This window comes from Triticum urartu, chromosome 1A (assembly GCF_056163025.1).
Source record: "Triticum urartu cultivar PI428250 chromosome 1A, HENAU_Tu73, whole genome shotgun sequence".
NCBI lineage: Eukaryota > Viridiplantae > Streptophyta > Magnoliopsida > Poales > Poaceae > Triticum > Triticum urartu.
Window position 1 is genome coordinate 287,885,412 of NC_141873.1, and position 72,089 is coordinate 287,957,500.

Here is a 72,089-nt window from a genome sequence, read left to right on the forward strand (position 1 = left end):
TAGGTCTATGCGTAGTTTCTATGCACGAGTAGAACACAAGTTGTTGTGGGCGTTGATTTGGTCAATTTACTTGCCGTTACTAGTCTTATCTTGATTCGGCGGCATCGTGGGATGAAGCGGCCCGGACCGACCTTACACGTACGCTTACGTGAGATTGGTTCCATCGACTGACATGCACTAGTTGCATAAGGTGGCTAGCGGGTGTCTGTCTCTCCCACTTTTGTCGGATCGGATTCGATGAAAAGGGTCCTTATGAAGGGTAAATAGAAATTGGCATATCACGTTGTGGTTTTGGCATAGGTAAGAAACGTTCTTGCTAGAAACCTATAGCAGCCACGTAAAAACTTGCAACAACAATTAGAGGACGTCTAACTTGTTTTTGCAGCATATGCCGTGTGATGTGATATGGCCAAAAGGATGTGATGAATGATATATGTGATGTATGAGATTGATCATGTTCTTGTAATAGGAATCACGACTTGCATGTCAATCAGTATGACAACCGGCAGGAGCCATAGGAGTTGTCTTAATTTATTTATGACCTGCGTGTCAACTTATACGTCATTTAATTACTTTACTTTATCACTAACCATTAGCCATAGTAGTAGAAGTAATAGTTGACGAGACAACTTCATGAAGACACGATGATGGAGATCATGGTCTCATGCCGGTGACGACGATGATCATGCGCCCCAAAGATGGAGATCAAAAGGAGCAAAATGATATTGGCCATATCATGTCACTATTTGTTTGCATGTGATGTTTATCATGTTTTACATCTTATTTGCTTAGAACGACGCTAGCATAAATAAGTTGATCCCTCGCAATAATTTCAAGAAAGTGTTCCCCCTAACTGTGCACCGTTGCTAAGTTCCGTTGTTCCGAAGCACTACGTGATGATCAGGAGTGATAGGTTCTAACGTTCGCATACAGCGGGTGTTAGCTAGATTTACACACGCAATACACTTAGGTTGACTTGACGAGCCTAGCATGTACAAACATGGCCTCGGAACGCGGAAGACCGAAAGGTCGAACATGAGTCGTATAGAAGATACGATCAACATGAAAATGTTCACCGATGATGACTAGTCCGTCTCACGTGATAATCAGACACAGACTAGTTGACTCGGATCATGTATCACTTAGATGGCTAGAGGGATGTCTGTCTGAGTGGGAGTTCATTAAATAATTTGATTAGATGAACTTAATTATCATGAACTTAGTCTAAAAACCTTTGCAAAATGTCTTGTAGATCAAATGGCCAACGCTCATGTCAACCTCAACTTCAATGCGTTCCTAGAGAAAACCAAGCTGAAAGATGATGGAAGCAACTATACGGACTGGGTCCGGAACCTGAGGATCATCCTCATAGCTGCCAGGAAAGCATATGTCCTAGAAGCACCGCTAGGTGAAGCACCCATCCCAGAGAACCAAGACATTATGAACGCTTGGCAGTCACATGCTGATGATTACTCCCTCGTTTAGTGCGGCATGCTTTACAGCTTAGAACCGGGGCTCCAAAAGCGTTTTGAGCAACACGGAGCACATGAGATGTTTGAAGAGCTGAAAATGGTTTTCCAAGCTCATGCCCGGGTCGAGAGATATGAAGTCTCCGATAAATTCTACAGTTGGAAGATGGGGGAAAATAGTTCTATCAGTGAGCACATACTCAAAATGTCTGGGTTGCACAACCGCTTGTCCCAGCTGGACATTAACCTCCCGGACGAGGCGGTCATTGACAGAATCCTTCAGTCGCTCCCACCTAGCTACAAGAGCTTTGTGATGAACTACAATATGCAGGGATGATGAAAACTATTCCTGAAGTATTTTCAATGCTGAAATCAGCGGAGGTGGAAATCAAAAAGGAACATCAAGTGTTGACAATAAAACCACTAGTTTCAAGAAAGGCAAGGATAAGAAGAACTTCAAGAAGGATGGCAAGGGAGTTGCCGCGACCGGTAAACCAGTTGCCAGGAAGAAGTCAAAGAATGGACCCAAACCTGTGACTGAGTGCTTTTATTGCAAGGGAAAGGGACACTAGAAGCGGAACTGCCCCAAATACTTAGCAGACAAAAGGCCGGCAACACTGAAGGTATATGTGATATACATGTAATTGATGGGTACCTTACCAGTGCTCGTAGTAGCTCCTGGGTATTTGATACCGGTGCGGTTGCTCATATTTGTAACTCAAAATAGGAGCTGCGGAAGAAGCGGAGACTGGCGAAGGACGAGGTGACGATGCGCATCGGAAATGGTTCCAAGGTCAATGTGATCGCCGTTGGCACGCTACCTCTACATTTACTTACGGGATTAGTTTTAAACCTCAATAATTGTTATTTAGTGCCAGCTTTGAGCATGAACATTGTATCTGGATCTCGTTTAATACGAGATGGCTACTCATTTAAATCTGAGAATAATGGTTGTTCTATTTATATGAGAGATATGTTTTATGGTCACGCCCCGCTGGTCAATGGTTTATTCTTATTGAATCTCGAACGTGATGTTACACATATTCATAGTGTGAATACCAAAAGATGTAAGAATTATAATGATAGTCCCACATATCTGTGGCACTGCCGCCTTGGTCACATCGGTGTCAAACGCATGAAGAAGCTCCATACAGATGAACTTTTGGAGTCTCTTGATTTCGAATCATTTGACACGTGCGAACCATGCCTCATGGGTAAAATGACCAAGACTCCGTTCTCTGGAACAATGAATCGAGCAACCAACTTATTGGAAATTATACATACTGATGTGTGCGGTCCAATGAGCGTTGAGGCTCGCGGTGGCTATCATTATGTTCTCACTCTCACTGATGACTTAAGTAGATATGGGTATGTCTATTTGATGAAAAAAAAGTTTGAGACCTTTGAAAAGTTCAAGGAATTTCAGAATGAGGTAGAGAATCAATGTGACCGAAAGATAAAATTCTTATGATCAGATCGTGGGGGAGAATATTTAAGTCACGAATTTGGTACGCACTTAAGGAAATGAGGAATCATTTCACAACTCACGCCGCCTGGAACACCTCAGCGTAACGGTGTGTCCGAACATCGTAATCACACTCTATTGGATATGGTGCGATCTATGATGTCACTCACTGATTTACCGCTATCATTTTGGGGATAAGCTCTAGAGACAGCTACATTCACTTTAAATAGGGCACCGTCTAAATCCGTTGAGACGACACCGTATGAATTACGGGTTGGGAAGAAACCTAAGCTGTCATTTCTAAAAGTTTGGGGATGCGATGCTTATGTCAAGAAACTTCAACCTAAAAAGCTCGAACCCAAGTCGGAAAAATGCGTCTTCATAGGATACCCTAAGGAAACCATTGGGTATACCTTCTACCTTAGATCCGAAGGCAAGATCTTTGTTGCCAAGAATGGGTCCTTTCTGGAGAAAGAGTTTCTCTCGAGAGAAGTAAGTGGGAGGAAAGTAGAACTCGATGAAGTACTGCCTCTTGAACCGGAAAGTAGCGCAGCTCAGGAAGATGTTCATGTGGTTCCTGCATTGACTAGAGAGGAAGTTAATGATGATGATCAAGGTACTTCGGATCAAGTTGCTACTGAACTTCGAAGGTCCACAAGGACACGTTCCACACCAGAATGGTATGGCAACCCTGTCCTGGAAATCATGTTGTTAGACAACGGTGAACCTTTGAGCTATGAAGAAGCAATGGCGGGCCCAGATTCCAACAAATGGCTTGAAGCCATGCAATCCGAGATAGGATCCATGTATGAAAACAAAGTATGGACTTTGACAGACTTACCCGATGATCGGCGAGCAATAGAGAATAAATGGATCTGTAAGAAGAAGACGGATGCGGATGGTAATGTTACCATCTGTAAGGCTCGACTTGTCGCTAAGGGTTATCGACAAGTTTAAGTGGTTGACTACGATGAGACCTTCTCACCCGTAGCGAAGCTGAATTCCGTCCAAATCATGTTAGCAATTGCCACATACTATGATTATGAGATATGGCAAATGGACGTCAAAACGGCATTCCTTAACGGCTTTCTTAAGGAAGAATTGTATATGATGCAGCCGGAAGGTTTTCTCGATCCTAAGAATGCTAACAAGGTATGCAAGCTCCAGCGCTCCATCTATGGGCTGGTGAAAGCATCTCAGAGTTGGAACATTCTCTTTAATGAAATGATCAAAGCGTTTGGGTTTATACAGACTTATGGAGAAGCCTGTGTTTACAAGAAAGTGAGTGGGAGCTCTGTAGCATTTCTCATATTATATGTGGATGACATACTTTTGATGGGAAATGATACAGAACTTTTGGACAGTATTAAGGCCTACTTGAATAAGTGTTTTTCAATGAAGGACCTTGGAGAAGTTGCTTACATATTAGGCATCAAGATCTATAAAGATAGATCGAGACGCCTCATAGGTCTTTCACAAAGCACATACCTTGATAAGATATTGAAGAAGTACAATATGGATCAGTCCAAGAAGGGGTTCTTGCTTGTGTTGCAAGGTGTGAAATTGAGCTCAACTCAATGTCCGATCACGACAGAAGATAGAGAAAAGATGAGTGTCGTCCCCTATGCCTCAGCCATAGGGTCTATCATGTATGCCATACTGTGTACCAGACCTGATGTAAACCTTGCCGTGAGTTTGGTAGGAAGGTACCAAAGTAATCCCATCATGGAACACTGGACAGCCGTCAAGAACATCCTGAAGTACCTGAAAAGGACTAAGGATATGTTTCTCGTATATGGAGGTGACGAGGAGCTCGTCGTAAAGGGTTACGTCGACGCTAGCTTCGACACAGATCTGGATGACTCTAAGTCACAAACCGGATACGTGTATATTTTGAATGGTGGGGCAGTATGCTGGTGCAGTTGCAAGCAAAGCGTCGTGGCGGGATCTACATGTGAAGCGGAGTACATGGCAGCCTCGGAGGCAGCGCATGAAGCAATCTGGATGAAGGAGTTCATCACCGACCTAGGAGTCATACCCAAGGCATCGGGGCTGATCACTCTCTTCTGTGACAACACTGGAGCTATTCCCTTGCCAAGGAGCCCAGGTTTCACAAGAAGACCAGGCACATCAAGCGTCGCTTCAGCTCCATTCGTGAAAATGTTCAAGATGGAGACATAGATATTTGCAAAGTACATACGGATCTGAATGTCATAGATCCGTTGACTAAACCTCTTCCGCGAGCAAAACATGATCAATACCAGAACACTACGGGTGTTCGATTCATCACAATGTAACTAGATTATTGACTCTAGTGCAAGTGGGAGACTGTTGGAAATATGCCCTAGAGGCAATAATAAAATGATTATTATATTTCCTCGTTCATGATAATTGTCTATTATTCATGCTATAATTGTGTTATCCGGAAATCATAATACATGTGTGAATACATAGACCATAACATGTCCCTAGTGAGCCTCTAGTTAACTAGCTCGTTGATCAATAGATAGTCATGGTTTCCTGACTATGGACATTGGATGTCATTGAGAACGGGATCACATCATTAGGAGAATGATGTGATGGACAAGACCCAATCCTAAGCATAGCACAAGATCGTGTAGCTCATTTGCTAGAGCTTTTCCAATGTCAAGTATCATTTCCTTAGACTATGAGATCGTGTAACTCCCGGATGCCGTAGGAGTTCTTTGGGTGTACCAAACGTCACAACGTAATAGGATGACTATAAAGGTATACTACAAGTATCCCCGAAAGTATCTATTGGGTTGACATGGATCGAGACTGGAATTTGTCACTTCGTATGACGGAGAGGTGTCTCTGGGCCCACTCGATAATGCATCATCATAATGAGCTCAATGTGACCAAGTGTTTAGTCACGGGATCATGCATTACGGTACAAGTAAAGTGACTTGCCGGTAACGAGATTGAAAGAGGTATTGGGATACCGACGATCGAATCTCGGGCAAGTAACATACCGATTGACAAAGGGAATTGAATACGGGATTGATTGAATCCTCGACATCGCGGTTCATCCGATGAGATCATAGTGGAACATGTGGGAGACAACATGGGTATCTAGATCCCTCTGTTGGTTATTGACCGGAGAGTCGTCTCGGTCATGTCTGCGTGTCTCCCGAACCCGTAGGGTCTACACACTTAAGGTTCGGTGATGCTAGGGTTGTAGAGATATTAGTATGCGGTAACCCGAAAGTTGTTCAGAGTCCCGGATGAGATCCCGGATGCCACGAGGAGTTCCGGAATGGTCCAGAGGTGAAGGTTTATATATAGGAAGTCCAGTTTTGGCATAGGGAAAGTTTCAGGGGTAATCGGTATTGTACCGGGACCACCGGAAGGGTCCCGGGGGTCCACCGGGTGGGGCCACCTATCCTGGAGGGCCCCATGGGCTGAAGTGGGAGGGGAACCAGCCCCTGGTGGGCTGGTGCGCCCCCCATGGGCCTCCCCCTGCGCCTAGGGTTGGAAACCCTAGGGGTGGGGGGTGCCCCACCTGACTTGGGGGGCAAGTCCCTCCCCTTGGCCACCGCCCCCCTTGGAGATTGGATCTCCTAGGGCCGGCGCCCCCTAGGGGCCCTATATATAGTGGGGGGAGGGAGGGCAGCCGCACCCAAGTCCCTGGTGCCTCCCTCTCCCCTCGTAACACCTCTCCCTCTCGTGGGAGCTTGGCGAAGCCCTGCCGAGATCACCGCTGCTTCCACCACCACGACGTCGTGCTGCTGGATCTCCATCAACCTCTCCTTCCCCTTGCTGGATCAAGAAGGAGGAGACGTCTTCCCCAACTGTACGTGTGTTGAACGCGGAGGTGCTGTCTGTTCGGCGCTTGGTCATCGGTGATTTGGATCACGACGAGTACGACTCCATCAACCCCGTTCTCTTGAATGCTTCCGCTCGCGACCTACAAGGGTATATAGATGCACTCCCCTCTCCCTCGTTGCTATATGACTCCATAGATTGATCTTGGTTATGCGTAGAAAATTTTAAAATTCTGCTACGTTCCCCAACACTTAATACACTAGATGCATGTTCGATAGCGGTCGATGTGTGGAGTAATGTAGTAGATGCAGGCAGGAGTCGGTCTACTAATCTTGGACGTGATGCCTATATATTTATCATTGCCTTGGATATCGTCATAATTATTCAATCTTCTATCAATTGCCCAAAAGTAATTGTTTTACCCACCGTGTGCTAATTCTTGAGAGAAGCCACTAGTGAAATCTACTGCCCCGGGTCTATTCTTCATCATATTTGCTTTCCGATCTATTATTTGCTTTGAGATCTATTATTTGCTTTGAGATATATTTTGATTCTCTTTTTTCCATATCTATTATTCTAAAAACCCAAAAATACTTTGCTGCAATTTTTTATTTCCATCTTTTATTTTGTGTTTTATCTATTTATCCAATCTATCACAAATATTTCTACCGTCAACTTGACAATTTCTAGCGCCTTCGCCTAGCAGGGATTGACAACCCCTCATATGCGTCGGGCTACAAGTATTTGTTCTTTGTGTGCATGTACTGTTTAAATAATGTTGCTTGGTTCTCCTACTGGATTGATACCTTGGTTTTACAACTGAGGGAAATACCTACCGTAGTTGTACTGCATCATCCCTTCCTCTTTGGGGAAATACTGACGCAGTATCAAGCGACATTAGGAATCCACCACGGAGGGGCTCTACATCAACCTTGATGCCCTTCCGGCGATGTGTCGGTAGTTTACCATAGACCTATATGTCCATAGTTAGTAGCTAGATGGCTTCTTATCTCTCTTTGATCTTCAATTAATGTTCTTCTCAATGTCCTTGGAGTTCTCTTCATTGTAATCACTTTTTGCGATGTGTTTGTTGGGATCCGATGAATTGTGATTTTATGATCAGATTATCCATGAATATTATTTGAGTCTTCTCTGAATACTTTTATGCATGATTGTTATAACTTTGTATTTCTCTCCAATCTATTGATTTGGTTTGGCCAACTCGATTGATTTTTCTGGCAATGGGAGAGGTGCTTTGTAATGGGTTCAATCTTGCGGTGATCTATATCCCAGTGACAGAAAGGGACAAGACATGTATTTGTATTGTTTCCATTAAGTATAAAAAGATGGGGTCTATTCATGTGTGAGTTTACTTTGTCTACATCATGAACTTAATACTCTAGATGCATGCTGGATAGTGGTCGATGTGTGGAGTAATAGTATTAGATGCAGGCAGGAGAAGGTCTACTTGTCTCAGACATGATGCCTATATACATGATCTATTAATTGGATATCGTCATGATTATACGCTTTTCTACCAATTTCCCAACAGTTATTTGTTTACCCACACTATGCTATTCTCAAGAGAGAAGTCTCTAGTGAAAACTATGGCCCTGGGTCTACTTTTTATCATATATTGAAATCAAAAATACCTTGCTGCAATTTTTCTTTTCTTCATTTTATTTTGTATTTTAATTTTCTGTCAACCACTACAAGATTTAATCCTTGCAATTAACCGCCGAGAGATTGACAACCCCTTGTTCGCGTTGGGTACAAGTATTTGTTATTTTGTGTGTACATACTACTAACGAGGTGTTGCTTGGTTCTCCTACTGGATTGATAACCTTGGTTCTTAAATGAGGGAAATAGTTATCTCTACTGTACTGCATCATCCTCTCTTCTTCGGGGAAATCCCAACGCAGCTCACAAGTTGCAAGCATGAGTAGGATATTAAACACCATGACCATAAATATCGGGAGGCTATGTTGCTTTTGAATCTACTACGTGTGTGAACATGTGCCAAGTCAAGATACTCGAATCATTCACAGGGAGATACCATACTATCATACTACATCATAACCATTTTAGTGCATGTTGACACTCAAGATAAATCATTATCCACTCCTAGCTATTTAAGCATGGCATGAGCAACTATAATCTCTAATTGTCATCACAAACATGTTTACTCATAATAAGCTGAATCAAGAACGATGAGCTAAACATATTTACAAAAACAATAACAAGAGGAATTCATTCCACCTTTTATTCACCTCAATCACTAAGGGAGTCCTAGATTAAGGGGTCCTCGCGCGTCTGGGCTACGTGACGTGGGCCGGACTAATGGGCCATGAAGATACAAGGCATAAGACTTCCTCCCGTGTCCGGATGGGACTCTATTTGGCATGGAAGGCAAGCTTAGCATGCGGATATGAATATTTCTTTCTCTGTAAACCGACTCTGTACAACCCTAGCCCCCTCCGATATCTATATAAACCGGAGGGATTAGTCCGTAGAGGCAATCACAATCATACACGCTAGACAATTAGGGTTTAGCATTACGATCTCATGGTAGATCAACTCTTGTAACCCCTATACTCGTCAAAGTCAATCATGTAGGACGTAGGGTATTACCTCCATCAAGAGGGCCCGAACCTGGGTAAATCATCGTGTCCCTTGTCTCCTGTTACCATCAATCGTTAGACGCACAGTTCGGGACCCCCTACCCGAGATCTGCTGGTTTTGACACCGACATTGGTGCTTTCATTGCGAGTTCCGATGTGCCGTCGCCAGAAGGTTCGATGGCTCCATCAGTCATCTACAACAATGCTGCCCTAAGGGAGGTCTTTCTCCCCAGCCAGATCTTTGTGTTCGGTGGCTTCGCACTGCGGGCCAACTCGCTTGGCCATCTAGAGCAGATCGACAGCTACGCCCCAGGTCACCAGATTAGTTTTGGAAGTCTGGATTATGTTGCTAATGTCCGAGGAGACTTGATTTTCCAAGGGTTCGCGACCCCAACCTCCGCTCTGGCCTTAGATCTGGCGCACGTCTCCAGGTCCGAAGACGGGATTCCTGAGACCGCCGGACTCTTTGCGGCTATTAAGCCTAGTACGGGAGAGCCGGAGGAAGCAACGTCACCGGCAATCATCATGAAGACGAACTCTTCTCCAAACACTAACCCCGAACCCTCGGAGTCAGCATCGTGTGAGCTCGGCCAAGGAGTTTCCTCCCCGTCATACTCCATGAACTCCCTTCTCCCTGGCCAAACCTTGCCTCTAAGCGAGGCTCTGGACTTAATGCGATCCCTCGTCATTATAGAGGGGCAACGTCCGAACTACGCCCATCACGTACTAGGGGCTGAGAGCGGGGAATTTTACATCCCACCCACCACCCACTTCATAGCCACTATCGAGGACTTAACCGACATGCTCGATTACGGCTCCGAAGACATCGACGGTATGGACGACGATGTCGGAGAAGAGCAGGCCCAAAACCAGCCGTTTACCGGACACTGTACGGCCATCTCTTCGTATGACGTGTACATGGTAGATACACCCAAAGAGGATAACGGTGATAAGAAGAAAAATCTAGTTGAGGATACACCTCCTGAGTACAACCAAAGCGCCGACGTCAATGGTGCCGCTCTAAATCACGCCGTGGAAAAGACAGCAATACCGGCACCGGAGACATTAATTCTCCGGACGACGTCGAAGACCAAGAAGACCCCGTCGAGCCAGCCTCCGAACAGGACGATTGGGAAGATGGGCAAATTAGCCCTGAGGAACAGGCTATAAATGAAGACTCGGAGGATAGTAATTATCTTCCACTCTCTGGGGAGGAGGTGAGCTTTGGCAACGAAGAATTTATCGTGCTTGAGGAACCCCTTGAGCAGGAATGTTGTAGGCGCTGGCTAATAGCCACTGCAAGGAGCTTGAAAAAGAAGTAGCAACAGCTTCAACCTGACCAAGATCTGCTCAACGACAGGTGGACTAATGTCCTGGCAGCCGAGGAATACGGCCTTGAGCGCCCAACCAAGACTTACCCGAAGCGTAAGCTACTACCGCAATTCGACAATGAGGCGCTGGTGCCGATACCATCGGCGTGTAACACAGCCAACCGACCACCACATGGCCGTGACAAAACGACATCTCAAGATGAATACCAGCCCGTACTACCTTGCCGTAAAGGTAGAGACACAACAGCTCGGAAATATACTCACGACCTGTGGCAGGATATGGAAAACAAAGAAGGCCAGACCAGATCGATCTACGGATTGCGGGTGTCGGTGTCAAAACCGGCGGATCTCGGGTAGGGGTTCCCGAACTGTGCGTCTAAGGCAGATGGTAACAGGAGGCAGGGGACACAATGTTTAACCCAGGTTCGGGCCCTCTTGATGGAGGTAAAACCCTACGTCCTGCTTGATTAATATTGATGATATGGGTAGTACAAGAGTAGATCTACCACGAGATCAGAGAGGCTAAACCCTAGAAGCTAGCCTATGGTATGATTGTATGTTGTCCTACGGACTAAAACCCTCCGGTTTATATAGACACCGGAGAGGGTTAGGGTTACACAAGGTCGGTTACAAAGGAGGAGATACACATATCTGTATTGCCTAGCTTGCCTTCCACGCCAAGTAGAGTCCCATCCGGACACGAGACGAAGTCTTCAATCTTGTATCTTCATAGTCTAACAGTCCGGCCAATGGATATAGTCCAGCTGTCTGGAGACCCCCTAATCCAGGACTCCCTCAGTAGCCCCTGAACCAGGCTTTCAATGACGATGAGTCCGGCGCGCAGTATTGTCTTCGGCAATGCAAGGCAGGTTCCTCCTCCGAATACACCACGGAAGAATTTGAATACAAGGATAGTGTCCGACCCTGCAAAATAAGTTCCACATACCACCATAGAGAGAATAATATTTCCACAAATCAAATTTGCTGACTTGTTTTGGCAACACGACATTATGCCATGGCCTGGCGATTATTCGAACCATTTCCTTTAACTAGACCCGCACATAATGCGAGGCAGTTTTTTGACACGTCTTGTCAAAGCAGAGATCGTGTCCCCTTATCACGGGATTCTCATCAATATGGGCGTGGGTAACACAACCACGTCTAGGTCTGCTAGATTATAGGCAAGTCCCAAACGGCCACGGAGAGAACGCTTGATATTCACCCTCTTTATAAAGGGACAAGGCTTTTACTTTTTTCCCTCCCGTGCTCAATCGAATTCTTCCCCCGCCTCGAGTTCTAACACCCAAAGCCCAAGTCAGGTGCTCTGGATCTTCAATCATGTCCGGATCCAGCCTTCAAGGCCGATGGATGGCCTCCTCCATTACGGAAGAGGATATCAAGAAGTTGAGGGAGGCCAGATACCTGACCGCCGAGGATTCGCATCGGCTGCCTGCCCGAGGGCAGGTCGTCCCTACTCCTAAACCCAACGAAGACGTCGTGTTCATATCCCACCTCCTCCGAGGTCTAGGCCTCCCTCTGGATCCCTTCGTAAGGGGTCTGATGTTCTATTACGGGCTAGACTTCCATGATCTAGCCCCGGACTCCTTTCTCCACATCTTGACTTTTATTGTTGTGTGTGAGGCCTTCATCCACATTACCCCTCACTCCGGCCTGTGGCTCAATCCCTTTGACGTGAAGCCAAAGACGGTCGAAGGGCAGCATGTAGCGTGCGGGGGTGCATTAATAAGCAAGATCGCTAGAACTCCATGGCCGAAGGGTTCCTTTCCAGAGATGTCCGGATTATGGCAACGGGAGTGGTTTTACATCATGGCTCCCAAAAGTGCCAAGGGGGCGGCTGCCCCTGTTTTTCGCTCGGGCCCTCCACCACAACCACAACTGATGTCATGGATTAGCAGAGGGCTGAGCTAGGGTCCAGCCAAGGATGTGCCTGTACTGCAGAGCCGCATTCAAGATCTCTTCGAAGGAGATTTCAGTCTGGTCATGGTGGTGCAAGTTATGCTGGTTCGACAAATCCAGCCATGCAAACGCCGACCCCTCCGCAGTGGGAGTTCAACCCAGAAGGACCGCGCTCTATTCATAATTTCCTCGGCCTGATGCACGAGGAGATGTATAAATCATTCTTCGGACCCCAAATAGAGTGTCCGGATACTACCGAGGACATGGGCCTGAGCAGCAACCGCACTGCCGAATAGGTAAATAATCCTCTAGCCGAACACACCATCTTTTATTTATCATGACGTCATCCTGAGAAATTGCTCTTTGACCAGGACTGGCTAACAAAGGAGAAGATGATTCGGTGTTTGGCCCCCCTTCCTGAGGGTTTGGAAAATCCGGTACTGGAAAAGATGCTCAAGCTGGCACCTTGCCCGGAACCCTCAAAGGAAGATAAATGGGGGAATAACGAGGGCGAGAGTGGGCCCCCATCACTACCAATTCCAACCGAGGGAATGACCGCCTCCGTGAAGGAGGATAACCAAGGGGAAGAATCCGACCTTCTCTCGCTTCGGGGAAGGAAGAGGACTGCCTCTGAAGATCTGGAAACTAATGTTTCCAAACGGGAGAAGAAATCTCCACCAGAGGGTCCTGCCTTGGAGGGTGCTGTTGCGCACAAAGTCCGTGCGGGGTTCAGCCCTCCAACGAGCTGTAAGTAATCAAAAAGTACTTTAATAGTGAAGATATACAACCTTACCTCTGAGGAAAATAACCGAAGCCTTTATCTTGCAGTTTGGACCTTAGCCCCTCTCAGCAGAGCTCGTCTTCGGGGGATCTTCTTCCGGAGATGATGGAGAGCGAAATGCCTCCCCCGGACTCCCCCGCTCAAGAAGCAGGCGACCTTGAAGTGTCTTCACGGAGGACCTCTCCAGATCCGATGAGGCCAGAAGATAATCCTATAGTCACCCGAAGTCCCCAGCGTCCGGCTCTCGAAGAGAGCAAACAAAAGAGTCCGGCACCATCTGGTATGCGGTCGGACGTACTGAGGGAGCTGTTGGAACGAGCGGCCATCTCAGAAGAACACCGTACGTTGATGGGTACGGTGATGGAAAGAATTTCGTCCGTCGAAAGCGGATTACATGAAGCCTTTATGAGTCTACTGATGGGCTTTGAGGTACGTGAAATGATATACCGCACATGTTTAGGTGTGCCCTGCGTAGATAGTAGCCCCTGAGACTCTGGTTGTCATCGAGAACGGCGGCGAACAGAGGATCATAGTCCCAGGTAATAACAAGACTGCCTTTATGTGCAGGTGGTGGAAGCTCCGGTGGCTAGCCGGACTAATGAGTTTGCCGAACTAAAGCGGCAACTGGATGCGGCAGACGCCGACATTGAGCTTGTTAACAAGCGGCTTGATGAGTCATAGGGCAAGTAATGTTTTCTGGTGAATGTCACATAGTAAGAGCAGCATGATGCCAGTATCTTTAATATGTTGTTACTGCAGACGGAGCTGCCACCGTGGAGAACCTTCCGGCGGAACTTGCCCGAGCCAAGGAACAAGAAAGAATTAGCAATGCGGCTGCTTTGAAGGCGGCCAAAGAGTTAAGAGCCAAGAAGGCCACGCATTGCGAAAGCAAAGAGAAGATGGTCAAGATGGCCGTAAAATTAAAAGACACTGCCGACCGTTGCCAGTTCCTTGAAGAAGAGAACCGAGTGAAGGCAGTGGACCTTGAAAAGGCCACGGTGGCGACCAAAGACACCCGCTCTGCTATGAGGGCGAAGAAGGAGGAGCTGCATGAAGCCGGGGATATTGCGGCTGGGAAGCCCTTTCTGCTGCAGAGGAAGTTCGGAGATCCGTGGTATTCCCCTCTGGATCGGCTGTGGAGTTCGGCAGACGCATATATGGACTTGGCAGCGAGCGCTGTCGATGCAGTCGAATACTTCCGAGATCAGACAGATCGTGAAGTGGACAAGCTGTTCTGGTCGCAATTTAACATTCCAGAGCATCCGCTTCCCTTGACTGATCAGCTAGCTGAATGGGCCGAACTTAATAGATTGTCCGGACTTGCCATGAGGTCCGTCATAGATCATCTGTGGTCGGAGAAGCCGAAGCCGAACAGCTATTTCAGCTTAGTGCAGCAGTTCCTTGGTGCGGTGCCGCGCATCAATGCGATGAAGAGGTCGGCGTGCATAGAAGGCTCGTGGATGGCCTTTGCCCGTGTCAAAGCATACTGGGCGGAGATGGATGCTACCACTATTGCGGCGCATAGTTCGGCCATAGGCCGAGTGGCTGCCGAGCACTATTTTGAAGAAGTTCTTGAGGGTGCTCGTTTGATAGAGGCCCAGTGCTCGAAGAATATTATGTTTGAGTGACATGTATTCCCATTGTAAACACAATGTTTTTATGAAATGTGTTAAGGCTGTATTTATACTTTTGCCTGAATGTAATATGATGCCTCATGTGCGGCCGTTTACGTATATATGTATATAACCTGAAAGATTGCAGTCGTCGGCTTCAATCCCCACGCATATAATGCGGAGGTGCTCGCAGAAGACGTGTGTTCACACTTAACGCAACGTCTTGGTCCTATTAAGGAGGTGATAGCGCGGCAAACGAGGCAACCGGACTATAATGCTTTAACACTTTCACTTAGCCATAGGAGTTTGACGGTGGGGATACCTCCGCACTCTCCCAAACTCGGGGTGCGTATATGCCTGGCCGGGAAACGACCCTTCATTAAAGCGGAGGAATTCTAACATTCTGATAGGTCATCGAGTGGTTGACCAGTCTCGTGCTATATCATGACAGTCAGTTTTCGGCTTTCTCTACTGAGGTGCTCGTCCAGATGAACCAGGGCACAATCACAGTAGTTCTCCTGGTGCTGCCTTAGCCGATAGAGCGGAACGTAAGGCACCAAAACACAGGAGCCAGGCAAACCCAACATTTGACCAAAGAAATGATTCGGAGCTGATGCATATAAGGCCAAACTCGCGACGCTGAACACTCCCTAAGGTATTCGGTCTTTATGGTATAAGCCGGGCCTAAATAGTGCCCTTTGTAAGAAGACCCTTGTGTCCAGGTACGTGCATTATTCTGACGTGGCCACATGCCAAGACGTTGGCATCCTTCTCAATTGTACTGAGATTCCAAGGGATGTGTATCAACAAGAGACAGTAAAAAAGGTTTACGCAGGGTCTTAATCTAAAAAGAATCCTTGGGACGGGTCCCTGCTACACGTCTGCGCCTGTGTCTCCGTTGTGCCGTATCCTGGACGGGTGTAGCACGATGGTCATATGTAAAAGAGAGGAACTTAGGTGAAAAGTTGTCGTGCAAAAAGGTAGTTTTAAAAAAACCATGTATAATTGAAGATGAGTAAAAATTGCCACTTTTCTGCGCGCGTTGAGCCCCTTGTATTTGTAATAGGGGTGTGGCCATCAATCCTGTATGAGTTACATATAGCTGCGCCGGACTCGTCTAACCGTGTCCGTGGTCTTGACGACCTATCAAATGCTTTAGTTGGTGAGGCCGTTTTTAGTGTGCGGCTGCCAAGGCAGTCGCACTCTCTTCGACGCGCAAAGATCGCTCAATATTTCCATTCACTGTAATGATGCCACGTGGACTGGGCATCTGGAGCATGAGGGAAGCGTAATGCGGTATTGCATTAAAGCGAGCGAAAGCTTCGCGTCCCAGTAGTGCCTGATAGCCACTTTGGAACGGAGCAATGTGGAAGGTTAAATGTTCTCTATGGAAGTTATCGGGGAAGCCGAATATAACCTCTAGTAGCAGGGAGCCCGTGCAATGAGCCCCTGGGCCTGGCGTTACTCCTTTAAAGGTAGTATTGCTATGGCAAATTTTCGTTGGGTCTATCCCCATTTTGCGGATTGTGTCCTGGTATATCAGGTTTAGACTGCTGCCACCGTCCATCAGGACTCGTGTGAAGTGGTATCCGTCAATTATTGGGTCTAATACCAAGGCAGCCCATCCTGCACGCCGGATACTTGCTGAGTAATCTCGATGGTCGAAAGTGATCGGTTGAGACGACCAATGGCAGGACTCCGCGGTGATAGGCCCTTGGGCATATTTCTCTGGTAGTGCTGCTTTGTTTCTCCCCTTGATCACATGTAACACGTTTACTGTTTTGACTTCTGGTGGAAATTTCTTTTGTTCCCCAGTGTCTTGCTTGAGAGGCTCATCCTTGTCTTCGCTTGGTGTATCCTCCCCCTTGTGTACGGCGTTGAGCTTGCCAGACTTCTCGAAGACCCAACATTCTCTGTGGGTATGATTAGCGGGTTTACCAGGGGTGCTATGGATCTGACATATTTGGTCCAGATTTTTGTTTAGGCTGGACAGTTCATCTCTGGCGCCTTTAGAGGGCAGCTTTTGCTGACCTGGCCGAGAGCTTCTGAATCCGGCGTTTACTGCCATGCTCTTCGGGCTGTCTTCTTTATTCCGGCGTTTATTATTGTTGCTGCGCCGTGATTTCCCGTTTCCATCTCTAACTTCGGATGTACTGGGGTCGCTGGTGCTGCATCTGGCTAGCCAGCTATCCACACCCGCGCAAAAGCGGGTCATGAGGCTTGTTAATGTTGCCATTGTTCTCGGCTTTTCTGGGCCGAGGTGTCTAGCAAGCCATTCGTCACGAACGCTATGCTTAAAAGCTGCCAAGGCTTCGGTGTCCGGACAGTCGACTATTTGGTTATTTTTAGTAAGAAACCTGTTCCAAAGCTTTCGGGCTGACTCTCCGGGCTGTTGAGTTATATGACTCAAATCATCCGCGTCCAGAGGTCGGACATAAGTCCCTTGAAAATTTGCCCGAAAAGCGTCTTCGAGCTCTTCCCAGCTTCCAATGGAGCTTTCGGGGAGGCTTTTAAGCCAGTGCCGAGCTGGCCCTTTGAGTTTGAGGGGTAAATACTTAATGGCGTGGAGATCATCTCCACGAGCCATATGGATATGGAGGATATAGTCCTCAATCCAGACCCCAGGGTCTGTTGTTCCGTCGTATGCCTCTATGTTTACGGATTTGAATCCCTCTGGAAATTCATGGTCCAGCACCTCATCGGTGAAACATAGGGGGTGTGAGGCACCCCTGTATCTGGGTGTACCGCGTTGTTCGGATGTTTGTTGTGTTGCATTGTATGTTGGAGCACGCTTGCATGGTCCATAGATGGATCTGGCTTCGCCGTCCTATTGATCCGAGCCCTCGCGTGGATCGTGTATTGTCTTATGTGCGGCGTTGTTTGCCGCTCTATGTTGGCCGTGAGGTCGTCTATCCGGCCAGATGGTTGTCTTAATTTTTGGTTGCAGGGGATCTAAGGCCTCCTCATCGAATTCAGGTAGCAACTTCCGCTTCGGGTAGCTCTTGGTGGGGCGATTACCGCCGTACTTCGCTGCTGTGTTGAGTACTTTACTCCATCTGATTTGGAGTGTGTCTTGCGCAGCCTTGAGCCTTTGCTTCTATTTTTTAGACTCCTCGCAGTGGCAACGAGCCTTTGATGGGCATTCTATTGCTCCGGGTGTCTATCCGGTGTGATGTCATCTGAACTATTATCTTTGACAGAGTCGGGTTGTTCGGTTTGATTCTCCGTGTTGCCGTGGTCCGGCAATAGTTCACCCTGCTCTAACGCTGGGTCTGTATGATCGTTGTTTCTACCGAGGCGGGTTTTGGGGCGGCGCTTACGCTGCCGCTTTGACTGCTTCTCGAGGGGACAACCCTTCGTTGCGTCCTTCCGTTCCTCGTCGTCGTTTTCTTCTGGTGTGTCCACCATGTATACGTCGTGTGGTGAAGTGGTTGTCCAGTGCCCTATGGGCAGTGGTTCCTGTTCGTCTCCCGCATCGTCGTCCATACCGTCGATGTCGTCAGAGTCGAAGTCGAGCATGTCGGTTAAGTCATCGACAATGGCTACTAAGTGGGTACTGGGTGGGCCGCGAATTTCTTCGTCGTCTGCATCCCAATCCTGCCGGACATAGTTCGGCCAGGATCCTCCTGACAAGGAGAGAGACCTTAATGAGTTTAGTATATCGCCGAAGGGCGAGTGCTGAAAGATATCTGCGGAGGTAAACTCCATGATCGGCGCCCAGCCAGATTCGATAGGAACGGGCACAGGCGGTTCGGAGTCCGTGGCCGGAGAAGGATCCGGCAGTTTAACAACATGACTCTCGTGCAAGGTAAGGTCGATGTTCGGCTCGATCGCCGATGAGGGTGAGGCCTCCGTAGCGGGGTCCATCCACCCATCCATGGACATCGCAATTGGCTCCGAATTGAGGGTCAGAGTGGCTGCCGGTGCGATCTCCTTAACACTGTCTGACGGTAGAGCTAAATCGTACTCATCGCGACCGTGCGACGCACAAGGAAGAGGCTCGAATCCGTCGAAGATCAAGTCTCCGCGGATATCGGTCGTGTAGTTTAAGCTTCCAAACCTGACCTGGTGGCCAGGGGCGTAACTTTCAATCTGCTCCAGATGGCCAAGCGAATTGGCCCGCAGTGCAAAGCCGCCAAATACAAAAATCTGTCTGGGGAGAAAAGTCTCACCTTGGACTGCATCGCTAACGATGATCGAAGGAGCCATCAAGCCTAACGGCGACGACCCAGAGAAATTCTCAATGAAAGCACCAATGTTGGTGTCAAAACCGGCAGATCTCGGGTAGGGGGTCCCGAACTGTGCGTCTAAGGCTGATGGTAACAGGAGGCAGGGGACACGATGTTTTACCCAGGTTCGGGCCCTCTTGATGGAGGTAAAACCCTACGTCCTTCTTGATTTATATTGATGATATGGGTAGTACAAGAGTAGATCTACCACGAGATCAGAGAGGCTAAACCCTAGAAGCTAGCCTATGGTATGATTGTATGTTGTCCTACGGACTAAAACCCTCTGGTTTATATAGACACCGGAGAGGGTTAGGGTTACACAAGGTCGGTTACAAAGGAGGAGATACACATATCCGTATTGCCTAGCTTGCCTTCCACGCCAAGTAGAGTCCCATCCGGACACGAGACGAAGTCTTCAATCTTGTATCTTCATAGTCTAACAGTCCGGCCAATGGATATAGTCCGGCTGTCCGGAGACCCCCTAATCCAGGACTCCCTCAGTGGGGGCGTGCTTCGACGCGCAAGGACGGCTATCTAGCCGGGCACGACAGCGATATCCACGCCCGGGCCGAAAACCACAGACGGACTCCATCCGAGCTACGTCGCAACATGGCCCGCTATAGAGGCGCCGCACACCCCCTCTGCTTCGCTGACGAAGTAATGGAACATGAATTCCCAGAAGGGTTTAAACCCATGAATATCGAATCATATGATGGAACAACGATCCCGCAGTATGGATTGAGGACTTTCTCCTCCATATTCATATGGCCCGCGGTGATGATCTTCATGCCATCGAATACGTCCCACTAAAACTGAAGGAACCAGCTCGACATTGGTTAAATAGCCTGCTGGAAAACTCCGTTGGCAGCTGGGAGGACCTGGAAGAGGCCTTCCGCGACAACTTCTAGGGTACATACGTCCGACCTCTGGACGCTGATGACTTAAGTCACATAGTTCAATAGCCGGGAGAGTCGGCCAGGAAATTCTGGACTAGGTTCCTAATGAAAAAGAACCAGATCGTCGACTGTCCAGATGCCTAAGCCCTAGCGGCCTTTAAGCATAGCATTCACGACGAATGGCTCGCCCAACACCTTGGCCAAGAAAAACCGAAGTCCATGGCAGCCCTCACGGCACTTATGACCCGCTTTTGCACGGGCAAAGATAGTTGGCTAGCCCGTAGTAGCAATAATGCAAGTGAACCTGGCACTTCTAAAGCCAGAAATAGCAACGGCAAGCCCCTACGCAACAGGCACAAGTGTCGGAACAACGGTGATAATACCGATGACATGGCGGTTAACGTCGGATTCAGCGGCTCCAAGCCTGGTCAGGGGAAGAAGACATTTAAAAGAAACAATTCGGGCTCATCCAGCTTGAACCGAATCCTCGATCAACCATGTCAGATCCACGACACCCCCGATAAACCTACCAATCATACCAACAGAAGCTGTTGCGTCCTTAAGCAGGCCGATAAGTTGCATACCGAGGATAAAGAGAAGGGGTCGCCAAGTGAGGACGATGATGAGGAGCCATGAGGGAGTCCTAGATTAGGGGGTATCTGGACATCCGGATTATATCCTTCGACCGGACTGTTGGACTATGAAGATACAAGATTAAAGACTTCATCCCGTGTCCGGATGAGACTCTACTTGGCGTGGAAGGCAAGCTAGGCAATACGGATATGTATATCTCCACCTTTGTAACCGACCTTGTGTAACCCTAGCCCCCTCCGGTGTCTATATAAACCGAAGGGTTTTAGTAACAGATAATCATACCATAGGCTAGCTTCTAGGGTTTAGCCTCTCCGATCTCGTGGTAGATCAACTCTTGTAATACCCATATCATTAAGAATAAATCAAGCAGGACGTAGGGTTTTACCTCCATCGAGAGGGCCCGAACCTGGGTAAAACATCGTGTCCCCCGCCTCCTATTACCATCCGCCTTAGACGCATAGTTCGGGACCCCCTACCCGAGATCTGCCGGTTTTGACACAGACATTGGTGCTTTCATTGAGAGTTCCTCTGTGTCGTCGCCTTTAGGCTTGATGGCTCCTACTACCATCGATAGCGATGCAGTCCAGGGTGAGACTTTTCTCCCCGGACAGATCTTTGTGTTCGGCGGCTTCGCACTGCGGGCCAACTTGCTTGGCCATCTGGAGGTGATAGAAAGTTACACCCCTGGCCACCAAGTCAGGTTTGGAAGCTTAAACTACACGGCCGACATCCGCGGAGACTTGATCTTCGACGGATTCGAGCCCCTGCCTTGTGCGCCACGCGGTCACGATGAGTACGATTTAGCTCTACTATCGGACCATATTCAGGAGATCGCACTGGCAGCCGCTCCGAGCCTCAATTCGGAGCCAGTTGCGCCATCCATGGACGGGTGGATAGACCCCATCATGGAGGCCGCATCCTCAGCGGCGATCGAGCCGAATATCAACCTTACCCTTCACAAGAGCCATGTCGCCAAACTGCCGGATCCTTCTCCGGCCACGGACTCCGAACCGCCTGTGCCCGTTCCTATCAAACCCGATTGGGCGCCGATCATGGAGTTTACCTCCGTGGATATTTTTCAGCACTCGCCCTTCGGGGACATACTGAACTCATTAAGGTCTCTCTCCTTGTCAGGAGGATCCTGGCCGAACTATGTCCGACAGGATTGGGATGCGGATGACGAAGAAAATTGCCGCCCACCCACCACCCACTTAGTAGCCACCGTCGATGGCTTAACCGACATGCTCGACTTCGACTCCGAAGACATCGACGGTATGGACGACGATGCGGGAGATGAAGAGGAATCACTGCCACAGGACACTTGACAGCCACCTCATCATACGATATATACATGGTGGACACACCCAAATAAGGCAATGGCGACAAGACAACGGAGGATGACCCCTCCAAGAAGCAACCCAAGCGACGGCGCCAGCGGCGCTGCTCTAAGTCCCGGCAAGGCAAAAGTGGTGATACCAGCACAGGAGATAATAGCACTCGAGACAGTGCCGAAGACGGCAACAATCCCCTCCACCAAGATTTAGGGCAGGAGGATGGAGAAGCCAGCCCTCCAGAGAGAGCGGCAGATGGAGAGACGGAGGATGATAATTACATGCCTCCCTCCGAAGACGAGGGAAGCCTCGATGATGACGAATTCATCGTGCCTGAGGATCCCGTCGAATAAGAGCGCTTCAAGCGCCGGCTTATAGCCACGGAAAATAGCCTTAAGAAAAAGCAGCAGCAGCTTCAAGCTGATCAAGATTTGCTAGCTGACAGATGGACTGAGGTCCTGGCGGCCGAGGAATATAAACTCGAACGTCCCTCCAAGAGTTACACAAGTACAGGTCATGATAAGGCGAGAGACTGGTCACTGTTTGAGAGGTTTCAAGTCCGTAAGGACTTATGCCGCTTAGAGCGAGGAGTCAGCCCTGTCCGGCTTAAGGCGTGTATAGCGCCCCGAATTCAGCCTTCCGAATACTAGGGGCTTCGCCAAAATTTAAAATTATAGAATTCTATGGCTAAGTGATAGTGATAACGCATTATAGTCTGATGGCCTTGTTCGTTTTGCTGAGCACCTCCCTTGAAGGACCCAAAAATGGGAACAAGAGTGCTCAGGTTTATCCCGAACACCCCAGCACTCGTGGCATGGGGGCAGAAGCCGACGACTAGCCATCTCTCAGATTTGATAAACAGCCGAATAGAAGGTAATATTTTAAATTCAAACAAGCGTTGCATAGCGCATATGAACAAGTTTTCATAATACAGGATTATACGAGCAAGTTTACTCAAATATTACATCTTTCGTACACTCGTCCGCTACGAGACGGGCACCCTTCAGGACACACTCATAGTACATCTCAGGGTGGCGATGCTCCTTGCCGCCACCGGCCCTTCCTTCACCAGCTTCACGGCGTCCATCTTGGCCCATTGCACCTTGACACGGGCGAAAGCCCGGCGTGCACCTTCGATGCAGACGGACCGCTTAATGACTTCTAGCCGTGAGCAGGCATCCACAAGCCGCCTCACCAGGCTGAAGTAGCTGCTGGGAAGAGCGTTGCCAGGCCACATCCGGACTATAAAGCCCTTCATGGCCTGTTCGGCCGCCTTGTGTAGCTCGACCAGTTGCTTCAGCTAGTCGCTCAGAGGCATCGGGTGTTCGGTCCCAGTATACTGAGACCAGAACAGCTTCTCCGTTGAGCTTCCCTCCTCGGCCTGGTAAAACTGTGCGGCATCCGACATGCTGCGGGGCAAATCTGCGAACGCTCCTGGAGAGCTCCGGATTCGGGTAAGTAACAAGTAATTTACTTTCACATGCTTGCTTTGCATATAAAATGCCTTACTCGCCGCTATCTTCTTCATCGCATCAATCTCCTGGAGGGCCTTTTGGGCTTCGGCCTTGGCACTCTTGGCACACTCAAGGGCTGCAGCAAGCTCGGACTCTCGCGTCTTCAAGTCAAGATCCAACGCACCGTGCTTCGTCACGAGAGCGTGGAGCTCTTGCTGCACCTCGCCCACCCGTGCCTCTTGTTTTTCCCGCTCGGTGCACTCCTGGGCCGCTTTGTTTTCGGCCTCGGATAGCGCTTGCTTCAGGGTTTCCACTTCGGTCGTGGCCCCTAGCAAATTAAAGACGATCCTGTCATTTTGCAATCGCATCCTTTTTGTATATATACATTTATAGACTAGGTATTACTCACCTTTGTTCGCCTCGAGCTGCCTCTTGGAAAGGCTGAGCTCTTTCTTGGACCCTTCGAGGTCCTACTTCAGTACGGCGACCTCCGCAGTCAGTGCGGCAGAGGCCAGCAGCGAAGCCTGCATACGCATATAGACACACTTATATTAGACTCCTGCTGATATTAGTTGATCCTCTATTCAGCTTTTCTTTTTGAACACCAAATAGAGCATCAGGGGCTACTGTCTATGCGGTAATATTTTCCTATATTTCAAATACTTACCTGAATGCCTGTTAGAAGGCCGACACAGGCTTCAGTCAGTCCGCTCTTGGCGGACTAAACCTTCTGGATCACCCCACTCATAATAGTGCGGTGCTCTTCATCGATGGAAGCGTTGCGAAGCGCTCCCAGCAGATTGTCTGGTGCCTCTGGATGGACAGAGGTCACCGGCATAGGCGTCTTGCCCCTTTTGGAAGGAGGCCGCCTGCCTGAGTCCGGAACCACTAGAGGTTCCGGCGCGGTGTTCGGCTGAGGGCCGAACTCGAAGCCCTCAGGAGCCTTGCTCCCTCTGCTCCCGGAGTCCGGAAGGTCGCCTTGAGGCGCCTCCGGGACTGTCTCCCCTCGACCCGGTGCCTCTTGAGACAATACCTCGGCGTTGTCCGTAGGGCAAGGGGAGGTGGCGCTCGGAAGTGGTTCTCTATCCATATCCGACGAGCCCAGGGAGTCGTCTGACGAGGATACGTTGATACGGGCTCGGGGCGGTCTACATAATCATAATTCGGTGTTAGGAGAAGTGGTGCGACAAAGGTACGCTATGAGTTACTCTAGTATCCAAATACTTACGACTTCGCCAAGGGCTTGGCCCTGAGCAGCCACTCGTCTTCGCCTTCGGCGGCGGTGGTGGAGTAGTCCGGAAGGAGAATCCTTCCCTTCTTGGACCCTTCGCCCCCCCGGTTGGGGCGGCCTTCCTTTTCTTGTCTCCACCGATTGGAGGGGGGTGTCATCCTCTTCCTCCTCGTCTTCGGGGGAGGAGTGCGTCGCGGAGTCATCGGACGATGAGTCCAATACCACCTAGCACCAGGAACTCTTTCGGGTTCCCTTGGCCTTCTTGGTCTCCTCCGGCACCTTGTAAGGAGCCAGAGTCAGCATCTCTGTCTGGAGAGCGTCCGCAGTGTCTTCGGGCAGAGGGGCCGGACAGTTAATCTGCCCCGACGTCTCCACCCAGTCCTGTCAAAGGCATGGAGCTCAGACCCCACACATGGTTAAGCTAGGGGAAATAAATATCCTACCGGATGTATAAAACTCACCGAATGCGCCAGGCGCTTCGTGCTTAACCCACGGTCCTCGGTAAGAGAAGGCGGGACCTCGGCGCCCTTGAACAGCACCCTCCAAACGTCCTTGTGCGTCGTGTCGGAGAGCTCGCTTAGATTCTGGTGCCAGGCCGGGTCGAACTCCCATAAATTAAAATCCCGTTGTTGACACGGGAGGATCCGACGGATGAGCATGACCTGGAGTATGTTGACAAGCTTGCCATATTCTGGATACATTTCTGGAGTCCGCCCAGCTCCACCGATGAACCCCAGGACATGCCCTTCTCTTTCCAGGAGGTGAGGCGCGTGGGGATTCCGGATTGAAACTCAGGGGCCGCCACCCAGTTGGTGTCGCGCTGCTCGGTGATGTAGAACCACGCCGATTGCCACCCCTTTATGGTCTCCACGAAGGAGCCTTCAAGCCATATAACATTGGGCATCTTGCCCACCATGGCTCCGCCGCATTCTGCTTGTTGGCCTCCCACCACCTTCGGCTTGATATTGAAGGTCTTCAGCCACAGGCCAAAGTGAGGCCGGATGCGGAGGAAAGCCTCACACACGACAATGAACGCCGGAATGTTGAGGATGAAGTTCAGGGCCAGATCATGAAAGTCCAGCCCATAGTAGAACATGAGACCGCGGTCGAATGGATGAAGGGGAAACCCCAGTCCGCGGAGGAAGTGGTGGAGGAAGACTACCCTCTCGTGAGGTTCTGGGGTAGGGACGATCTGCCCCGCAGCGGGCAGCCGATGCGCGATATTCGCGGCTAAGTATCCGGCTCCGCGCAGCTTTTTGATGTGTCCCTCTGTGACGAAGGAAGCCATCCACTTGCCTCCCGCTCCGGACATGTTTGGAGAAGGTTGAGGAGAAGGATGTGGACTTGGGCGTTGGAGCTCAAGTGCGCGAGAATGGATGAGTAAGGAGGAAGAAAGCGTGGGTAGAAAAAGGTAAAACCTTATCCCTTTATAAGGGCGGACGAAACTATGTGCCCCCACTAGCCTGGTGAAACTCGCTTATCCCCCAAGCGCCGTAATTGATGGCGCGGTTGGGTTACCCATGCCCGTATTGATGAGAATCCCGTAATAAGGGGGACACGATCCCTGCTTTGACAAGACGTGTCAAGAAACTGCCTCGCGTCATGTGCGGGGCTGGTTAAAGAAAAACGGTTCGAATAATCGCTGAGCCATGGCATGATGTCATGTTGCCAAAACATGTCAGCAGATTAGATTTGTGGAAATATTATTCTCTTTGCGGTGGTATGTGGAACTTATTTTGCAGGGTCGGACACTATCCTTTCATTCAAACTCTTCTGTGGTGTATCCGGAGGAGGAACCCGCCTTGCAATGCCGAAGACAACACTGCGCGCCGGACTCATTGTCATTGAAGCTTGGTTCAGGGGCAACTGAGGGAGTCCTGGATTAGGGGGTATCCGGACAGCCGGATTATATCCTTCGGCCGGACTGTTGGACTATGAAGATACAAGATTGAAGACTTCATCCCGTGTCCGGATGGGACTCTAATTAGCGTGGAAGGCAAGCTAGGCAATACGGATATGTATATCTCCTCCTTTGTAACCGACCTTGTGTAACCCTAGCTCCCTCCGGTGTCTATATAAACTGGAGGGTTTTAGTCCGTAGGACAACAGACAATCATACCATAGGCTAGCTTCTAGGGTTTAGCCTCTCCGATCTCGTGGTAGATCAACTCTTGTAATACCCATATCGTCAAGAATAAATCAAGCAGTACCTAGGGTTTTACCTCCATCAAGAGGGCCTAAACCTGGGTAAAACATCGTGTCCCCTACCTCCTGTTACCATCCTCCTTAGACGCACAGTTCGGGACCCCCTACCCGAGATCCGCCGGTTTTGACACCGACGAGCCCCGTCCACCGAACATAGGCGGACAGAAGAAATACCCCCCCCCCCCCAAGTTGAAAGTGGAACTATCCCTGCGTGGTTTTGGTAATTCCTAACAACATATAGCTCATTGAGCTAATTCTATTTCAAGATAAATATTCTATGAAAGCTCAATGATTGGCATGGCATGGATTAGAAAGTGGACCCATCACAATGCTAAGGATAAAAGGATTGGCTCAAGCTCAAAGCACAAGACTCTACATTTCTCATTTTAGTGATCCAAGATCACATTGAGTCCATAGGAAAAGCCAATACTATCAAGAGGGGGTGACGTGTTGCTTAATGAGTTTCTTGCTCAAAATGCTTAGTGATATGCTCCAAAGCCTTCAACTACTTTCTCATATCCACATATGTCCCAAACCAAATGTAAACTCGGCCTAACCAAAATTCTCTATCCGGCGCCACCGAGTTCTCTTGACATAGCCACTGCCAGATACCCTACTCTTTTCGGTCTAATCGATAGGGATCTCGTTCTCACCGAGATGGGATTGTACTCTCTCTATTTCCTTTCGTAACATTTCGGCCCTACCAAAAGAGCGAATCCGTCCCACCGAGATTGCCTGACCAACTCTTTGTTTGTCTATTACCAAAATTGGTCCCACCGAGTTTGCGTAATCGGTCTCACCGAGATTACGTTATGCCCTAACCCTAATGACATCAGTCCCATTGAATTGACGTGTCGGTCCCAATGAAAATCCTAACGTTCACATTTTGAACTAAATCGGCCCGACCGAGTTTCATGATTCGGTCCCACCGAGTTTGGTAAATTGTGTGTAATGGTTAGATTTTGTGTGGAGGCTATATATACCCCTCCACCCGCTCTTCATTTGTGGAGAGAGCCATCAGAACATGCCTACACTTCCAACATACATTTTCTGAGAGAGAACCACCTACACTTGTGTTGAGGTCAAGATATTCCATTCCTACCACATAAATCTTGATCTCTAGCCTTCCCCAAGTTGCTTTCCACTCAAATCTTCTTTCCACCAAATCCAATCCTATGAGAGAGAGTTGAGTGTTGGGGAGACTATCATTTGAAGCACAAGAGCAAGGAGTTCATCCTCAACACACCATTTGTTACCTCTTGGAGAGTGGTGTCCCCTAGATCGGCTAGGTGTCACTTGGGAGCCTCCGTCAAGATTGTGGAGTTGAACCAAGGAGTTTTTAAGGGCAAGGAGATCACCTACTTTGTTTAGATCTAACCAAGTGAGGCAAGTCCTTCGTGGGCGATGGCCATGGTGGGATAGACAAGGTTGCTTCTTCGTGGACCCTTCGTCGGTGGAGCCCTCCGTGGACTCGCGCAACCGTTACCCTTCGTGGGTTGAAGTCTCCATCAACATGGACGTATGATAGCACCACCTATCGGAACCACGCCAAAAATCTCCGTGTCTACATTGCGTTTGCTTCCTTAAAACTCCTCCCTTTACCTTCATATGCAATTGTTTTACTTTCCGCTGATATACTCTTAGAATTGCATGTGTAGGTTGATTGCTTGACTTGTGCAAAGTTGCTAAAAATCTACCAAGAACTAAAATTGAGAAAAGGCTAGATTTTTATTTGGTCACGTAGTCTAATCACCCCCCTCTAGACAAACTTTCGATCCTACACAAGTCAAAACGGTGAACATGATATTCGTTACTAATATCCCCAAGAGGGAGCGCAAACGCACACTCAGGGACGTCTATGCGATAGAGCCAGTCACCCTAAAATTGAATCCATTGTCATCTTGCCCGATCACTTTTGATCATAGGGACCATCCGACTAGTATTCTTCACGGTGGCTTAGCCGCACTGATCCTCGACCCAATCATTGATGGATTCCACCTCACGTGGGTCCTCATGGACGGTGGCAGCAGCCTTAACCTGCTCTATCAGGACACAGTCCACAATATGGGCATCGATCCATCAAGGATCGAGCCCACCAAAACTACCTTTAAAGGAGTAATACTAGGTGTAGAGGCCCGTTGCACGGGCTTAATCACATTGGAAGTCATCTTCGGATCGCTAGGCCACTTCCGAAGTGAAGACTTGATCTTCGACATCGTCCCCTTCCGCAGTAGCTATCATGAACTGCTCGGATGAACCGCATTTGCTCGCTTCAATGCGGTGCCACACTATGCCTATCTCAAACTTAGGATGCCCGGGCCACGCGGTGTCATAACAGTCAACGGAAACATGGAACGCTCCCTCCGTACCAAGGAGCACACCGCGGCCCTGGCAGTGGAAGTACAGGGAGGCCTTATCAAGCAGAACAGCAATTCAACGGCCAAGCCCCGAAACACTATTAAACGAGTCCGGATTACTCCACAGCACGACAGTCTGGCTCGTCAGGAGTCGGACTAGGAATTCGGCCTCCGTCTCAGTCCCGACCGAACTGCGGCGTACGTACCGCGCGTACATAACTATGCACTAAAAATACCATCGGCAAATACGGAGGCATAACTCGATCATGGTCCACAATATGGCTCGACCGTATTCGGGCACTCATACTTTCCCTTTTTCTTTTTATCCTTTTTCAAGTTTCTTTTCCACAGGCCCCTCACGACGACCTCATCATCGATCCTTTTGAAGGATAAACATACCAAGGAGGCAAGCAACATAGACGTGTGGCAGAAGCATCTAGATGATCTTCTTGATGATCAATTTGCCTGTTTGCAGGACCCGCACGCGGCTTCCCCTTGCCCTCGGCATGTTAAATAGCCTGGTTGCTTATTGCATTATTTGTACAAATACGCTTTGATGTATCAATCAAATTACAATGGAAATGGTTTGCGGCCCAACATATGTGGCATTGGCTTACTCCATTATTATATTTAAACTATTTTTATCAATTGCACATGTACACTTTGGTATGACTTAACTTGTCAGGGGCTCCATTGCGTTCCATATGTTGGCAACAAGTCCGAACACTTTTTACAGTACAATTAGGCGCCCCGAATATTGCATTATATGCATCGGCTCCGAATCATGTCTTTGGTCAATAGTTGGGTTGCCCGGCTCCTGTGCTTGCTACCTTACGTTCCGTTTTATTGGCTCGGGTAGTAAAGGGAGAACTACTGAGATTGTGTTTCTGGTTCATCCGGATAAACACCTTAGTAGAGAAAGCCAAAAACTGACTGTCATGATGCGGCAAGAGCTGGTCAGCTATTCGGTGGCTAAAATCTCTTGCGATTTTTTCCGCATTATGCAACGGATCGGCTTCCTCCCGATCAGGTGTTTACAACCCCTATTCTGAATAAAAAAACTAGGGGTTGTGCCTAGACTCCTATTTGTCAAACTCCTATGGCTAAGTGATGGTGATAAAGCAACATAGTCCGATTGCCTGGTTCGATGCACTAAACACCTCCTTCAACGACCAAACTCTTGGGTCAAGTGCGTTTAGGTTCCAATCCGAACACCCCCGTACTATCTACATGGGGGCTGAAGCCGACGACTAGCCAACTCTCAGATTAAATAAACGGCCGCACAGGAGGAAATATTTTCGAAAAACAACAAGCAATATATTACATATAGGCTTTGTTCCATAACACAGGAATGGATAAACACGAATACATTCATTCAAAGATAATGTCCTCCGCACACTGGCCCGCTACAATGCGGGATCCTTCCAGGACATCATCAAAATAGCGCTCGGGCGTGCGGTGCTCTTTGCCCTCAGGTGGCCCCTCGGTCGCAAGCTTGACGGTGTTCATCTTCGCCCACTGCACCTTGATGCGGGCGAAGGTCATCCGTGCACCTTCGATGCAGACCGATCGCTTTATGGCATCAAGCCGAGGGCAGGCATCGACCAGTTGCTTCACGAGCCCGAAGTGGCTGCTGGGCATGACTTCGGCAGGCCATAGACGGATTATTAAATCCTTCATGGCCAATCCGGCCACCCTATGCAGTTCGGACAGCTGTTTGAACTGATCGCTGAGGGCCACCGGATGCTCTGGCGCAAGGTACTGCGACTAGAACTGCTTATCCGATGAGCTCCCCTCTTTAGCTCATTAGAACTCCACATCATCAGCAACACTGCGAGGCAGATCCGCAAATCCTCCTGGAGAACTCCAAATCCGGGCCAGTAAGAGGTACCTTTTCTTCACAAATTTGCTCTGCATAATAAAGGTCTTACCCGCCGTAATTTTCTTTGCCTCCTGGACTTTCCGGAGGGTGCCCTGGGCTTCAACCCAGGCCTCTTGTGCGCTTTGGCGGGCCTTAGCAAGTTTGGACTCTTGGTCCGCAGTCTTGCGCTCCAAGGACTCGTAGTTCTTTATGGCGTCCTCGAGCTCCTGCTGAACCCCCCCCACCCTTGACTTGTGTTTCTTGCGGGCGGCTTGTTCCTTCTCCGCCTTCTTCTGGGCCTCGCTCAGAGCCATATGGAGGGACTCCACCTCGGCCGCAGCTCCCGTGAAGAATCATATTAACATGATCAACACAAACAATTCTTATCATTTTAAAGATTTGAATAGGCCATTGTGTACCTTGCTTGTCCTCAAGCTGTTTTTAGACACGGCCGAGCTCTTCATCAGCCTGCTCCAGCCTTTGCTTCAGTTCGGCTACTCCGGCAGAATGGGAGGTTGCAGCCAGCATCGACACCTGCTTATTCGCATAGACATATATGATTAGTCTCCTACGAAAATAATTTGATCCTCTGTCCGGCCTTTATTTTCGAACACCGGACAGAGTCTCAGGGGCTACTGTCTATACTATGGCGTTCTTTTTGCATAATTGCTTCACTACCTCAAAGCCTGTTAGAAGGCTGGCGCAGGCTTTGGTCAGTCCGCTTTTAGCGGACCAAACCCTCTCATCCACCGTACCCATAAGGATACGGTGTTCTTCTACAATGGAAGCACCTTGGAGCGCTTCCAGTAGAGTATCTGGTGCCTCCGGATGGACAGAGGTCACCGACGGAAAAGGTGCACCCCTTCCTTCGAAGGAGGCTGCTTACCTGATTCCGGAGCCGTACATGCGTCCAAATTGGGTATGGCCCACGTCGCTAGTCTCCAGGGGGTCTACTCCCCCATGTGTCTGGCAGCCAAGGCATCACCCTCTAGCAGCACCTCGGCGGCCTCCTGTACCTCGCCCTGGCCTGGGAGGGTCCTTCGGGACAACACTTCGGCGTCGTCCGTAGTCTTGGGGGAGGAGGCCGGCGAAAGCAACCCACTGTCCATCACCTTTGGATCCAGTGAATTCCCTGAAGATGAGGATCGCTAGAGGTGGGCGAGAGCCGGACTACAACACATGATTCAACATATTAAAATTGTGAAGTAAAGGAGCTGGATATATATGTGTGTAAGTGCCTTTGAGTACTTACGATCCAGCCAGGGGCTTTTTCCTGGGACGCCACTCAGGACTGCTGTCGGTGTTCGATTCGGAATCATCTGCAAGGTAGACTCTCCCTTTCTTGGACGCCTCCGCCTCTGCCTTCAGATCCATGGAGGCTGCCCTTTTCTTCCTTCCCCGTCGGGGGGGGGGGGGGAATTGCTTTCCTCCTCCTCGTCATGGTTCTCAGCGGGGGAGGAGTGGGTATCGGCGTCTTCGGTTGTTGCGTCCAAAGTGCCTTTACGGTGGAGGCCGCTTCTTGTCTCCTGGCCCTTCCTATTGGCCTTCTTCTCCGGTGCCTGGTAGGGCACTGGGACCAGCATCTTCGTCAGGAGCGGGATAGCCGGGTTTTCAGGCAGTGGAGCTGGACACTTGATCCGCTCCACCTTCTTTATCCAGCTCTGAAAAGACAAATGGAGAAACTTAGACGTCTTCCTTGAATGCGCATGAAGAGATATACCTTGAAGTATGAAGAACTTACCGGACTGGCAAGACGGGTCAGGTCGTATCCGCGGTCCTCGGACCTCTGCGGTCATGTCTGATTGGCCTTGAAAAGCACCTTCCAGATACCTTCGTGCATGGAGACGAAGAACTGTCGCAAGGTCTGGTGCTTGGCCAGACCGAACTCCCATAAATGGCAAGTCCGGCTCTGGCAGGGAAGGATCCGGCGAAAAAGCATCACCTGTCTCTCATTGACGAGCTTAATGTTCTTGTTCACCATGCTCTTGACGCGTGCCTGCAGCGCTGATATCTCGTCTGGCGATGACCAGTCCAGGCCCTTTTTTAGTCAGGAGGTAAGCCGCATTGGGGGCCCAGACTTGAATTCGAGAGCTGCGGCCCAGGTGGTGTCGCGGGGCTTAGTGACATAGAACCACTATTGCTGCCACCCCTTGATGGTTTCCACAAAGGTGCTAGTGGTCCATGTGACATTGGATAGTTTGCTCACCATGGCACCTCCACACTCCGCATGTTGACCATCCTCCAGTTTTGGCTTCACATTGAAGATCTTTAGCCATAATCCGAAGTGGGGTGGTATGCGGAGGAAGGCCTCGCACACGACAATGAATGCCGAGATGTTGAGGAAAGAATTCGTGGCTAGATCGTGGAAATCTAGCCCATAGTAGAACATGAGTCCCCGGACGAAGTGGTGGAGGGGAAATCCTAACCCGCAGATGAAGTGGGGGATGAATACCACCCTCTCGTTGGGCTCCGGGGTGGGGATGGTCTGCCCCTTGGCCGGAAGCCGGTGGGCGATTTCTTGGGCCAAGTACCCCGCTTCCCGGAGCTCCGCAATGTTCCCCTCCGTGACGGACGATGCCATCCACTTGCCCTGCGTTCTAGATCCGGACATGGTCGGATTGCTTTCTGGTGGAGGAAAGGATGGAAGCTTGGGTGCTCAAGCTCGAGAACGGATGGGTAGATAGGAAGAAGGTGTGGGTGAAAGACTGGATCCTTATCCTCTTATAAAGGCAGTGAATATCAAGCACCTCCCCACTCGCCTTAAAACTTGCCTATTCCTCAAGGGGCGTGTGGACGGTGCGGTTGGATTACCCACACCCGTATTGATGAGAATCCCGCGATAAGGGGACACGATCTCTGTTTCGACAAGACGTGTCATTGAAAACCGCACCTCGAAATATGGAGTGGGAGGCTAAAAAATGGTTCGAAATAATGACCGGGCCGAGACGTAATGTCTCGCTACAAAAAGTTGTCAGTAGATGGGACTTGTGAAATATTATACTCTTTGAGGCTATGTGTGGTGCTTGTCCTGTAGAGCCTGAAACGTTTTCTGTGTTAGAAGACTACTTTGAAGTATTTGGAGGAGGAACCTTCCTTGCAATGCCGAAGACAATCTGCGCCGGACACATCATCATTGAAGCCTGGTTCAGGGGCTACTGAGGGAGTCCTGGATTAAGGGGTCGTCAGGCGTCCGGGCTATGTGATGTGGGCCGGACTAATGGGTCATGAAGATACAAGACAGAAGACTTCCTCCCATGTCCGGATGGAACTCTCTTTGGCATGGAAGGCAAGCTTAGCGTGCGGATATGAATATTCCTTTCTCTATAAACCGACTCTGTACAACCCTAGCCCCCTCCGGTATCTATATAAACCGGAGGGATTAGTCCGTAGAGGCAATCCTAATCATATATGCTAGAAAATTAGGGTTTAGCCATTACGATCTCATGGTACATTAACTCTTGTAATCCCTATACTCATCAAAGTCAATCAAGCATGACGTAGGGTATTACCTGCATCAAGAGGGCCCGAACCTGGGTAAAACATCGTGTCCCTTGTCTCCTATTGCCATCAATCCTTAGACGCATAGTTCAGGACCCCCTACACAAGATTTGTCGATTTTGACACCGACAATCACTTCATTAAATCATCGTCATTATTGCCTTTCACTTGCGCGACCGAATGATATGAAAGTAATAATAGTGCAATTGTGCCATGGATTAAGCTGGAATTTTCAAACATTTTATTCAAAGGAGAAGACAAGGTAATATTGACTCTTTGTTAGATCAACAATAATGCATATGAGAGCCACTCAACATTTTCATCGTGGTCTTATCCTTACAACAACTCAAAAAAAAAGAATTTCAGAGAAACACACAAAAATGTTTTTGGAGTTTTTTGTTTTTCTGAAAGAAGCAAATTAATGAAGGGAAGAAAATGAAAACAAGAAAAACTATTTACATGGGAAAGCTCCCAACAAGTAAAAGAAGAATGACAAATCTTTTTTGGTTTTTATTTCCAATACTACATACTAATAAACAAGGAAAACAACCGAAAAGAAACGAGATTTTTTTTGGATTTTCAAAGTTTTTTCAAACACACAAGAAGAAAGGGGAAATAAAACTAACATGGATATACAATAGAAAAGGATGAACACTAACAACTAGAATGAATGTGTCATACATGAATGTAATGTCGGTGAGAAATACATACTCCCCCAAGCTTAGGCTTTTGTCCTAAGTTGGTCTACAACCATGGATCGAAGTATCCCTCTCCAGGATAGTACTGGGGCTCCTCAGGGTTACACTGGTAGACAGGGTCCTGCGGATCCCAGCGATAAATAGGCTTTGTGGCCGCCTCAGGATTAGGTGATGGCTCTGGCTCGTCCACTTGGGGCAGCAGCAAGCCCCAATAAGCGTAAATGTCCACAGGCATAATAGTGTGCCTGCCTAAAGAAATATCGAAGAGGAAGGTGCAGGCAGGGTAATAGTCTCACGAGTGCCCTGACTGAACACCATGTTATACTGAAATCATGGCGTGCCACTATTAATAAAGTCATCCCAACCATGCTAGTGTACTCAAGGTGTCGAACAGGTAAAAGCTTCCTCTCAACCTCATCGTGCCTAATAGGAATATCAAAATTTCTAGCGAGGCAAGAAGCATAAATTCCACCATAAATGACTCTATTCGAGCAGTTAGTGTGTAAGCATCGAGCAACCATAGCACCCAAACTAAAATTTCTATCACGATGAAGAGCATGGCACAAAATAGCAAGGTCTGGTGAGCCGAGTGATCAACTCTCCCACCGTCCAGGCAAACACCTCATGGCAAATAATAAGTAGTAACGCAAAACAGGAAAATGTAAGCTAACAACTCTAGCCTCACAAACTCCTCTCGTCTCCCCCACATCAACTTCAGATATAAAATTCGCAACATCAAGAGGATGTGGCTCTACAGGGCTACCCTTGGATGGAATCAAGCAAGCCTCACAAACCTTATCAAGTGTCATCTCTCTAGGGATATCATATAAGTTGAATGTAACAGCGGGTGGCTCTGTTATAGAGCGGACGTGAGAACTTTGCATGAAAGTGTTTGTGAGGAGAAGGTACTGATCGCACTTATCTTCGAGGAAGGGGAGGATGTCGGCCTTGTTCACCAAGTGATAAAATTCATCAAGAATTCCTCCATCCCCCAAGAACATGTTGCACGACCATTCAAACGGCCGCACCTCAGCTCTGCGAGGAAGGTGGTATTTGGGCATCTGGGCCTCCTTAGGATTCCATCCCGAAGATCCTCTCAACCTCCACTTGAGCATTTTCTTTTCTAAAAATTTCTGAAATTTTTAGTGACTCAAAATAAAAGTGAACAAAACTCGACAAAATTGATAGCCACTACTCCTCCATGTGTCTAGAGGCTATATCATGCATCAAAACTACTTTGGACCCTATAAATTCAACATGCAAGCTCAAAAACATGGTCACCACAGCAGTGAAAATTTGCAATATATAAAACACTAGAATAAAAACTAATTGGACTGTTGGAGCAGTCAGATACCAAAGAGTAAACTCCCAAAACAGTTTTAGAAACGGAGTTCCGAGCAAGGAGATCGAAAATTGCAAGCAGAGGAGCAAAACCACGGGTTTAAACAAGCTAGTGACTTTGTCTGGAGAAAGAATAAGGGAGTGGGCGGCTGGGATAAGTGAGTGGGTCCCTGTGGGACCCACAAGCCCACTAGGCACGCCTTGGGGGGTGGCGTGCCCTGTGAGCTTGTGGCTCACAGGTGCACCCCCCTGTGGTGTGTTTAGTCACTACTAGGAAAAGGCCTACTAATGGCACACCAGTTTTGCCTACTAATGGTGCATCACTGGTGCGCCATTAGTACCACACCACTAGTATTTATTACTAATGGCGCACCACTGGTGCGCCATTAGTATCTGGTATACTAATGGCGCACCACCCAGTGCGCCATTAGTATCTGGTATACTAATGGCGCACCACCCAGTGCGCCATTAGTATGCCTCCCAGGGCCATATTTAACCATGTGCTTTGGCATACTAATGGCGCACTGCGAATGGATACGCCATTAGTATACTTGGCATACTAATGGCGCACTCTGTAGTGATGCGCCATTAGTATGAATATTAGGTTTTTTTTACTTTTCTGATTTTTGCACAGGTTACAAAATATATTATTTGACAGAATATAGACAGTAGCACACAGCAACATCAGATTCATCGAATACAATAGAAGATTAGTCTCCGAATACAATTCATCATATTAGTCTCCGAATTCAAAAGACCGAACAAAGATAAAACATTACAAGTCTCGAGACCGCGAGTATCGAGTTTGTTGGAAGTAATACTAATCCTAACAAGTCCTACTAATCATCATCATACAACTTCTACTCGTTATTCATAACAATTCATACGATCATCATCTTGATAGTCATCGAACCAACCCTACTTAATTGTTCTTAGCACATGATCATCAGTATTAGGCAGGACCTAAATACCCAATTTAAGCTAAAATAGCATAAAACAATATAGACCCTGGCTCTCCATTATGGAGAATGGAGAACATCCTGTTTCCAATTCTTGCGCTTCGCTTCCTTTTGCTTCCAAGAAGCTCCTTACGGCTGTCCATACATTTTTTTCCATCCTTTGATTTTCATGTCTCCACTTCTTTTAGAAATCTCGTATGGACAGTTGAGATTCGTTGGACGACCTGGCTGTATGTTCAAAACATTAAGACTACCTTTCTGATACATCATATGAGGCAGACAATTCTCTGGGATTATCTGTTGAAAAACATAGTAATAACTTCATAGTTAGCAATGATGTACTAGTTTTATAAGTATGCAAAAGATGCACGGATGTCGTAATAGTAAAAATCTTACCAGGGTATCTCCATGGTAGTTACCGTAGTTGAACACATGCACTAGTGGCACGTATTTACCATAATGTTGAGGAGTTTGATTGTGGATAATGTAATTCTCAATGTCAGTACAAAATCCGACCAAATGATTTTTCTCCTTGTAAGTTGTTAATTTGGAGCCATCGGTGTAGTGGGTTTTGTCTACCATCTCCCGCACATTCTTTGAACAATAAAAATAAGCTGTCAATGGAAATAAGCTGTCAACTATTTTGAAATAAACAATATAAATTAGCTAATAACTATGTTTGAGAAACTCACATAGCGTAGAACTGGAGGCGTATCAACAAGGACCCAAATGTCCATATTGTCTTGGTTGATGTCAGGATTACCAAGATCCATGGTGATAAGCATACCCTCATCAAAACCATACATCTTGCAAAATGCTTCCCAATTTTTGCAACCAAAAAGGGTTACGCTCTCAGAATTATATAGATTTACTTCAAAGTCCACATCGTGATGAGTCCTTAGGTGAATTTTCTTTGTTTCAGAAATTTCATGGTCTTCAAAATCCATCCTCTCCAAGACATAGCGTCTTGCATGGCATGTGATAAGCTATACTCGAATTGCGAAAGATGAAAATTACACGTTGAAATAGTTGAAATCATGCTTAATTATGAAAATAACACTTGTCGTTGTTGTGTACCGTTTCAACTTCGAAGGTCTCCTCGAGCTTAATGCTGAAGCGCCGATCATCGTCCAGGTGAGGCATGTCGCACAGACCTCGATCGTCATGGCACCAGTCGCACTACGCCGGGAGACTTTCGTTGTCCGATGATGATGACGACATATCCTACGTTCATAATTCAGAACTACATCATTTAGGGTTTGTCGACACCGAGGCATCATAAAAGCTAAGCTTTTATCATTTAGGGTTTGTCGACGCTGAGGCACCCTAAAAGCCTAAGCTTTCATCATTTAGGTTCTTATCGACACCGAGGCACCCTAAAAGCCAAGGTTTTATCATTTAGGGTTTGTCGATGTCGAGGCACCCTAAAAGCCTAAGCTTTCATTATTTAGGTTTTGTCGACGCCAAGGCACCCTAAAAGCCTAAGTGTACATCATTTAGGTTCTCATCGACACCGAGGAACCCTATAGAAGCCAAGTTAAGTTTTCATCATTTAGGGTTTATCGATGCCGAGGCACCCTAGGTTGGGCCTAATCACTTGGCACTAATCACTTAGCTCTATTGCCACCTATGTTGGGTTTATCATCTAGGGTTTATCGATGCTAAGGAGAATTCTAAGTTGGGCCTAATCACTTGGCTCTATTGCCACCTATGGTTTAATGCAGCAAGAATGGCGGGGCAGTTGATCCTACTTAACTAAGTACTACGATACCCCGGCCCATGCATTAGTCGCAAGTACCCCATATGTCCTTTTTTTAGCAAAGTCATGCTAAAATTCACGGAAAATTTCAGCATGACATTTGCTGAAAATAGGACATATGGAGTACCTGAATTTGCCGGAACGGAAGTTAATCGACATTCCGGCAGACTCAAGGGCCTCTCGGGGTACCTGCAAATTCATCACGACACAATGGTCGGAGACAAAACCCAGCCACAGACCATATGGTCCTCTACTTTCATATGGAAAAAAAATCACCTCAACTTATGTGAGCTTCCATTCCAGATATAATAGGTCACCAAACAAAAAATCATCCAGATATAATGGTACAGCAAAGAAACAACTTAATCCATGCCTCAGCTTATGAACAGTCATTACTTCAAATACAGAAGAAGGAACAATTTATTTGTGACATAGTTACAAATGATGACAGAATAAAGCAACACCCTGCACTAGCCTAAAAACAAGTGAAGTTTCACCCATATAAGAACAACTTTATAAAATCAGAGAAGTTGCTAAATTTTTTGTATCCTTCATATACACTGGAGTACAATGCTTTATAATGTTCCATCATCATTACAGAAAATTGACAATTGTCCATAACAGTTAACTGAAATTTTTGCCTCATAGCTTGGATGGGTTAAGTACTAGGAGACTTTGTAATGTGCAGTATAGGTGCAGTAACAGGCTTCTGAGTTAAGAAAACATTTCTGTTTGATTTTCAAACCACACACTTACTTTCAACTATAAACAAAGCTGACTTGCTGTTAATGAAACTCATGGTGGAAGTAACTACTAGCAGCATGTCATTATCATGGCAGTCCACTATTTATTTTTATGACAAAATACATCATTATTAGGGCACATTATGGCCATTTTCTTACATGATGCTAACTGTACCTAACTGATTTTTTTGACAGTAGCTCAAGTTTTTGACAGTAGCTCCTAGCTGTACCTAACTGAATTTTTTGATAGTAGCTCAAGTTTTTGACAGTAGCTCCTAACTAAATTTTCTGCTTAAAGGGAAGGCTGACTTAAGTGTCAAGATGATACAATTTGCGTAACATAACAATATATGCATCTTAATATAACACCATCTCCTAACAGAAATAGTATCCAGATCTACTAGGGGGCAAAGTAGAACTGATATTCTTTTGCTGACCTCTAGTACAAGGTATAGAACAGGAGGTAAGAGAAGAAATAGTGACATTTCTCTTAGCAGGAGACTTTTTCTCTCTTCTAGAAACAACAGTAAATTTGTCCTCCTCTTCCACTACAGTATCATGCCAACTTAGACACAGGGAGGCGACATTTCCATTCGAGTCATGAATATCTAAACAGTGTTCAGTTTTCTTACTAATTTGTTCCCTGGATAATTCCAATTCCTTGAGAACATGAATAAAATCAAAATTATCCAGAGGTATATCAACACCCATCATTGATCCTCTAAACATAATCTCCTTAGCTACTTAATTCCCCAACCCTAGCTACTTAATTCTCCAACCCTTTTCTTTTCCAAAATTCTCCAACCCCTAACCCTAGAACACATCAGAAGGAAATCAAGAGGGGGAAGAGGGGGAAGCGGCTCGGGTGCTCACTAGGGAGGTCGAGCGCGACTCGGGGTAGCCGGAGCTAGTCAAGGCGGCGCGAATTCGGTGTCGAGCGGTGGCGATGGTAGCCGAGGCGGAGGAAATCGGCGGGCGTCCGAGGGCGTCCGAGGAGGCGCGGGGGCGGCGATGGAGACGGAGGCACGGGGGCGGCGGCGGCGTGGGGGCGACGACGGAGACGGAGGCGCGGGGGCGGCGGTGGCGACAGAGACGGAGGCGTGGGGGCGGCGGCGGCGTGGGTCGGGGCAGCGGGGGGAATTAGCTAGGGGGGCGAGGGATAGGAAGGAAGGGGATCTAGCGAGAGGGAGGGAATTAGCTAGGGGGGAATCTTACTAATGGCGCACCCGCGGTCGGTGCGCCATTAGTAATCTTTTTTTACATAGCAATGGCGCACCAGGTAGAGGTGCGCCATTAGTAATCTTTTTTTTACATAGCAATGGCGCACCAGGCAGAGGTGCGCCATTAGTAATCTTTTTTTTATATATAGCAATGACGCACCAGCCAGAGGTGCGCCATAAGTAATTTTTTTGTTGCATGTAATAATTTTTTAGAAAATGAAAATGAATATGAAACAGTAATATTGTTTTATAAAAACAGTAATAATTGTTGTTTAACAACAATTGTAGTCTACACTTTTTTTATTATTTTTTAAAAAATGAAGAGGGGAGAGGAGGCGGAGCTCACCGGGGAGCGGGGGAGGGTGCGGGGTGTGCTCGTCGGCGGTGGTGGAGCGGGGCAGGATGCGGGGGGTGCTCGTCGGCGGTGGTGGAGCGGGGGAGGGTGCGGGGGGTGCTCATCGGCGGTGGTGGAGCGTGGGAGGGTGCAGGGGGTCGTCGTCGGCGGTGGTGGAGCATGGGAGGGTGCGATGGGTCGTCGGCGGCAGTGGAGCTAGCGAGGGAGGGTGCGGGTGGGGTCGAGATCGAGATGGAGGGGGAATCGGGATCGAGATCGAGTGTCCTGATGAATATTCAATATTTTATCATATTGAATATGAAAAAATATCATCAAATTTGAAAAAATATTCATGAATTCAAAAAGTGCCCATGAAATTTAAAAATATTCATGATATCAAAAAGTGCCCATGAAATACAACCGAGAAATGAAGACTACGGTTTAAATACAGTCGATCTTAGCTAGCTATCTGTTCATAATCTTCTTGCCCTTGTTTTTCGCAAATGGAGTTCTTCTGTGGAACGGACGTCCTTTAGGTAGGGTGGTCCTGCTTCTTCTTGTGGTGTATGTTGCTACTTCATCATCGTCGTCATGTTCGATCTTTGGGTCGCCGTACTTGTCGAAGTCTTGCTCATTGGCTACTCCATCCATTCCGATGATCTTCCTTTTGCCTCTCCTCACGACAACACGACTGGGCTTTGACGGGTCGGTAATGAAGAAGCATTGGTCCACTTCGGAAGCCAGTACCCATGGCTCATTTTTCGCGGTGAAGTTTGCGCCCGCGGTCTTGGATTTGGCTTCGGGTATAACCATGGTGGTGAAATACCGGTCTTCTTTTAGGATGCTCTTGGCCCATCTGACACGGAACATTGGGACCTTCTCTCCAGCGTAGCTCAGCTCCCAGATCTCCTCGATCCTTCCGTAGTATCTGTTCTTGTCGTTACCGGTGTAGGATTCCATCGTTACCCTGGAGTTCTGATAACCATCACTCTTCATGTCCTTGTCCTCGGTGTAGAATGTGTAGCCGTTGATATCGTACGCCTCATAGGTCATCAGGTTGTGCTCGGCGCCCTGTGACAAGGCGAATATGAGTTGTTCTTCCGCGGAAGAATCCTCATGTAAAGGGTACGACAGAAGCTTCTGCTTGAATTTGGATGTAACTTTTCGAGTAGATGATTTTTCATATAAAAACCTTTTTCATCCAAGTTCGTACGCAAAAGTTATGCCCATTTTACAAATTCTCGAGAGATTTCGCAAATAAAGTCGAAATTCATATTTGTAAATTTTCACAACAACTAGACCACATATCACATGGGAAACTTATTTTCTTTTATTTTTTTGACATTTCCATCATTTTTGTTTATTTTTTTTAAAACTAAAAAGGCGGTCCACGGGGGGGGGGTGCATTCAGTGGAAGTGCTGGCCAAGTTACTAATGGCGCACCGTGGGAGTGGTGCGCCATTACTAGTTCAACTAGTAATGGCGCACCACTCCAACGGTGCGCCATTAGTAGTTTTGAAAAAAATTAAAAAAAATTCACTAATGGCGCACCGTGGGAGTGGTGCGCCATTACTAGTTCAACTAGTAATGGCGCACCAACACATGGTGCGCCATTAGTATATAGTAATGGCGCACCACATGTCTGGTGCGCCATTAGTGTCAATTCCATCTATAGCCCTTTTCCTAGTAGTCAGTGCAACACTTTCCTTACAGGTTAATTAAATTTGGTCCTTATACACCCTTAGTAGCAACAATACAAATACTTGCCTCAATACTCCTCCTGTCACAGAGTGAGGACACCGCAAGATTGAACCTACCACAAGGCACATCTCCTGCTGAAAATAAATCAAACTAGTTGGCCAAACCAAATGGATAGTCGGAGAGAAATAAAAAGGTATAATAATCACACATAATAAAGTTCAAAAAGACCTAATTACTTTAAATGAATAATATGATCATAAACTCACAATTCAACGGATCCCAACAAACGCACCGCACAAGATTACATCGAATCGATCTCCGAAGAGAACATTGTATTGACAATCAAAGAGAGAGACAGAGAGAGTTGATACGTCTCCAATGTATCTATAATATTTTATTGTGATGATACTTAACTACTAGGTACAATGCATAAAATTGAAAATGAACAATACTAAAACTAATAATCTCTCCTGGGGCCAGTATTTCGGCAGCCCCTCGCCAGCATCTCCTTGGTGCGCGGCGTTTTCCCAGCACGGAGGCAGTACTCCGCCTCCTCTGCCTCACAGCGCTTGACGTACCGATCTACCTCTTGCTGGCGGACGACCGCGAACGATCTTGCCATTTTTTGGGCGCCCACCGGAGCTCCTCGTCGGTGGCACGTTGGAGCTTATAGGCTCACCTCCATGTAGTGATGAGGCGCCTAGCTCCTTTTACCTTCCTCGCGAACTACCCGTCTTCGTACACCTCCTCCACACGATGACATGCCCGCCCCCAAAGCTCCACCGCCTCCTTTTTCCAGGCGGCATCACGGGCTTCACAGGCCACCTGGTACCTGGCTTCCTCCTCCTCCATCTTCTTGTTGCCACTTGCCTAGCTTTCTCAGCCGGTGGCAACGACTTCCATAGACAAAGATTGTACTAGCCCCAAAACCAATCCAAAGTTGAGGGGTCCGCTACAACCTCGTCCGATGGCGCATAGGGGTCCTCGTCGCTGCTCTTCGAGTGAGAGTCCTCTGGGAGCGGCGACTCCTCCTTGGCGTGTGGGCACTCTGGCGGCGCCATGGCAGAGATTTGAGAGAGAGAGAGGGAAAGCGAGGGGAGGATGTAGATGAGAATGCAGGCGGGACGACGTAATCAAGGTAGTATTTATTGGCAGCCGGAATCAAGATCGACGGGAACAGTACACACGCCGGTCGCCAGGATTTACGAGTACTGTAGTTTGAATTACACACGATTCCCACAGGAAAATCCGTGTGTGAACTTAATAGCTGACGTTTTCCAATACAGAACCTTGTCTTAGTAATAATCCTTGCCACTCACCTACCAAACCTTGAGCCGCGAAATAGAGTGCCAATCTTGTGGGGGCTGGTTGTCTTGCCAGATCTTTACATTTTTTTGAACACCAGATATTAACATCGTCTGATAATTTTTTAACTCGCACACAAGTACACAAAAATATGATTTTTCAAACCGTTATGGTTAGCTGTTGCATGTACATGTAGTTCAAATTTGAATTACGGTCATTAAATAGCTAGAAAATCACTTAAATGTCTTTAAAAGCACAAATGACCCCTAGATTTTTCCAAATTTTCACATGACAGTTGTAGTAGTGCATGTTAAACGTAGAAAAAAAATTGAAGGCCGTAAGAGGAAGCTATCTCTCGTTCGTCATCAAACATGCATTGTTCCCTCTCGGAACCACGAGCCTTCTAGTGAGTTTCTCCGATTTGTGAGGGGTGTGTGACCAAACTTTCGTCAAACAGGCCAATTTTTTTACCACATCATCTTGGTGGCTTGACAGTACATCAAGCAAGGTTTCATGTTTTTCTGATCATTTGTTAATTTTTTGGAATTAAAATGCCATGGCACTCCATGCATGTGTCCATGTCGTGAGACGAATATGTTTGAAAATTCCTTCTAATTTACTGCACATGGAATTAACTCGCACACAAGTACACAATTATGATTTGTATAACCGTTATGGTTAGCCGTTGCACGTACATGTAGTTTAAATTTGAATTACGGTCATTAAATGGCTAGAAAATTTATACGTCTCCATTGTATCTACTTTTCCAAACACTTTTGACCTTGTTTTGGATTCTAACTTGCATGATTTGAATGGAACTAACGCGGACTGACGCTGTTTTCAGCAGAATTGCTATGGTGTTATTTTTGTGCAGAAATAAAAGTTCTTGGAATGACCTGAAACTTCACGAAGAATATTTTTGGAATATATAAAAAATTCTAGCGAAAGAATCAACGTAAGAGGGCCCAAACCCTGTCCACAAGGGTGGGGGCATGCCCACCCCCCTAGGGCACACCCCCTATCCCGTGGGCCCCCTAAGGCGCCACCGACCTCAACTCCAACTCTATATATTCATGTTCGGGGAGAAAAAAATCAAGGAGAAGGATTCATCACATTTTACGATACGGAGGCGTCGCCAAGCCCTAATCTCTCACGGGAGGGCTGATCTGGAGCTCGTTCGGGGATCCAGAGAGGGGAATCCATCGCCATTGTCATCATCAACCTTCCTCGATCACCAATTTCATGATGCTCACCGCCGTGCGTGAGTAATTCCATCGTAAGCTTGCTGGACGGTGATGGGTTTGATGAGATTTATCATGTAATCGAGTTAGTTTTGTTAGGGTTTGATCCCTAGTATCCATTATGTTCTGAGATTGATGTTGCTATGACTTTGCTATGCTTAATGCTTGTCACTAGGGCCCGAGTGCCATGATTTCAGATCTGAACCTATTATGTTTCCATGAATATATGTGAGTTCTTGATCCTATTCTGCAAGTCAATAGTCACCTACTATGTGTTATGATCTGGTAACCCCGAAGTGACAATAATCGAGACCACTCCCGCTGATGACGGTAGTTTGAGGAGTTCATGTATTCACCAAGTGTTAATGCTTTGTTCCGGTACTCTATTAAAAGGAGGCCTTAATATCCCTTAGTTTCCAATAGGACCCCGCTGCCACGGGAGGGTAGGACAAAAGATTTCATGTAAGTTCTTTTCCATAAGCACGTATGACTATATTCGGAATGCATGCCTACATTACATTGATGAACTGGAGCTAGTTCTGTGTCACCCTATGTTATAACTGTTACATGAGGAATCGTATCTGACATAATTATCCATCATTGATCCAATGCCTACGAGCTTTTCACATATTGATCTTTGCTTAGTTACTTTTCTGTTGCCACTGTTACAATCACTACAAAACCAATATTGTTACTTTTGCCACCGTTACCGTTACTTCCATATTACTTTGCTACTGAATACTTTGCTGCATATATTAAGTCTTTCAGGTGTGCTTGAATTGACAACTCAACTGTTAATACTTAAGAATATTCTTTGGCTCCCCATGTGTCGAATCATTAAATTTGGGCTGAATACTCTACCCTCGAAAACTGTTGCGATCCCCTATACTTGTGAGTTATCAAGACAATTTTCTGGCACCGTTGCCGGGGAGCATAGCTCTATTCTTTGCATCACTTGGGATTTATATCTGCTGATCACAATGAGGAACTAGAAAGATGAAAGAACCAAGATTTTTCCCTCAACTACGAGGGGAGGTAAGGAACTGCCATCTAGCTCTGCACTTGATTCACCTTCTGTTATGAGTAAACTTGCGACACCTACTCCTGCACTCCTGCTATTTATTTTGATATGTCACATGTTATTGATGATGCCACTTCTGCTTTGCATGATATTTATGATGAAACTACTTCTATGCTTGATAATACTGTGCCGCTAGGTGAATTTCTTGAAGAACGACTTGCTAGGGTTAGAGAGAATGAAATTATTGAAACTGATAATATTGATGAAAGTGATGATGAAGATTATCCCCCTAGATAGGAATTGCATGTTGTGCCTGAGGGTTATGTTATGGATGAAGAAACTGCTAGAGACTTTTTAGCTTGCAATGATAGATATGATCTTAAGAAATTGTTAGCTAAGCTGAAAGAAAAATCCTTGAATGCTAGAATGAAACATGACCCCGCTTTTGCTACTTCACCTATCTGTATCTCTGATAAGGATTATGATTTCTCTGTCGATCCTGAGTTAATTACTTTGGTTGAGTATGATCCTTTTTATGGCTATGAATCTGAAACAGTTGTGGCACATCTTACTAAATTAAATGATATAGCCACCCTATTCACTAATGATGACAAAACTCGCTATTACTTTATCCTTAAGTTACTTCCATTCTCATTAAAGGGTGATGCTAAAATATGGTTTAATTCTCTTGATCCTGGTTGTGTGCATGGTCCCCAGGATATGATTTATTACTTCTCTACAAAATATTTCCCCGCTCATAAGAAACAAGCTACCTTAAGGTAAATATATAATTTTGTGCAAATTGAAGAAGAGAGTCTCCCACAAGCTTGTGGGAGGCTTCTTCGATTACTTAACGCTTTGCCTGATCATCCTCTCAAGAAAAATGAAATACTTCATATCTTTTATAATGGACTAACCGATGCTTCCATAGACCACCTGGATAGTTGTGCTGGTTGAGTTTTCAAGGAAAGAACTATTGAGCAAGATGAATTGGTATTGAATAATATGTTGAGTAATGATAATGATTGGACACTTCCTAAACCAACTCCTAAGCGAACTCCGAAGAAAAGGGGTATTCTATTTCTCAATCCTGAAGATATGCAAGAGGCAAAGAAATCTATGAAAGAAAAGGGTATTAAAGCTGAAGATGTTAAGAATTTACCACCTATTGAAGAAATACATGGTCTTGATAACCCGACACAGGTACTAAAGGTAAATTCTCTCTATAGATTTGATAATGGTGAAATTCCATCTACTAAGTTTGCTAGCCAATGCTTGGATGAGTTTGATAATTTTATTGTTAAACAAGAAAACTTCAATGCTTATGTTGGTAGACAATTGAAACGTAATGATTATATGATTGAACACTTGAGTGATTATATGTCTAGAGTTAAAAGTGAACTTAAACTTATTAGTAAACATGCTTCTATGGTTACCACTCAAGTAGAACAAGTACTTAAAGCTCAGAATGATTTGCTCAATGAATTAAATAATAAGAAAAATGATAATCTTGTTAGAGTTGTGACTAGAGGGGGTAAAATGACTGAGGAACCTTTGTATCCTAAGGGCCACCCTAAGAGAATTGAGCCAGATTCTCAGAGAACTAATGTTGATGCACCTAGTTCTTCTAAGAAGAAGAAAAGAAAAATGATAAGACTTTACATGCTTCTAGTGAACCTGTTGTTGACATACCTGAGAATCTCAATGATATTTCTATTTCTGATGCTGAAACACAATCTGGTAATGAACATGAACCTAGTGATAATGTTCATGATGATGATGTTCATGTTGATGCTCAACCTAGCAATGACAATGATGTAGAGACTGAACCTGCTGTTGATCTTGATAACCCACAATCAAAGAATCAACGGGATGATAAGAGAGACTTTGTTGCTAGTGTCGGATTTCGGGTTCCGGCAAAACCCTTGAGGTTCGAACACTAGGGTGCGCATGAAGATCTCTCCCCCTCTCTAGCTCACGCACTCTATGATCTCACGGCCTAGCTCGACGAACCCAAAGAACACGAGACACAAGATTTATACTGGTTCGGGCCACCATTGTGGTTTAATACCCTACTCTAGTGTGGTGTGGTGGATTACCTCTTGGGCTAAGGATGAACAATACAAGGGAAGAACAGCCTCGCGAGGGGAGGTGTTCTTGTGCTTGGTGTGCTTTTGTGGTTGAGGGTCGGAATCAGCCCAGATCCTCCGATGAGATGAGTTCGTCTCCTAATGACCCTCCCCTGGCTACGGTGGTGGCTAGCCCTATTTATAGAGGCCCTGGTCCTCTTCCCAAATATTGATCGGGAAGGGATCCCTCAACAGCCAAATTCGAAGTAAGACAACTAGTACAAGCTATCCTGACAAAAGTGGTCTTCGCCTGCCAAAGGCTCTGGTAGTGACGCTGTCTTGGGCTCCACAATGACCTCTGTCTTGCCATCCTGTTGGTCTTGGTCTTGTTGCCCCGATATGGAAACCTTTGACTAATGCCTCGAGACTCCTCGCCTGCGCTTTCCCCTTTAGCACCAAAGAGGAAACAAGGACATTGCACGCGATGGCGCCCGCCTGGTTCCAGTCGTCATGGCTTACATCACAGGAACCTTGCGAGGTGCCCCTCGCCTTGATCTCTCCGCCCCTCGCGAGCCAGCCTGGTGAGGCCGCCCCTGAGGAGGTCTTGTGTCGTCCGCCTCGCGAGGCTTGGCCCCTCGCGAGGGTCTTGAATGTTTGCTGGTGAAGATGGGTCGTACGGGTCCGCCGGTGGAGCCATGTTGCGGGCCGCAGGCAGGCATGTTTGGGGACCCCCGTTCCCAGAACACCGATAGTAGCCCCCGGGCCCAAGGCACACTCGGGCTTGGCTTCGAGGAGAAGCCGAAGGGCGATCGCGAAGCGTCGTGGCCCCAAAAGCCTGTGGCCCTGCCTGGCACGTGGCGATCGATTGGACGTGGGCGGCCCTGCTTCCCCACGCGGCCTTGATATCCGCCTGGCTAGGCGGCCACGGTGTCCCACACAGTTATTTTCCCCTTGCTGGCAATGCATCCCCCGACTCCTTCGCTTCCTCGGACTTCAGCTTCCACTGCCAATCCAACCTGAGCTCAGCCCTCCCCATCGTCATGGCGCCGAACCGGACGGAGAAAGGGAAGAAGCCCCTATCCTCGGTCAACCCGCCTCCTGCCGTTGATCCTGCTATTGGCCGATCGCTGGTGCTTAATGAGGAGGCCATAGACAAGGTCCGCCTGACGCTTGCCACCAGCTTCAATGAATGGGGTAGGACGGCGGCCTGGCCGACGTCCCGAGCTTCTGTTGATAGAGTAGCCAACGAAGTCCAGTTCTTCGTCAACACCCTGTGTTCCGGTCTGGTTCCCCCCTTCTCCTCCTTCTTCAACGCCGTGCTCTCCCACTACCAGATTCATCTGCTGCACAAAGATCCCCAATATTTCGCTCTTCTGGCCGTCTTCGCCTTCGCCTGCGAGGCCATGGTGGGCATCGCCCCCTCTATGGCCCTTCTGCGCCATTTCTTCTCACTGCACCTGACCGACCCCTGGCAATGCTCGGGGTGCCTGAGCTTCCAGGCTATGGCGGTAACGGCCGGCTCGTGGATTGACTTTGAGCTCCCGCCATCTGCGAGCAGGCTTCGGATGCGGTGGGTGTATGTGGATGTCGGAGTGCTCAGCCCTTTGCTCTCGCCTCTGTCTGCGCCCGCCATTCCCAGCTCTAGCTTGGCTCACGAGAAGCTTACGAGCCCCCGTCTTTCCTTCGTCTGGCTCTAGATGAGGAGGTTGAAAGACCTTGGCTTGACTGTGCCCATGGTGATGAAAGAGTTCCTCCAACGTCACATCGCACCTCTTCAGCACCATTCCCGATCGGTGTGGGCTTTATCCGTCGGCCCGGATCCCATGATGCTCCAGGAGTCTGAGCTTCCACTTGAGGCACGAAGAATAGTGCTCAAGGTCCTTGCGGGTAACCCCTCGCCAACCGATATGCCACCGGAAGGATGTCTCTTGTACTGCTGCCCAAACATGGTGGAGTTCATGGGGAAGATGCCCCCTTTTGACGAATGGGGGTTGCATCCGGTTGGCCTTGAGGGGTCCCGTGAGAACCCCGTCACCGTGGTACCCATCTTTGCTGCCGGCGCCGGACTTGCCCCAAGAGTGGACACAGGGGGGAAAGCATCACCAGAAGCTAGAAGCGTGGGGGGTGCGGCGTTGGAGCCGCCCGCAGTTCCTGAGGCGTCGACTTCGGTAGCCCATGTCTCCTGCGCTGACGAAGTAGTTAAGGGGGTGACGCAACCCGATGCTTTCGAGGCCAAAGCTCCCGAGGCCTGTGGAGGCTGTCACGAGGCGGTACTTGATGGCTCTTCCCAGCTTGGTGCTCCTGAGGTCATCCCCTTGAGCGCCTCACCTGCCACGCCTTGCGCTGGTCGCCACGCCCAAGGCTTCGTCCGGCTCCGTGTAGACTTCGATGCGCTCCGCAAGAGGAAGGGGTCCCCAAGCTGTGGCAGCGGCGCTTTCCGGAAGTTGGAACAGAGGAAGTACATCGCCATAGATGAGTAAGTACCTTATCTCTGTAATTCTTTGAGTGATGCTTCCCTTCTTGACGGTGGTTCTTCAGGATCCCATCTGCTAAGGCCGCGAAGCCCCTCGAGAAGCAAACTCCTCCTGCCTTGGATCTTCCGCTGGCCTTTAGCATCCCAGGCAAATATGCTGCCCCCGTCACAGGGTCGGCTGGAGAGGCAGGTGCGCTGGCTTGGCGCCTTGAGCCTGCGCTGTTGTCGTCTCTTCTTCGTGGCCTTTTCGGCGGTGCGGCGAGCGTGCCAAGGTCTCTTCCTCTGGTTATAGATGGCGAATGGATGGCTTCCGTCTTGGTTCCTTCTTTGAGTGGCGAGCCTCATCCTAATCAGGCTCCTGCCGAAACCCAGTCGGCGTCTGAAGGGGCGCCAGCCCCCAGCCCCCTGCAGGAAAGGGGCGAGACGCTTCGGGTCCCGTCGACGGCCCCTGCTGTAGAGGATGGAGTCGGCCGCGTGCTCAAAGCTGCGCATGAAAGGAGCGTCGTCTGCCACGAGATCTTCCGGGAGGCGATGGGCGTGATGAACCGGCTTGGCGGGGAGCTTGCGGATGTAGACGCTCGCCTTGAGGCTGAGGGTCTTCGGCTGGTGGAAGAGTGGCATAAACTGAGGGTGGCCATCAACCTTGGGCACCACCAACGCAAGCTTGATAACGCGAAGGCCGAGGCGTCTCTCGCGACCTCGCGTGAATCTTGCGCCCGAGCCTTGGAAGATGCCCGGGAAGCAGATCGATGTCACGAGATCGCAGAGAAGCGCGAGTGGGAGCTCCAAGCCTGGAGTGCCTCCCTGGAGCAGCAACTGGAGGTGCACAAGGCTGCCTCAGCATCGATGAAGGGGACGCCTGCCGAGGAGGAAGAGATCCTGAGGCGCGACGAAGCGCTGGCGCTGGAAGCCGCAAAGCGCAGCCTTGAGCTTGAGCGGTTGGAGACGAGGGAGCGCCAGGTTGCCCATGTTGAGGATATTGTCGGCGCGTGCGAGGCCAAGGCCCAGGAGGAAGTCGATCGCCGGGCGGCCAAGGCTCGCGCGGACATTGAGGGAAGGTATGACCTGAAGTTGAAGCTTGTGGAAGTCGAGGCTGTGGGCAGGACCAAGGCCCTCGGGTCAAGGCTGGACGAGGCTGAACGTCGCGAGAAACCCGCTGCAGCCGCCCTGTATTTAGTGCAAGCCGAGCTGGCTTTCGAACGTGCCGAGCTATCTTATCTTCAGTAGCGGGTCGCCGGCGCCGAATCCTCCATGCAGCAGGGCAGGGAGGAAGCGCTCTGGCGGCGGATGCTGGAGCGCAAGCACGCCCCCATGCTCCAAAACCTTAGGACCAGAGCCAACACGGCACTGGGCGCCGTCTGTGACGAAAATGCACCTCATCCCCACTCGGACAACAACGCCAGTCACCTCCTTTTCTTCACCGACATGGTGACGCGCTTGGAGAATCGATCCGAGAGGGCTCGCGTGTTTGTTGAGGAGAGGAGCCGCGGCCTGCTCAAACGCGCGTTCTCCCGTGTCTTCAGCCACCTCTTGAACACCTACCCCAACTTTGACTTTGACGCCGCCATTGCTCCTATGCCCCAGGCCATCTGGGACGACCTGGCGCACTGGGTTGAGGACAATGTGGACGCCCTAGTCAGGGCCTTCACCTCCGAGGATGATGCGGTGCTGGTCGCTACGGATGAAAGCGACGTGATCGACGATGGTGCGGGCGACGCCGACAATGGTGACGGTGATGCTGATGACGAGGATGGCGGCGCCAGCAATGGTGACGATGATGCCAGTGACGCGTCTGAGGGCGTCCCGGAGGACGCGGGGAGCGATATGTCCGATTGAGCCTGTGCTACTGACCTTGTAAGTGAAAACTTGGGCACAACCCTAAAAGTTGTGGCAGCATTTTGGGAGGGGGAGCCCCTCATGTAAACGGATTACTGTCTCTATTCCTTAGGCCAAGCTGAAGATGTGTTTTTATGGGCCCGCGAGTCGTGCCGCGAGTTTACTACTGAAATTTACCTTGGTCAGGACCGGCTTCTGTCCAGCTCGTGAGGTCGTGAGCTCCTGAAGGGCCGGCAGGCTCGCCCGAGAGGGCGTCGCAAGGAGAAGTGCTAGCCATGGGAGGGCGTACGTGCAGCGCGTGCGTGCCGCGCCCAGCCCCTGCTCTCGAGGGGCTCGCGAGGGGGGAGGCAGTAGGTACGAACTCCGGGTTGGGCAAGGAACCAGATTGCAAGAAATCGACGGAAGAAAAAAGTCACCCCCGCGCATAGCAATGAAAATTCAACTTCGACTTAAATCCAAAGCGAGAAATAGGGCTACAGAAAAGAGATTAAAAGCAAATGGCCGCGTCCGGCCCCTAGTCTTGTCTTCTTGTCTTCTCACCAGCGCGGAGCTAAGTGCTGCCACTAGGCGTGGGAGGGAGCCCCCAAGGCCCAAGGGCGGCGCTCCTGAGACTCCGGGGCGTGTACAGCCCCACTCATTATTACGTGAGAGTGTCACGAGCGGAGATCTGCACAGGCATGAGCCTTACTTCATATCGCCAGACGAGGGGCCCGCCTTGCGCCGCCCTCGACCACCATTGGTTCGACCAGAAACCAGGACAAAGCAAAGGGGCAAAGGGGACGCCAGCAGCGCCCTCGGCGATGACGGGTCCTCTACCGGGGGAAGGCCCATTAGCACCTCCCCGACAGTGGGCCTACCTCCGGGGGGCGCCTTGCTCCGTGGATGCGGAGAGGGACCTGGCTCCCGGCCTCTCCCCTGCAACCCCCAGTGAACTCCTCCTGGTGGGAGGGAGGCCGTTGAGCTAGGGCCGCCATTCGCCGTTGCGACCTGATGCTCCTACGACCCATGGTTAGCATCAGCTTGCTCCTGATAGATTAGCGGTACCCTGTAGCTGTCGTCGCTGGCATGGTTGGTGAGGCTCACGGCACGCTCGGGGGGCTCCTGGAAAGCCTCAGCTTCCAGCGCCTCATCCTCCTAGCCCGGCTCGAGGAACGAGCTAGGGTCGTCTTCCAGTGCATACTCCCGGTCTATCATGCGGGGCACGTAGGCCTCCGAGGCCGCCGCCCCGAAAACTTCGCCAAAGTCCCCCACGCTCCACATCGCGCCGCACTGAGAATGGTAGGGCGGCATCCCGCCGAGGCCATGGGTGGCAACGCTCGTGCTCGCGCCCATCGGAGGCGGCGCGGACGGGAGTGTGCGTCTAGCGCTTCTGGTTCCGCCGGTGTCGATGAAGCCTCCTGGCGAACTTGGGAGTGCGCGGGCGCGGCGAGGCCCACCATGCAATTCGGTCGCGGCCTGGGGCGTGAGCAAGGAGCAGAAGGGCGGTGCTCCCGAGGCCACGGCGTCTAGTCGCTCGGTGACGCGCTCCAGCAATGCGTCCAGGCCGCTCTCCATCAGTCGGCATAACAGCAGCTCCCGAGCCACCGTGAGTGCGGCCCTCATGTTTGCTTGCTCCCATCGAGTGTGCGGCGCCGTGGCCGCAGCGTGGCTTGAGGCCCTTGCGTCTGGCCGCACTTGTTGTGGAGTGAGGGTGGACAACATTTGACTGCGCCGCCCGTGGTGCCTGGGGTGTTGGGTTGAGGTCTTCTTGGGCGGATGGCGCTGCCCGGGCGGCCAAGCTGCCCAGCAGTCGGTGTTGGTCCTCGGGTCGCCGGACATCGGACCCATGGGATGTTGGTGGATCAAACGGGGGAAGAGAAGCCCTGGTGCACCCCTACCTGGCGCGCCAAATGTCGGATTTCGGGTTCCAGCAAAACCTTGAGGTTCGAAACTTGGGTGCTCATGAAGATCTCTCCCCCTCTCTAGCTCACGCACTCTACGATCTCACGGCCTAGATCGACGAACCCAAAGAACACGAGACACAAGATTTATACCGGTTCGGGCCACCGTTGTGGTGTAATACCCTACTCTAGTGTGGTGTGGTGGATTGCCTTGGGCTGAGGATGAACAGTACAAGGGAAGAACAGCCTCGCGAGGAGAGGTGTTCTTGTGCTTGGTGTGCTTGTGTGGCTGAGGGTTGGAATCAGCCTAGATCCTCCGATGAGATGAGTCCATCTCCTAATGACCCTCCCCTAGCTACGGTGGTGGCTAGCCCTATTTATAGAGGCCCTGGTCCTCTTCCCAAAAATTGAGCGGGAAGGGATCCCTCAACGGACAAATTCGAAGGGAGACAACTAGTAGAAGCAATCCTGACAAAAGTGGTCTGCGCCTGCCAAAGGCTCTGGTGGTGACGCCGTCTTGGGCTCCACGATGACCTCTGTCTTACCGTCCTGCTGGTCTTGGTCTTGTTGCCCAGATATGGAAACCTTTGCCTGATGCCTCGGGACTCCTTGCATGCGCTTGCCCCTTTAGCACCAAAGAGGAAACGAGGATACTGCGTGCGCTAGCTCCCGCCTGTTCCAGTCGTCATGGCTTACGTCACAGGAACCTCACGACGCGCCCCTCACCTTGATCTCTCTGCCCCTCGCGAGCCAGCCTGGTGAGGCCTCCCCTGAGGAGGTCTTGCGTCGTCCGCCTCGCGAGGCTTGGCCCCTCGTGAGGGTCTTGAATGTTTGCTGGTGAAGATGGGCCGTACGGGGCCGCCGATGGAGCCATGTTGCGGGCCGCAGGCAGGCAAGTCTGGGGACCCCCGTTCCCAGAACGCCGATAGCTAGGAAGCATGGTAAAGAAAGAGAACCATGGGTTCAGAAACCCATGCCTTTCCCTCCTAAACCATCCAAGAAAAAGGATGATGAGGATTTTAAGCGCATTGCTGCAATGATCAGACCTATCTTTTTGCGTACACGTTTGACTGATATGCTTAAAATGAATCCTTATGCTAACTGTATGAAAGATATTGTTACAAATAAAAGAATGATACCAGAAGCTGAAATGTCCACCATGCTTGCTAATTATACTTTTAAGGGTGGAATACCAAAGAAACTTGGAGATCCTGGAGTACCAACTATACCATGCTCCATTAAAAGAAACCATGTTAAAACTGCTCTATGCGATCTTGGAGCCGGTGTTAGTGTTATGCCTCTCTCTTTATATCGTAGACTTGATTTGAATAAGTTGACACCTACTGAAATATCTTTGCAAATGGACGATAAATCAACTATTATACCTGTCGGTGTTTGTGAGAATGTGCCTGTTGTGGTTGCAAACGTTACTATTTTAACGGACTTTGTTATTCTTGATATTCCTGAGGATGATAGTACGTCTACTATTCTTGGTAGACCCTTGTTGAATACTGCAGGGGCTATTATTGATTGCAACAAAGGCAATGTCACTTTTCATGTTAATGGTAATGAGCATACCATACACTTTCCGAGGAAACAACCTCAAGTACACGGTATCAATTCTATTGGAAAAATTCCAACGATTACTATTGGAGGTTTTGAATTCCCTCTTCCTACTTTCAAGAAGAAATATGATATTCTTATTGTTGGGCACATGCATATCCCCGTTGAGGTAACCTAGTGTTATTCAAAAATTCTCCGGTTTCATGTTATTCGAAAAGAGTTTGTTAACAAGACTTCATCAACCTTGTTAGTGGATTCCTTTTGATGATCATGAGATGGATGAAGTTAGAAAGCACAACTCTCTGTACCCTCCTTTTACTTTCTGTTATTTAGATTAAATAAGGCAAAAATAGTATTTTTGTCTATTTTCTGAATTATCCTTGCAATAAAAAATACCCCAAAAATAAAATTTCTCCAAATGTCGTGAAAATTTTATATAATTTTTTAAGAATATTTAAGAATTATTGGCACTGAGAACACACCTAGGGGACCCACCACCTAGCCACGAGGGTCCAGGGCGCGCCCCCTGCCTCGTGGATCCCACATGGGCCCCCTCCACTTATTCTTGCACCCACACACTTAGTCTTCCTCCAGAAAAAAATCCTCCATCAGCTCAAACCCGAGTTCTAGCTCATCTTGCTGCCATTTTCGATCTCCTTGCTCAAAGCTCCATTCACAAAACTGCTTTGGGGCATTGTTCTTCGGTATGTGACTCCTCCAATGGTCCAATTAGTTTTTATTCTAGTGCTTTATTTATTGCAAACGTTTGTTGCTTAGGTGACCCTGTTCTTGAGCTTGCATGTCAAATTTATGCGGATCAAACGGGGGAAGAGAAGCCTTGGTCAACTTGTGGGAGTAGTTGTTATCAATCTTGTTGAGTTTGGTTCACTTTTATTTTGAGTCACTAAAAATTTCAGAAATTTTTCAGAGGAACAAATATGTTTAGGAAAATGTACCAAGGTGGTTCCTCAAGGAAGCAAAGCCTAAGGCCCGTGATACGTGAGCCGGACAATGAACTACCAAGGGAAGCTCAAGTGCAGCCTTCTGAATGGCCGTCAGAGGATTTCATGGTCCAGGCAGGCATCAAGGATGAATTTGACGCATATGTGCGTAATGCTGATCTTGAGAGCTTCGTGTCAGATAAGTGCAGGCAATACCTCTATCTAACTGATTCATTTGTGAGAAGGTTTAAATTTACATCCTCACGCAATTCTCACACTGTCCTATATGATCTTTATGATATATCATATACCATGGACCTAGAAGATTTTAATACTGCTTGCAAACTCCCGTAGTGCAGCAATGTTAGTGAACCTCGCAAATCTGAATATAAAGACTTTCTTGCTAGTATCACTGTGGGGGAATCTATGGAGATTACACAATCTACCATAGGGAGCATTCATTTTCCTTCCATACATTATTTTGCTCTCTTCATTGGTAGATGCATTAACGGTAAAGATGAGTCTTGTCACATGTGTGTTCCAGATCTTAGTGTCCGCAAGAGTGCGGTATTAGGTGATAAAAAATATAATTTGGGGGCTATTTTTGCACGTAGGTTGCATCACAACAATATAAGTGGAGATTTGTTTGGTGGAATTCATGCAACTCTTGTAGCTAACTATCTTGATATACCAAACGTGGAAATGATATCGAGTTGCCTCCTGCTTACCTAGATTATAATGACATGGTTTTCCATTAGTTTGATGAGAGGAACGATCAGTTCCTCCAGTACCGACTAATCTTTGACAGACGGTGCACCTTGCATGCCATGCTTAATTAGCTAGCAGTTTATAATGGTTCACCTTGCGTGCCAACATGCTATTAAAATGGTTGTGATGTGGTATGATAGGGTGGTATCCTCGTTTGAATGATTCGAGTGGCTTGACTTGGCACATGTTCACGCATGTAGTTGAAACGAAATCAACATAGCCTCCAGGATATTTATGCTCATGGTGAATTATATCCTACTCATGCTTGCACTCAGTGTTGATTAATTTTAATGCATGTTCATGACTATTGTCGCTCTCTAGATGATCGCTTCCTAGTCTCTTTCTAGCTTTCACTTGTACTAAGCGGGAATACTGCTTGTGCATCCACTTCAATAAACCCCAAAAGTTATTCCATATGAGTCCACCATACCTTCCTATATGAGGTATCTACCTGCCGTTCCAAGTAAATTTGTATGTGCGGAACTCTAAACCTTCAAATGAAATTCTGTTTTGTATGCTCGAATAGCTCATGTATCAACTAGGGTTGTCTATATCTTCCATGCTAGGTGGGTTATTGTCAAGAGGAGTGGACTCCGCTCCTCACTCACGAGAAAATTGATGGTAACCGGGATGCCTAGTCCCATGCTTAAATTAAAATAATTGCAAACAAAACTCTCCTACGATTGTTGTTAGTTGGAGGCACCTCTTATTTTGGACAAGCCATTGATTGATGTTTGTTGGTGGTGGGGGAGTATAAACTTCGCCATTCTATTTGGGAACCGCCCATAATGTGTGTAGCATGGAAGATATCGAGATCTCTTGGTTGTTATGTTGACAATGAAAGTATACCAATCAAATTATTATTCATCTCTATTTCAAAATCAAGCTCTGGCACCTCTAAAAATCCCAGCTTCCCTCTGCGAAGGGTCTATCTATTTACTTTTATGTTGAGTCATCATCCTCTTATTAAAGAGCACCAATTGGAGAGCACCGCCGTCATTTGCATGCATTACTATTAGTTTACATTGAGTATGCCTGGATCTCTTTTACCATGAATTACAATGTTTAGCCAGTCCTTGATCTTCAGAGGTGCTCTGCATTTATGTTTTGCGGCCTCGGAAAGGGCTAGCGAGATACCATCTTGTTATATCATATTATGATTGTTTTGAGAAAGTGTTGTCATTCGAGATTTATTATTATTGCTCGCTAGTTGATTATGCCATTGATATGAGCAAACATGAGACCTAAATGTTATTGTGAATATGGTTAGTTCATAATCTTTGTTGAACACTTGAATGCTGGCTTTACATATTTACAACAACAAGATCAAACGGAGTTTGTAAGAGTTTTTCTTTATCACTTTTAGTTTTTTCAACTGAATTGCTTGAGGACAAGCAAATGTTTAAGCTTGGGGGAGTTGATACGTCTCCATCGTATCTACTTTTCCAAACACTTTTGACCTTGTTTTGGACTCTAACTTGCATGATTTGAATGGAACTAACCCAGACTGACGCTGTTTTCAGCAGAATTGCCATGGTATTATTTTTGTGCAGAAATAAAAGTTCTCGGAATGACCTGAAACTTCATGGAGAATATTTTTGGAATATATAAAAAATATTGTCGAAATAATCAACGTTAGGGGCCCCACACCCTATCCACAAGGGTGGGGGCGCGCCCACACCCTAGGGCGCGCCCCCTATCTCGTGGGCCCCCTGAGGCTCCACCAACCTCAACTCCAACTCTATATATTCACGTTCGGGGAGAAAAAACAGGGAGAAGGATTCATCACATTTTATGATACGGAGCCGCTGCCAAGCCCTAATCTCTCTCGGGAGGGCTAGTCTGGAGTCCGTTTGGGGCTCCGGAGAGGGGAATTCGTCGCCATCATCATCATCAACCTTCTTCCATCACCAATTTCATGATGCTCACCGTCGTGCGTGAGTAATTCCATCGTAGGCTTGCTGGACGGTGATGGGTTGGATGAGATTTATCATGTAATCGAGTTAGTTTTGTTAGGGTTTGATCCCTAGTATCCATTATGTTCTGAGATTGATGTTGCTATGACTTTGCTATGCTAAATGCTTGTCACTAGGGCCCAAGTTCCATGATTTCAGATCTGAACCTATTATGTTTCCATGAATATATGTGAGTTCTTGATCCTATTCTGCAAGTCAATAGTCACCTACTATGTGTTATGATCCGGTAACCCCGAAATGACAATAATAGGGACCACTAAAATCACTTAAATGTCTTTAAAAGGTCAAATGACCCCTAAAATTTTCCAAATATTCACATGACAGTTGTATTAGTGCATGTTAAATGTTGAAAAAAGTCGAAGGCCATAAGGGGAAGCTATCTCCTATTCATCATCAAGCATGCATTGTTCCCTCTCGGAACCACGAGCCATCTAGTGAGTTGCTTCGGTTTTGTGAGGTGTGTGTGTCCAAACTTTCATCAAACATGCCTAATTTTTTACCACATCATCTTGGTGGCATGACATTACATTAAGCAAGTTTTCATGTGTTTCTGATTTTTTATGGAATTTAAATGACATGGCAATCCATGCTTAATTGTGTCATAGCCATTAGACCAATATATTTGAAAATTCCTTCCAATTCACTGCACATGGAATTAAATCGCACATAGGTATACAAAATATGACTTTTCAAACCTTCATGGTTAGTTGTTGCTTGTACATGTAGTTCAAATTTGAATTACGGTCATTAAATGGCTAGAAAATCACATAAATGTCTTAAAAGGTAAAATGACCCCTAAAATTTTCCAAAAATTTGACATGACAGTTTTATTAGTACTACAAATTTTCTTGTACATTTAAAACACCATCCGTTGCCACTTTACTCGAAATTCATCTTTCACAACTAATAAAAAATATCCACTACATCACACACAGTTTTTTGTAGCAACCGTTTGCGATGAAAATTTCTGGGTCTATTTAAGTCTTCCTCCTTAAGCGTCGCCAAGTGTTACTAGAACAAGGACGGAGGAACTACGGATTAACGGGAGAGATAGGGGCACCAAGGGCTTGGTGTGTCCTCTTGGGGTGCCCCCTCACCTCTATATATAGGTGGAGGGGCGTTGGGAATAGCCCCTCCAAGTCATGGGGCGCATCCAAGGCCCAAGGGAGAGAGGACTTGGACTCCAAGTCCAATCCTATTCCTACTAGGACTCCTCCTTTTTCCCTTCCCTAGCCACATGGGCTTTTGAGGACTTGTTGCGCCTAGCCCAATAAGGCCAGGGCACCTCCCCTAAGCCCATGCCAAACCTTGGGTCGTGGTGGACCCACTTGTTGACTTCTGGACCCCTCCGGAATCCTCCGAAACCTTCTAGAAGCTTCACGATACAATATCGGAAAAGCTGCACCTTTTTCTAGAACCCAAAATATGAATTATCATATATATATATATCTTTACCGCTCGACCATTCCGAGACTCCTTGTGACACATGGGATCTCATATGGGACTCTGAACAACATTTGGTTGCCAATCATCAAATATCCCAATACTATTCTAGCGTCAATGAACGTTAAGCGTGCAACCCCGTGGGTTCGGGAATCATGTAGTCATAACCGACAGACCTCTCCGGTCAATAACCAATAGCGGGCATCTCAATGCCCATATTGGTTCCTACATATTCCATGAAGATCTTTTATCGGTTGAACCACGATGTCAAGGATTCGGTTAATCCTGTATGCAATTCCCTTTGTCTAGCAATATGTTACTTGACTGACATTCGATCGTCGGTATCTCCATACCTAGTTCAATCTCATTACCAGCAAGTCTCTTTACTCATTCCGTAATACAATATCTCGTGATTAACTCATTAGTCACATGGATTGCAAGCTCTTTAAGATGTTGTATTACCAAGAGGGCCCAGAGATATCTCTATGTCATATGGAGTGACAAATCCCAGTCCTGATCCATGCCAACCCAACAGATACCTTCGAAGATGCATATAGAGCACAATTATGATCACCCAGGTACAAAGTGGCATTTGGATATACACCTAGTATTCCTCCAGTGTTAGGGAGTTATGTGATCTCGTGGTTTAAGGAACAAATACTTGACATAAGAAAGCTATAGCAAATAAACTAAACGACCTGATGCTAAGCTTACGGTTGGGTCTTGTCCATCACACCATTCTCCTAATGATGTGATCCCGTTATCAAATGACAAGTCATGTCTATGGTTAGGAAACATGAACCATATTTGATCAACAAGATAGCCTAGTGGAGGCTCACTAGGGACACTGTGTTGTCTATGTATTCCCACATGTATTTAAGTTTCCAGTCAATACAATTCTAGCATGAATAATAAACATTTATCATAAACAAGGAAATATGATAATAACCAAATTATTATTGCCTCTAGGGCATATTTCCAATAGTCTCCCACTTGCACTAGAGTCAATAATCTAGTTTGCATAGTTATGAATCTAACATCCATGGAATCTTGGTGATGATCATGTTTTGCCCCCAGAAGAGGTTTAGTCAATGGGTCTGCCACGTTCAGATCTGTATGTACTTTGCAAATTTCAATGTCTCCATCCTTAACATAATTACGAATGGAGTTGAAGTGGCGCTTGATGTGCTTGGTTCTCTTGTGAAACCCGGGCTCCTTGGTAATGGCAATGCTCCAGTGTTGTCACAAAAGATAGTCATTGGTTCTGATGCACTAGGTATTACACCCAGATCGTATATGAACTTGTCACACCCTGCATTTTGTAACATGTCATTTGCATTAATAAATCATGAAAATTTGGACCAACAAAAACTTTTGCATTATTTGGCTTTTTATTTGGAGTTGGTTTTCTCTCTGTGATTTCCAAGTGCTCAAGTCAACTACTCCACTTTATATACTTCATCTCCCTGCCCCAAACTTCTGCCCAATGATCATGCCATGTGTATAGTGCAATATAGTATTTTCTTACAAAAATAATTTGGCCAAAAAGTATTTTCAAAAATTAGTTTTCCAAAAACCCATGAATTGAGGTTTGCACTACAAGTACTTGAAAACCGCCAAGTCAAGACAGAAGAGCTATGCTGATACTCGTCGCCGACAAGTATACTTCCAAGTCGGAGACCATGTATACCTGCGAGTAACTCCTCTTAAGGGAACCAAGCGTTTCCACGTTAAGGGAAAGCTCGCACCAAGATTTATTGGCCCCTTCGAGATCACCGCACGGCGAGGAGAAGTGGCTTACCAGTTGGAACTGCCACCTGAACTATCCGATGTGCACAACGTATTCCATGTGTCACAACTCCAGAAGTGTCTCTAAGTTCCAGACAAGTCTGATCTTTACAAAGACATCGATCACCAAGCCATTGACCTTCAGGCTAATTTGACCTACCGTGAGAGTCCCATCTGCATTTTGGACGAGGCTGAATGACGCACTCGAAGCTGCACCATCAAGTACTTCAAGGTCTAGTGGAGCAACCACACTAAAGCAGAAGCAACTTGGGAACGTGAAGACTATCTTAAATCCTAGTTTCCGTATCTCTTTAAAGCCTAGTTTGGGAATCTCGGGGACGAGATTCTTGTAAGGGGGGTAGGTCTGTCACACCTTGCATTTTGTAACATGTCATTTGCATTAATAAAGCATGAAAATTTGGACCAACAAAAACTTTTGCATTATTTGGCTTTTTATTTGGAGTTGGTTTTCTCTCTGTGATTTCCAAGTGCTCTTTAAAGTCAACTACTCCACTTTATATACTTCATCTCCTTGCCCCAAACTTCTGCCCAATGATCATGCAATGTGTATAGTGCAATATAGTATTTTCTTACAAAAATAATTTGGCCAAAAAGTATTTTCAAAAATTAGTTTTCCAAAAACCCCTGAATTGAGGTTTGCACTACAAGTACTTGATTTGGGTTATGAAAAATATTTCAAAGAGTATAATTGAAACCTATTAGATATAGGATTCCCATAAACCACAAAAATATAATTTTGAAAGTTATTTTTCCTATATTATTTAAAAGCTTTTTCTTAAGGCCAGAAATGGTCTTTAATAGGGAAAAAATATTTTATTATTTTAAAAATATTTAACAAAAATCAGGGAAACTCAGTGGACATATATTTTCCATATATAAGAGTTTCAACACATGGTCATGTTCAAAATATTGGGCAAAACCCTCCAAAACCATTTCTGTACATTTCAAGTATTTGAGATATTTCTATAAGAAATATTTTCAAATAAATACAAGAAAATTCTAGCAAGTCACATATACATAATATGGTGACATTGCAAAGTTTTGGCTCAAGCCAAACTGTTTTGGTTCACAAAAGTGCCCCAAAACCATCTCTGTCCAGATTCAAATTTGAACAACTTTGTACTACCAACTTTCTCTCCTTGACCCCAACTTTTATGAGCATGTTCACATGACCAAATGAGGCCACTACACCAAGTGGTGAATCAAGGGGAAGTGATTTGCTCAAGTAGATCTACACAAGTTCATTTGTGCTAATTTTCTAGGGTTTACAAAAGTTGCATTGGAAACTTTGCCCAAATGAGCTCAAAATTGGTGGAAGGCCCTAATTATATGTGCCATTTCACCCTGTAGTGTCTCATGCCAAATGAAGTTTATTTGCTCACCCAAACAAGCATCAAACTCCTTCTACCACTTTACCAAAATTTCACTAACCACCATGGGCTCAACTTTGTACCACAGCTACTCCTGACCACCTTCTACCTCCAGTAACTTTCCCCTGGCCATTTCTCAATGATTAAGGGGTGAAACACCCCCATTTACCTCCCTGGAAAACAAGTTCTCTCTCTCGCTCAACCTACCTCCTCACTCCAGTGGCTCCCGGGGCATCCAAGTACATAGCCAACTTCTTTACTCCCCCCTAGAGCTACCAGACACCTTTGGCCGCGCCGACACTTCTTAGAAAATGGCATGTCAAGCCATTTGGCCGCTCTTGAGCGCGCTACAGTGCATCCAGGCACTGTAGACGCCCCCTGCCAACCACCTCCGGCCACCTCGGGCCTCCCCAGCACGCCCGACGATGCGCCTCGACGTCTACGACACGCCACGCCTCTGTGCCCCTCCTCCTTCTCCCTCCTCTCGCCCCAGCTCTCACGCGCGACGATCGCGCGAGCGCACCAGTGAGCACGCTCACACGCGCGGTGCCTCTGGCCCCCCTGCTCCCTCTCTCTTCCTTCCCTAGCTCTGGATCGAACCCACGAGCACCCCAGACACGCCCCCGCGCGCCCCCATGACCCACAACAACGGCAACGACCTCGCTGGCGCACAGGTCTACGGTGAGCCATGGCTTGCCTACTTAAAGGCCTCCCCGAGCCTCTCCCACACCACCACTCGCTCCTACCCACTCCAAATCGGCCCCCTGTGCCCTCAGCTCTCCTCCAGGAGCACCCGAGCTCGAGATCGAGCTCGAGCTCCGCCGCTTCGGCTCGCCGTAGTTCGCGAGGTACAGGCCTCCCCCCGCTCCTCCTCTGCCTCGATCTGGAATCCCCGAGCACCACTGATCATTTCCCCCCTCTTTCCCGCTCGTTTTGCTGTCCGAAATGGCCAGAGCCATCGACGCCCGATGCTCCTCCGTCGCGAACCTCGTCGCCGGCGAACCAGGCCACCCCGGCGACCGCAACCACCTCCACCCGAACGGCGACTCTGCGCTGAGTCCAACTTCGTCCTCCTCTCACCTCGCCGTGCCTTGCATCGTCGCCGGTGAGCTCGCCGGCCCTCTATCGCACGGTTAGGGATGACAGGCGGGCCCCGCCTGTCAGCCTCTCCTCTCCATCAACCCTCTCTCTCTCTCGTTGATGCCTGGGCCCCGCCCGTCAGGTTTAATCCTGGCGCACACGCGCGTCCGCTCGGCTGGACCGCCTCGCTGGCTGGGCCGCTGCCCTGTGGCCGTTCTGGCCCAGCAGGCATAGTGCCCCTTTTTCCTTTTTCTTTTCTAATAAATTTCCAAAAATTCCACGGGATTAAATATTAATCCAAATGCAATAATTCCAGTTCCTAAAATCTTTTTAAAATCCCACCTATTTAATGGTATAACTTTCATTCATGTCCAACCAACTTTTATGTACTGTTCATATTCAAATTCAAATTTGAATATATTTAAACCCCTCTGAAAATCCATTTCTTCTATTCTGCTTCTCCAAATCCAAAGCTAGGAATTTTCCCCTTCTTACTTTTCACCCTAGTATTTAACAAAAATAAGTTGACATTTTTCTAAGCACTTTGGTTTTTCTGTTTTATTATTGCCTTATTTTTCTCATTATTATTTTGCGACGTTAGATTGCGTTGCTGACGAAGGAGTTGGACCAGAAGAATTTGAAGACCCAAAAGACTTTGTTGAGCCAGGCAATCAACCCTTTGACCATGTCTAAGAAACCCTTTTTATGCATGTCATATGGCACTTTCATTGCTTGCATCGAAGTCATGATAAGATGGTGAACACTTGAGGTGGTTTGCCACTGTTACTTCCTCGTTGATACTTGCATGGTGCATGACCCTACATCCTTATGAGGGTTATGCCGGTGGGAGTAGGTAGGATGCTAGAGTAGTTGCTACGCAAAAAGGGATGGGAATATGCATGGTGATGGAGACAAGGTATTTTCAGAAGACTTTTTTTTGAAAACCCCGTTGGGTGCCACTTATGCCTGAGGGAGATAATGATATGGGTAACCACTTGATGACAAAGTGGTGTACCGAGGCATGTGTGTGTGTTGTTTTTGAAAACGGATTAGATTTAAGATTTGTCGACTGTCCCAACCTTACATGCGCAACCACTCTACCCTTGTATGGGAAAGGGCATTATTGATTACCTAGGCCAATACTAGCTTGGAGCCTGCATTACTAGTGATGGGGGAGAGTTGGTGCTCTCTCTCGGGACGGGGTCGTGCCAAGTAGGGCGGCCATGACTGTTTTTACAGGGCACCGGACACACCGTTGGTACCCCGTGCTTGTTGTATGTGATAAATATGGGAGCGAGGCTCCACAAATTTTTAAGATGTGAAATGTTGGGCACGGGGGTTACTACCAATCGAGTGGACTCTATGTTAGTGTCATCTAGGGAAAGATGGTGATCGGGTGCTTACCCCTGGTACTTGAGGTACTGCTGGTCGTGGAAGACATGAAAGTTCCCCGAATCTGGTGGGTAAAGTGTGCAACCTCTACAGAGTGTAAAACTATTCGAATAGCCATTTCCACGGTCAAGGACAGTTGGGCGGTGCTGCTTAAACTACGTCCAGAATTTTACAAACCACGTGTGTGTGTTGATGAAGCTAAATGGGTCAAGTCAGATGAGTTGACACAACGATCAAGTTGGACTGGTGTCCAACTCTGCTTATGTTGATATCTTTAACTTGTTCATACGGATATCTATACTCTCATGATGCATACTTTACAGGTTGATAGATCATGTCATTGCACTCAAAACTAGCTTTCTGCAAACTACCTACTTAGTGCTATATCATTGCATTGTTGTGCCTTGTTCCAATCATGGGTTGCTTGCGAGTACATTCAAAGTACTCATTGGCTTGCCACTGGTTATTTAATTGGCCAGACATGGAAGAACAGGAGTTCGAAGAAGAGTTCTTTGGAGACGAACATGCAAACTAGGGCGTTTCCCAGTCAGAATGCATGTAGGGTTAAGGCAGATGGCATGGGTTCTACTTATCGACGAAGATTTCTGTTGCTTAAGTTTATTTGGTATTCAGCCCTTATGGCTTTATCTATGTAAGACTTGACCATAATGGTCATAATTTGTGTAAGACGGTATGTATGCCTGTAAGACTCTTGTTATTCAGCTTCTGTGTGTTCACTGAGCATTGATCTCTGGGATCACTGTACACGTGCATTCGGTGATCGCGACTTATGAGTCAGGATCCCCACAGAGTTGGTATCAGAGCCATCCTAACTGTAGGAAGCCTTAGTTAGCATGGGCGTTAGTTAGGATAAAACCCGTTTTGCAAAACCCTCTATACCCCTCTTCTTTTCTAAGCTTACCAAACCCAAGATATATTTCCATATTGACCTCTCCCATTCAACCTTTGTAGATGGCTGCCATACCCGAAGACTTCCTGACCACCAGATTCCCCGTGCTTCTCGAGGATAGCCTCAAGAAGTGCCAGTTTCACCGAGCCCCTATTCTCACCTACCATGAGCATTGGATCAATGACACCGAGATGGAGTATCATGTGGAAGTGATCGTGAAGGCTAATGACTCTCCAACAAGCTGGTTCTTCGAGGGACCCCAGATGGCAACACTAGTTCTTGCCGTCGAGACGGCAACCCTCAAGGCACTTACCCGCCTCCGAGACCTTCTTCCCGAGATGGCAGACGAATTGGCAACCCGCTTCTTGCATTATCGGAAGGAGGGTGAGGACGAGAGCAGTGCACCAGCTCCACCATTGGAGGAAGGACTTCCACTCTGATTCCAGACCTACTTCAGCCTTTGTGCCGATAGTTTGGCACAACACTTGGCCTCGGAATCAATGGAGCTCCGAAAGGAACTTCACGAGACCAAGGCACTTCTTCGCCAAGCACAAGGGAAGACAGATAGGATCAAGAAAGAAGGTGCTCCCCCTGGACAGCCCGCAATCGCATACCGAGGCGGAAGACCCCCAAAGGATGGAGAACCACAACATCAGCACCGCATGAGCGCAAGGGATTACCGCAACCTCTTCACACCACCGACAAAGCAACACCGTGTTGAGCTCCTCCACCCCCCATCCCTTTGAGCGATGAGGGAAGTCATGCTACCGATGACGAGGAGGAAGACCCAGAAGAGCCAGACTATGCGACCGAGCATTCCACCACTTAGGCATCATTCGCAACTCGGATATGCCAGTTCGTAACCCCTACAGTAGGATAGGTCGAGTACCCCCTATGTGAAGTCGAGTCCTTGTAATGGTTCATATGAAACCATGTAGTGTTGTGTTTGTTTTTGATGTGTTTGACGAACGTTGTACTTTCCTTCCGGAACTTGTAAGCAACTACATCACCCATTTGGATTTTAATGAATGTGTTTGGCCTTTTGGCCATTGCATAAAAACAATTAGTGTCATACCGACCCCCTTACTAGTCATCCCATCCATATTTCTTTCCCTCATCTTTCCCAATCATGAGACCTTGACCGCTCCAACAGGATGCCTGTTGTAACACGTACTAGTACCTCTACCCAGCAGCAAGAAGCCGGAGCAGGAGCCAGTCAGGACCAAACCCAAGGACAAGCTCCACCACCGCCACCACCTCCAAACATGGACATGGCTCAGCTTCTCCAAGCCTTCCGAGAGGAACGCCAAGCCAACACTGCAGCCCTCCAGATGATTGCTCAGGCTGTCAACCACCAGCCGGTGGGGAACAGCAATGGACGTTCCACGTTGGCGGAGTTCAAGAAGCATGAACCACCCACCTTCATCAAGACTGCTGAACCCCTGGATGCAGATGACTGGGTCCGCACCATTGAGGATCTGCCGGACCTAGTCGGCTGCACTGAGGACCGTGAGAAGGTCGCATATGCTGCTCACTGTCTCGGGGGAACTGCCAGAGCTTGGTGGGATGGATTCAAGGCCATGCATGCTGAGCAAAACATCACTTGGAATGACTTCAAGGCAGAATTCCGCAAGGCCCATATTCCTTCCGGAATTATGGCCATCAAGAAGCGTGAGTTCCGAGCCTTGAAGCAAGGAAGTAGCACTGTCAAGGAGTACATGCAGAAGTTCAGTGTTCTCTCAAGGTATGCTCCTGAGGATGTCAGCATTGATGCTTGATACGTCTCCGTCGTATCTACTTTTCCAAACACTTTTGCCCTTGTTTTGGACTCAACTTGCATGATTTGAATGAAACTAAACCGGACTGACGCTGTTTTCAACAAAATTACCATGGTGTTATTTATGTGCAGAAACAAAAGTTCTCGGAATGACCTGAAACTTCACGGAACGTCTATTTGGCAATAATAAAAAAATCCTTGCAAAAGATGAAGACCAGGGGGCCCACACCCTAGCCACGAGGGTGGGGGGCACGCCCCCTACCTCGTGGGCCCACCGGAGCTCCTCCGACCTCAACTCCAACTCTATATATTTGCTTTCGGGGAGAAAGAAAATCAGAGAGAAGGATTCATCGTGTTTTACGATACGGAGCCGCCGCCAAGCCCTAAAACCTCTCGGGAGGGATGATCTGGAGTTCGCTCGAGGCTCCGGAGAGGGGAATCCGTTGCCATCATCATCATCAACCTTCCTCCATCACCAATTTCATGATGCTCACCGCCGTGCATGAGTAATTCCATCGTAGGCTTGCTGGACGGTGATGGGTTGGATGAGATTTATCATGTAATCGAGTTAGTTTTGTTAGGGTTTGATCCCTAGTATCCACTATGTTCTAAGATTGATATTGCTATGACTTTGCTATGCTTAATGCTTGTCACTAGGGCCCGAGTGCCATGATTTTAGATCTGAACATATTATGTTTTCATCAATATATGAGTGTTCTTGATCCTATCTTGCAATTCTATAGTCACCTATTATGTGTTATGATCCGTTAACCCCGAAGTGACAATAATCGGGATACTTACCGGTGATGACCGTAGTTTGGGGAGTTCATGTATTCACTATGTGTTAATGCTTTTGTCTGGTACTCTATTAAAAGGAGGCCTTAATATCCCTTAGTTTCCACTAGGACCCCGCTGCCATGGGAGGGTAGGACAAAAGATGTCATGCAAGTTCTTTTCCATAAGCACGTATGACTATATTCGGAATACATGCCTATATTCCATTGATGAATTGGAGCTAGTTCTGTGTCACCCTAGGTTATGACTGTTACATGATGAACCGCATCCGGCATAATTCTCTATCACCGATCCATTGCCTACGAGCTTTCCATATATTGTTCTCCGTTTATTTACGTTTCCATTGCTATTGTTACAATCACTACAAAATACCAAAAACATTACTTTTGCTATCATTACCTTTTGCTACCGCTACCACTACTATCATATTACTTTGCTACTAAAGACTTTGCTGCAGATATTAAGTTTCCAGGTGTGGTTGAATTGACAACTCAGCTGCTAATACTCGAGAATATTCTTTGGCTCCCCTTCTGTCGAATCAATAAATTTGGGTTGAATACTCTACCCTCGAAAACTGTTGCGATCCCCTATACTTGTGGGTTATCAATGCTGCCAAAAGAGAGTGCTTCATGGAAGGCCTTAACCAGACTCTTCAGTACTCGCTTATTGTGTGTGACTGCCCAACCTTTCCTGATCTGGTGAACAAGGCACTCATGCTTGAGGACAAGAGACGTGCTTTGGATGATACTCGTAAGCGCAAGATGATCAGCAAGGGTAGCTCCAGCAACCAGAAGCCTCGCCCATGGCAGCCAGCCCCGGTCAAGCCAACCTATCAGCAGCCAAGAGCCCCTGCACCCTGCACCAACTATCAGCCTCGGCAGTATGCCAACCCCAGGCCAGCTTACGGCAACCCCAATAACAATGCCGGCAAGAGCAGTAACCCCAATCAAGTCACTTGCTTTGGATGTGGTCAACCAGGACACTACTCCAAGAATTGCCCCAACAAGAAGCCCGATGCCCCGCGCCCCAATGCGCAGAACCCAGGA